The 72,089-nt window shown below is 32.2% G+C and overlaps 3 protein-coding genes and 2 long non-coding RNA genes across 5 annotated transcripts; all 5 read right to left on the reverse strand.

Moving 5' to 3' along the window:
* Window positions 1-742: 742 nt before the first annotated feature.
* LOC107949124 (uncharacterized) lies at window positions 743-2,090 on the reverse strand. Its single transcript, XR_001697634.2, has 2 exons — window positions 1,438-2,090; window positions 743-1,111 (listed from the first exon to the last, which is right to left on the reverse strand). It is a non-coding gene; the product is annotated as an uncharacterized lncRNA (long non-coding RNA).
* An 8,692-nt stretch (window positions 2,091-10,782) lies between these two features.
* On the reverse strand, window positions 10,783-12,008 carry LOC107949130 (uncharacterized). Its single transcript, XR_005900167.1, has 2 exons — window positions 11,357-12,008; window positions 10,783-11,033 (listed from the first exon to the last, which is right to left on the reverse strand). It is a non-coding gene; the product is annotated as an uncharacterized lncRNA (long non-coding RNA).
* Window positions 12,009-30,647: 18,639 nt separating this feature from the next.
* On the reverse strand, window positions 30,648-32,254 carry LOC107949137 (stem-specific protein TSJT1). The gene is made up of 5 exons (XM_016883869.2): window positions 31,994-32,254; window positions 31,407-31,647; window positions 31,187-31,307; window positions 30,980-31,089; window positions 30,648-30,885 (listed from the first exon to the last, which is right to left on the reverse strand). Exons 1-5 carry the CDS (start codon window positions 32,194-32,196, stop codon window positions 30,850-30,852), a joined length of 711 nt encoding a protein of 236 aa, XP_016739358.2. The 5' UTR covers window positions 32,197-32,254; the 3' UTR covers window positions 30,648-30,849.
* A 12,661-nt stretch (window positions 32,255-44,915) lies between these two features.
* Window positions 44,916-46,576, reverse strand: LOC107949147 (probable aspartic proteinase GIP2). The gene has a single exon (XM_041075874.1). The coding sequence runs from the start codon at window positions 46,544-46,546 to the stop codon at window positions 45,131-45,133; it is 1,416 nt and encodes a 471-aa protein (XP_040931808.1). The 5' UTR covers window positions 46,547-46,576; the 3' UTR covers window positions 44,916-45,130.
* Window positions 46,577-68,114: 21,538 nt separating this feature from the next.
* LOC107949157 (uncharacterized isomerase BH0283) lies at window positions 68,115-70,327 on the reverse strand. The gene is made up of 6 exons (XM_016883889.2): window positions 70,146-70,327; window positions 69,830-70,027; window positions 69,370-69,681; window positions 68,804-68,965; window positions 68,454-68,537; window positions 68,115-68,370 (listed from the first exon to the last, which is right to left on the reverse strand). The coding sequence occupies exons 1-6, from the start codon at window positions 70,173-70,175 to the stop codon at window positions 68,263-68,265; spliced, it is 894 nt and encodes a 297-aa protein (XP_016739378.2). The 5' UTR covers window positions 70,176-70,327; the 3' UTR covers window positions 68,115-68,262.
* Window positions 70,328-72,089: the final 1,762 nt, after the last annotated feature.

Raw genomic sequence — 72,089 nt, forward strand, 5'->3', positions numbered from 1 at the left:
TAAAACAACAGTTTTGGTTTACGAAATTTGAGAAAACGGGTTCAGGAGTCGGTTACGTGCGAGGAAGGATTAGCACCCTCGTTACGCCCAAAATTGGTACCAAATTTAATTAATTAATGTCTTAATGTCGAGAGTTAAAATTTGAAAATATTTTAAAATACAATCCCTTTTTATTAACGTATGTTTTTTTCAAAAAAAAACTTGAATTAAATTGAAACGAACATCAAAGGCTCACTCGTCCCAAGATAACGAAATGCCACATTCCATAAGTTAGGATGCGACATTCGAACATTCGAGAACCAATTTGCCTTTAAATTTTTCGAAACTTCATGTATTTTTAAATCTAAAAAGATATTTGACTATTTAGGTTTAACAACAAAATCGAAACCCCGTAAGTTAGGGTACGATTTCTTGAATTCTCACAACACGAAATGTTGCCATATATTGAAAATTTTTTATTTTTGAATAATAACAAGTATAGCATTTAACGATGCGCGTTTATTTTGTTTGGAACAAAACCAATTGGTCAATATTAGACAAATACGTTGGAGTTTAATACACGATGTGATTTAAACTAAATAAACAAAAGGTAACATAGAGCATGGAATAATAATACACGAATTAGATGCAATGTTAACGAATGTCCACAATACAAAGATGTTAATAAATAATTTCTAGAACATGTAATGGCAATATTCACACAATGTATATTATTTTAATACCAATATTAACAAACGAAGAATATGCAACAAAATATTATATAAAACAATTTGAAGTCAATTGTAATAGGCCCATTTCGCCTAGGCCCATTAAGATCCACAAAAAAAATTAAAAACAAAATCACAAAATAAAAATCCAATAAATGTCCATAGTCCATTTATACTTACAACCCAAGTAAATCCCTTAAGCCCGATAACAGATCTAACCCAATTAACCCCAAATAGCCCAACACCTAATGGCCCAAAACTCAAACCCCAACCAGATTTTTGGAACCCTAGCCACCAAGCTCAAGTGCGCAGCAGTCTCGCATGAAACCAGTACCGAAGCATTCGAGCCTCCTCCACGCCCACGAACGGCCCCTCCTTCCGTACGACCATAGCCACAATGGAACCTGCGAGAAGAAATAACAGAAACTATAACAAAAGCCAGCAAATGACAGCAAGAAAATAGAATTTTATTTTTTTCTTTTTATTTATGCTGTAAATCGACTATAAAAAGCCATTGATTTCATCCCTATTTTTTTCACTCCCACTGTACGCATACTCTATGCATACACATACAATATACATATATCAAATCTAGAAAATTTCAAAAAAAAAAATTCTGGAAAGGTGATCTTTGTTCTTTTAATTTTTCTGTTATTTCTATCAATTTTCCTGCAAGTATTTTTCATCATTTGGTTTTCTGAAACAAAGAGAATAAAAAGGCAAGTCTTACCTTACAAATCAGCCATGGATCTCTGCCCTCTTCGCTGAAAATCGAAGTTGGAAGGGTCCAAAGGCATCATCGATTGTCGCTGGAGTGCCATCGATCACCTGATGAAGTGGTGTACTCAGTGGCTGCTGGAATATGCCCAAACAATTTGATTTTTAGGGCTGAGAAGTTTGGTGAAGTGGGGGCTGTGTTTAGAAAATAGATTTAGGAAATGGAAGCTTAAATGACCTGCTAAAGAAACGATACCGTGTCAAAAAGGGGGGGGGGGCGGAAGGTTTTGCGCCTAAAATGGTTTATTTAGGTAGCAGGCCCTTCCCCTTTTCATCGTGTTATGATTCGCTCCCCCTGCACCTGATTTGTTTTATTTTCTTTTTAATTTTTTCCTAAAATTTGTATGGCTTTGCATTTTAACCCACGTGTCAATGCAATGCTTCAGGATCCGGGATAATTTCAATTGTGGTCCCTGTGAATTCATGCATGTTATATATGAGTCATATTTTATTATTAGTAGTTTATTTATTTTGTAAATTTTTTTTATGCTACTTTGATTTCAATTAAATAATTTGTTTAGATTCATTTTGTTTTTGCTTAACATGTATATTATTTGGGAATGTTTGTATTAATTGTATCATTTATATTATTGGTTGATTTATTTGTTGTAATATGGGTAATTGTATTTCCACGTGTTGCATACGATTTTGTGTAACGTTTTGTGCATTATTCTATATATACCTTATAATAAAACTGGCTCTGTGAATATTATTAATATTAAAATATTATATACATTTAACTTTTTTTAATTTATTCACATATTTATGATTCTATATGTATTTGTTATTTAAAATCACATGTTTTATACAATATTCAAATTCAAACAAAATATTGGTATATATATATATTATTTTATGTACATTGCTAAATACTAGTATTTTATATATAATTTCTTTTAGATCAATTCACATATTTTATTATATATCTTTATTATTTAAAAATATCCTACATAGTTTATGCATTCTTTAAGTTATCATTAAGCATATGTTTAGCACTTATATTTAATTTGCATACATTATTAAAGCAATATTATTTTATACATATAATTTTTAGTAAATTTGTATATAATTGCAGTTTTTTTATTAATTATATATATAATTTATGCTAGTTTTAGGTTAATTTATAATTCATATTTTTATTCCATATTATTTCATATTCAATTATTTTAAAAATGCCTTCACATGTATATAATCCATATTAAATTATTTTTACTATGGTACGTGTTATTATTTCATATAACTTTATGTAAATATTTTCTATGCATGTATCCTCTTTTAAAGTTATTTATGTGTATAATATATTTCTTTTAAGAACCCTATTTTAAATCATATAATTTATTTATTGTATACACTCTCATCTTATCCTTATGTATTATATTTTTTTATATATTTTGTTACCTATATAACTTATATATTAACTTCGTTTCTTTCATACCTTATTAATTTCATTTTTTTAAATAATTATACCCAATTTACTTGTATATACATGTTTCATAAATTTATTTGTATATTATTTTATATCATGTATTGTGATTCCTTCATATTTAATACATTATTTAAGTTATCATGTGAATTATCAATTTTTAAATGAGTTTGTGTTTTAAGTATTTCACATATAATTTGATTTGAACTTTGTATTTTATAATTACTATTTCAATAAACATGTATCCTAAGTTTTTATACAAATTTGTCAACTTATATTCGTATTATATGATTACTAATTCATCGTTATGTTGAAAATGTCTTACGTTGATTTTTAATTCCATTTTGTTTCATATATATATATATATATATATATCTTTTGTTTTGTGCATCATTTTATTTTGTGTCATGTTAATTATAGTGTATATTATTTTTGTATTAATTATTCACTATCCATGCCTAAAGAATGTTGGGTTACATCATACTTAAAATAATTGTATATAATTTTTAGATGTATTAAGTGAGGTTTATTGTACTTTGTGTATATTATTCCATGTTCATTAACCCTTTTATATATATATATGTTTTGTTACAATACATTAGGTATTTCATCTATTCTAAAACAAATAAACGTATTTTTGAGCAAATTTCTCAATTTTTCTGCCATTCAAAAATTCTGAAATAAGGCAATATCTAATATTTGGGGAATTCGAAAAATCGTGCTCAATCGTACTGGGTATGACTTTTTCGGTGAACTAAATATCTGGATAACCCTTTATAATTTAGCGTACCAGTTTTCAAAAGTCAAAATTCAATCGTATTCTTAAAGGTATAAAAGATCATATTCAATCGTGCTGGGTATGATACCGCATATCTTTAAAACGAAAGAAATTTGACTGCTAATTTGAGCTATTCAAACATTTAAAACAATTATACTTCGGAAAATCTTTTCTTTTAAAACTTTTGATATAAGGACAGCATCAAATTAATTTGGTACCAATTTTTAGGCGTAATGAGGGTGCTAACCCTTCCTCATGCGTAACCGACTCCCGAACCCATTTTTAATTTTTTGTGAACCAGAATTGTTTTAAAATGTTTTATTAGGTGATCCAATCACACCTAAACAAAAGGTTGGTGGCGACTCCACGTTTTGTTTTTAAAAGTCAATCCCATTGTTTTCAAAAATGAAAAAGGGTTTGACAGCTTGCCAACTCCACTAGGGATTGAACGAAGAGAGTCAGGCCATAAAATTGATTATTTGCTGTCGTTTGTCAAAGAATTGAAAATTTGTTTTGAAGATCATGATTATTTTAATTGCATTTGTTTGTATAATTGTTGTGGTTCGAGTCTTGTAGAATAATATGGTATTGCATTGCATGACCGCTGTGGTTATACCTGTTAAGTGGGAGTAAGAAACTATGCTTTCGTGAGGTTTTCACCTCCGTACGGGCTAGTGGATTGCTTCCGGGATACATCCGTACCTATGATTTCGTGAGATTTTCATCTCCACATGGTCATAGTGAAATGTATTCCCCTGAACCGAACTCGATTCATATGAGCCTATAATGGGTGAGAATTGAGGAATCTATTGGTTCAGGTACCCTTTCTCTAGAACTGAACCACATATAGTGAACCTTGAGAATCCACCTTACATAGAACCTTGCCCAAATTTAGTGGTCACCTGAATAGGTACTTTATTGGATATTTATTTCACTTGTACTAACGTGTTTTGTTTTTGTTTTGTTTATAATTGCATTGCATTACATTATCATAGAAAGGAGGTGTTGATTCATATTTGATTGCTAAATAGAGTAGCTTGTCATAAGAAAACGAATTTCCTAATGAAGTGGATTATAATACGGTTGTCTAAATTGACGGAAGAAGGTTGACAGTTCGTGGAGAAAAACAAGTCCTTACCTAAAGATTCAAGCTGATAAAGATTGTTCGAGAGCTGTCGAATCTCGATTTTCTTAATGATCAACGTCATGAGGATAATGAGTCGTAGCTTGGATAAAGGAAAGAAGAGCTAGTTGAGGCATTTATTAAAGGCTTGCGAGATTTGGATTTCACGAAGAAAAGGGATCGGTGTCTTCGCCTGGAATATGAAAACAATGCCGTATATGTAATCTGTTTTATGTAAAGGGATTTGTTTTCTAGAAAAGTTGTTCTAATAGAATTAAATTGAAAATCAACATCTCTCTTTCTTTTGCATTCATCCCATGCATTTGCATTGCATTGTATCATTTCATCATTTACATTAAATTTTCATAAAAGGGGTTCCTAATTAGTTGAAATCATTTTAGTTAAACTGGGAACCAACAAAAATTTACCAATCAAGCGTCATTACGGTACCCATGCTAAGACAAAAGATATGGGCCAAAGATTGGAAAAACTTGAACAACTTCAAAGAGAGATGCAAGACCAGTTACAAATACAGATGCAAGAGCAAGTAGCGAAGATTAGGCAAGATATGAGAGATTTGATGCTAGAGTCTCAAAGGAATATGTTGAACCAGTTGTCTCAATTGCTGACAAATGGGCTTGAAGAAAGGAAAAGTTCCATGATCAATACTGGGAGGGACAATAAGGAGCCTCTCTACCCTCTAGGTTTCACCCTGACAAATGTTCAGACAGGTCCGCAAGGTGTATCCATTATCAGAACTCAACAATATAAGGCTGGTAACTCGGCACCGGTAGATTATCCGATAGGTTCAGGTTCCAATCCGGGGGGAAACCCCACTAATCTTGAAGTTCCTGATTTAGATAAAATGGAAAAAACAGAGAGGGAATTGCCAAAACAACTTGAGGATCGGTATAGGTGGTTGGAGGAAAAATTAAAGGCAATGGAGAATGTTGACTTCTGCTGTGGGATTGATGCTAAGGATCTGAGTTTGGTTCCCGATCTAGTACTCCCGCCAAAATTTAAAACTCCAGAGTTTGAAAAGTACAATGGGACTAGTTGTCCTGAAGCTCACATCACAATGTTCTGTCGAAGAATGGCAGGATATGTTAATAACGATCAATTGTTAATCCATTGCTTCCAAGACAGTCTGATCGGGTCAGCAGCTAAATGGTACAATCAATTGAGTCGCGTTAAAATCCATTCGTGGAAGGACTTAGCACAGGCTTTTATGAAGCAGTATAGCCATGTAACAGACATGGCACCTGACCGAATTACCCAGCAAAATATGGAAAAGAAGCCAAATGAGTGCTTCAGACAATATGCCCAAAGATGGAGAGAGGTAGCAACACAAGTCCAACCGCCTCTTCTGGAAAAAGAGACCACGATGCTTTTTGTCAATACTCTGGAAGCCCCGTTCATTGACTATATGTTGGGAAGTGCTACTTTAAGCTTTTCAGATATAGTAATGTCCGGTGAGATGATTGAAGATGCGATAAGAAATGGGAAAATAGATATGGGAGAAGGTGCCAAAAGGTCAACTCCGAGAAACAAGGAAAATGAAGTGAACATCGCGAGCATGCCTTCCAAATTGGTCAACATAGGCCAGCCGAGGGTTATAACCACTAATTATCAAAGAGAATTTGAATGACATATCCAAGGAAAGGTCCAGGGAGTAAAAGTTTCCAAACCCTTATGAACTTGGGGGTGTTTTAAGCAATGGGACTGTGGAAGAAATCCTTGTATTTTTAGAGCTAATCTAGAGTAATGTTCAAAACGCGCTTGTTGCTTTTAGCCTAGGGGCAATAAGAATCTTTTTGTGAAATAGGCTTGTGTCCAAAAATTTTTATTTCAATAAAATGTATTCTTTTTAAATAAATATTCTTTCATTCTTTATATATTCTTTTGTTCTTTGGACTATTTTCTTTGTAAATATGCTTTCATTCTTCATTGATGATCATACCATACAAATAATTATCCTCAGAATCATTTATTCTTTGGAATTTGCCTTTTGTACCTACAATAGGTCCCCAGATATCAATGACATGAGCAACACTGTAACTGACTCCCTTTTGGGATGAGATAGGTGTTTAATCGGATCCTAGGACTTTAAAGATGACAAAGATTGTGACTTATTTCCTGATTTGTTAGGGACGGTAGAACAAGATAAAAAAACAGATCCTACTTTACGAAGGGTCAATGGATATTGTGAACACGAGGTAAAGATTGAAACCTGAATCACCACAGGGACAAAATAAATTGTCTTTGAGTTACTTCAAGAAATTCAAAGATGTTTTCACATGATCATGTCGAGATATATTTGAGATATTAAGATCTGTGGATGATACAAAATGCCTACACAGTGTCAGAAGGACACATGTTAAAGGTTTCATGGTAGCCAGGCTAATCATGAGGTTTGGGTATTGTTGATCCACCATGGAAGAGGATTGCATTGGTTAAAGCCACATTCATTTCTTCACAGATTTTCTCTATATGGGACAAGGATGTTATCAGGCCATTCTCGTCTAATATACATCGATTCATCTTGGCAATCATTGATTACTTCACGAAGGGGGTAAAGGTCACTTCATATGTCAATATTACAAGACTGATAGTCATCAAACCTCAAAAAAAAAGAGAAAAAGAAAAAAAAAGGGATGTGACAAGTAATGACAGAAAGGATTACTTTCAAATACAACTGCGCAATGTCAAAAGTTTGCAGCCTGTTCAAAGATCAGACAATATATCACAGTACAGCAAAGGCATTCAAAAAGAAAAAAAAGTACAAAAATAGAAAAAAAAAGGAAAAACAAACAACAGTACAAGGGTCATAGTGAAAAATGACTGAGTTTTGTAAGGATTGGCATAAAGAAGTTATCATTTACCCTCTATATTTGTCAAACTTGGGCCTAGACTTTCACCGGGGCAACATATTGATTTATAGGACTGAAACAGTTCTTGAAATCGAGATTCCTTTTCTTTAAGTCTTGGCATAATTAAAGTTGGATGAATCAGAATGGGTCAAATCCTAATCAGTCAAATTTTAAAGATATTTGTCACAGTCAGATGATGCAGGTTTATCCTCGAGAATTACATGAGGAGAGTTTGATATTGAAGAAGATCCTTCCTATACAAAAGGATTTCAAAGGAAGAAATATGCCAAACTAAGAGGGACCTTATGTAAAGAAGGCCTGTTTTTGATCGAAAGGATTTGCCCAGTTCGGGGAATTCAAAATGCAGTCAAAGGGTGTTCTATGGAAGAGGCCAAGGTGAAAACCCGCAAATGGCGCCTTGAGACCTTAAAAAAATTAAAATAAAAAAGAGAAATAAAAAGAAAAAAATCAAAAAAATAAAGAAAGAATCAATCAAAGAAATTGAAAAAGAAAGAAAAAGGAGAGGCCAAAGTGAAAACCCGCAAAGGGCGCTTTGAGACTAAAGGGGATTTGAGCTGAAAACCCGAAAAGGGCGGCTCAGATTTGGATTAAAATGGGGCATACAATAGTCTTGCTAGGCCTGAATTAACAATGAAAGAAGAATGTTACGTCTTGGGGCATTGACAAAGTACTCTAGATCCCATAAACACAGAGTGAGCTCAGAATGGTCCTGAAGAAGTTAGTACAGAGAAGTTCAAGCTGCGATATCTGGGGCACCTAGCTTTCCATTTTTACCCATTTTTTGTTATCTTTGATTACCTTGTTCTTTTCAGGTCACGTCCTAAAAGATTTCTTTCTTAGTTGCATTTGCTTGTTTGTTTCAAGCTATGTTCTAAATTAATTCCTTTCTTGTCCATGGTTATGATCTTTTTCAAGCATTTTGCATTGAAATAACGAATTTTGGACTAATAATACTTTCATAAAGGAAGTTTTGCGTATTACTTTGGGGAGTTTCTAAATAATACAGGAGCCTGAAATATGATTATTGTTTAAAACTCACCAAGCTTAAGGTTGGAAATATTTAAGCCCAAATTGAGATTATCTCCTTGGATTTTCTGTCAAAGATATTAATTGGTGTTATAATCCTGGCAAAGAATGAGCAATGGGATTGTTCTTGAAGAAAGAAAATGATATTCTGTATTCATGCAGATATCAGACATATACGTCTGTTCATCAGATCAAATTGATTGAAAATCCTATACCTCTGAGTTGTCACAGGATGGATAGAGGAAATCAAATGTCTATTCCCCTGAGGTTGCAGTGGGAAGTTCAAACTTTATGTCCCAGGAATTACAATGTAAGGGACTCTGAAATTACAGCGGTTTGCTGAGCAAAATGTGATAGTTTCTTTAGGTTTTCTGTCAAGAATACCAGTCGATCAAGATGGTAGCATAATAAATCAGTGATAGTACCCTGGTGAACAACAAGCGATGATCTTTTAAAAAGATCATTCTTATTTTTTGCACTTATAACACATCTAGTTAGGAGCATTTGATTTATTTTTGATCATAGCATCCTAATTATTTGACATAAGTATCGCATCTAGTTAGGTGCATTTGACTCATTTCAATGATAGCATCCTAATTATTTAACATCAGCATAATACATCTAGTTAGGAGCATTTGATTCATTTTGATCATAACATCCTAATTATTTGGCATAAAAATGATACATGAAACCGAGTCTACAGGATAGGTCCAAGAGGACGGTGTAGTAACATCAGTGAACTCAGATCTTATATCCCTGAAGTTGTAGCGGAATAGATCAAAGATTGCAAACCTTATCCCCCTGAAGTTGCAGTGGAGCAGGTTGAAATGTCAGTTGCAGTAAAGCAGATCATAACAAGTCTTATCTTCCTGAGGTTGCAGTGGAGTAGACTGAAGATTAAAGATCTTATCTCCCTAAACAGTAGCGGAGCAGATCGAGGATGGCGAATCTTATCTCCATGTATCGACAATGGAGCAGTTGCAGTTGAGCAGATTGAAGATGGTTAATCTTATCTCCATGTATCGGTAATGGAGCAGATTTTACCACCAAGCCTTATCTCTCTGACATAGCAAGAGAGCAGGTTGAAGAATGAGTCTTATCCTCCTGAGGTAGTAAGGAAGTAGACTAAGAATTGAAGATTTTCTCTCTCTAAAGTTGCAGCAGAGTAGATCTTCGTAGATGATGAATCTTATCTCCATGTATTAGTAATGGAGCAGATTTAAGCCCTAAGAGCAGGTTGAAGATTGAAGTCTTATCTTCTTGAGGTAGCAAGGAAGCAGACTGAAGATTGAAGGTTGGAAGAGACGAATCTTATATCCATGTACCGGAAATGGAGCAGATTTAAGCCTCAAAGCCTCATCTCTCTGAGGTAGCAAGAGAGCAGGTTGAAAAATGAGTCTTATCTTCCAGAAATAGCAAGGAAGCAGACTGAGAATTAAATATTTTATCTCCCTAAACAATAGCGGAGCAGATTGAAGATGGTGAATCTTATCTCCATATATCGACAATGGAGCAGATTTTACCACCAAGCCTTATCTCTCTGACGTAGCAAGAGAGCAGGTTGAAGAATGAGTTTTACCTTCCTGAGGTAGCAAGGAAACAGACTAAGAATTGAAGATTTTATCTCCCTGAAGTTGCAACGGAGTATATCTTCGTAGATGATGAATCTTATCTCCATGTATTGGCGATGGAACAGATTTTTACCACTAACCTTATCTTTCTGATGTAGCAATAGAGCAGGTCGGCAATTGTAGTCTTATCTTCCTGAGATAGCAAGGAAGTAAACTGAAGATTGAAGATCTATTTCCCTAAAGCAGTTGTAGAGCAGATTGAAGATGGCAAATCTTATCTTCATGTATTAGCAATGAAGCAGTTTTGAGTCACCAGTCCTATTTCCCTAAAGTTATAGTCAAGATTCAGTAAAACTGGGAAAAATTGGCACTATTTGAAGTCTTTGCTCTATTTTCGTTACACGACAATGAGCAAAGAGGGGCAGCTGTAATAGGCCCATTTCGCCCGGGCCCGTTAAGATCCAAAAAAAAATTAAAAAACAAAAATCACAAAATAAAAATCCAATAAATGTCCATAGTCCATTTATACTTACAACCCAAGTAAATCCCTTAAGCCCGATAACAGATCTAACCCAATTAACCCCAAAAAGCCCAACACCTAATGGCCCAAAACTCAAACCCCAACCAGATTTTTCAAGTGCGTAGCAGTCTCGCATGAAACCAGTACCGAAGCATTCGAGCCTCCTCCATGCCCACGAACGGCCCCTCCTTTCGTACGACCATCGCCACAATGGAACCTGCGAGAAGAAATAACATAAACAATAACAAAAGCCAGCAAATGACAGCAAGAAAATAGAATTTTATTTTTTCTTTTTATTTATGCTGTAAATCGGCTATAAAAAGCCATTGATTTCATCCCTATTTTTTTCACTCCCACTGTACGCATACTCTACGCATACACATACAATATACATATATCAAATCTAGAAAATTTCAAAAAAAAATTCAGGAAAAGTGATCTTTATTCTTTTAATTTTTCTGTTATTTCTATCAATTTTCCTGCAAGTATTTTTCATCATTTGGTTTTCTGAAACAAAGAGAATAAAAAGGCAAGTCTTACCTTACAAATCAGCCATGGATCTCTGCCCTCTTGCTGAAAATCGAAGTTGGAAGGGTCCAAAGGCATCATCGATTGTCGCTGGAGTGCCATCGATCACCTGATGAAGTGGTGTACTCGGTGGCTGCTGGAATATGCCCAAACAATTTGATTTTTAGGGCTGAGAAGTTTGGTGAAGTGGGGGCTGTGTTTAGAAAATAGATTTAGGAAATGGAAGCTTAAATGACCTGCTAAAGAAACGATACCGTGTCAAAAAGGGGGGGGGGCGGAAGGTTTTGCGCCTAAAATGGTTTATTTAGGTAGCAGGCCCTTCCCCTTTTCATCGTGTTATGATTCGCTCCCCTCTGCACCTGATTTGTTTTATTTTCTTTTTAATTTTTTCCTAAAATTTGTATGGCTTTGCATTTTAACCCACGTGTCAATGCAATGCTTCAGGATCAGGGATAATTTCAATTTTGGTCCCTGTGAATTTATGCATGTTATATATGAGTCATATTTTATTATTAGTAGTTTATTTATTTTGTAAATTTTTTTTATGCTACTTTGATTTCAATTAAATAATTTGTTTAGATTCATTTTGTTTTTGCTTAACATGTATATTATTTGGGAATGTTTGTATTAATTGTATCATTTATATTATTGGTTGATTTATTTGTTGTAATTTGGGTAATTGTATTTCCATGTGTTGCATACGATTTTGTGTAACGTTTTGTGCATTATTCTATATATACCTTATAATAAAACTGGCTCTGTGAATATTATTAATATTAAAATATTATATACATTTAACTTTTTTAATTTATTCACATATTTATGATTCTATATGTATTTGTTATTTAAAATCACATGTTTTATACAATATTCAAATTCAAACAAAATATTGGTATATATATATTATTTTATGTACATTGCTAAATACTAGTATTTTATATATAATTTCTTTTAGATCAATTCACATATTTTATTATATATCTTTATTATTTAAAAATATCCTACATAGTTTATGCATTCTTTAAGTTATCATTAAGCATATGTTTAGCACTTATATTTAATTTGCATACATTATTAAAGCAATATTATTTTTATACATATAATTTTTAGTAAATTTGTATATAATTGCAGTTTTTTTATTAATTATATATATAATTTATGCTAGTTTTAGGTTAATTTTATAATTCATATTTTTTATTCCATATTATTTTCATATTCAATTATTTTAAAAATGCCTTCACATGTATATAATCCATATTAAATTATTTTTACTATGGTACGTGTTATTATTTTCATATAACTTTATGTAAATATTTTTCTATGCATGTATCCTCTTTTAAAGTTATTTATGTGTATAATATATTTCTTTTAAGAACCCTATTTTAAATCATATAATTTATTTATTGTATACACTCTCATCTTATCCTTATGTATTATATTTTTTTTATATATTTTGTTACCTATATAACTTATATATTAACTTCGTTTCTTTCATACCTTATTAATTTCATTTTTTTTAAATAATTATACCCAATTTTACTTGTATATACATGTTTCATAAATTTATTTTGTATATTATTTTATATCATGTATTGTGATTCCTTCATATTTAATACATTATTTAAGTTATCATGTGAATTATCAATTTTTAAATGAGTTTGTGTTTTAAGTATTTCACATATAATTTGATTTGAACTTTGTATTTTATAATAACTATTTCAATAAACATGTATCCTAAGTTTTTATGCAAATTTGTCAACTTATATACATATTATATGATTACTAATTCATCGTTATGTTGAAAATGTCTTAAGTGAGGTTTATTGTACTTTGTGTATATTATTCCATGTTCATTAACCCTTTTATATATATATATATGTTTTGTTACAATACATTAGGTATTTCATCTATTCTAAAACAAATAAACGTATTTTTGAGCAAATTTCTCAATTTTTCTGCCATTCAAAAATTCTGAAATAAGGCAATATCTAATATTTGGGGAATTCGGAAAATCGTGCTCAATCGTACTGGGTATGACTTTTTCGGTGAACTAAATATTTGGATAACCCTTTATAATTTAGTGTACCAGTTTTCAAAAGTCAAAATTCAATTGTATTCTTAAAGGTATAAAAGATCATATACAATCGTGCTGGGTATGATACCGCATATCTTTAAAACGAGAGAATTTTGACCGCTAATTTGAGCTATTCAAACATTTAAAACAATCATACTTCGGAAAATCTTTTCTTTTAAAACTTTTGATATAAGGACAGCATCAAATTAATTTGGTACCAATTTTTAGGCGTAATGAGGGTGCTAACCCTTCCTCATGCGTAACTGACTCCCGAACCCATTTTTAATTTTTTGTGAACCAGAATTGTTTTAAAATGTTTTATTAGGTGATCCAATCACACCTAAACAAAAGGTTGGTGGCGACTCCACGTTTTGTTTTTAAAAGTCGATCCCATTGTTTTCAAAAATGAAAAAGGGTTTCGACATCAATAATATAAAACAATTTCAAATAAATAATATGTAAAACAAATTTAAAATAAATAATAAGACAATTTTAAATGAATAATATATAGAAAAACAAGTTTAAATTTGATACTATAAAAAGCAATTTAAAGTAAATAGTGTAAAACAATTTAAAATCATTAATATACAAAATAATAAAATAATATATAGTGCAACTTAAAATAAATAATTTATAAAACAATTTAAAATAACATATAAAAAGTTCAAAATAAATAATATGTGAAAAATAAATTTAAAATAAATAATAAATAATATATATATAACAGTTTAATATAAGTAATATATAAAATCTTAAAATAAATAATAATAAAAGGTTTACAATAAATAATAAAAAAGAATTTAAATCAGTTAACATATAAAACAGTATGACTAAATAACATATAAAATTTAAAATAGATAATATATATAAAATAGTTTAAAATAAATAACATATAAAAATATTTAAAATAAATAATATGTAAAACTGTTTAAAATGAAATATTTATATATATAAAATAATAAGTAAAATATATAAAATAATTTGATGTTAAAGGGTTAAGGATTGAATTGAAAAGGCTAAAATTATGGGCCACATCAAAAAAAAGAAAAAAAGAAACAGGGCCTAAAATAGAACACGCGCGAAGGAACAGGGGTTAACTGGGTAATTATTCCCTAACCCTTGTGCATAGTGTTTCAATACAGGACCCAAATGCAATAAAAAATTAATTATGCGGGTAAATTTAAAAAATATCAAACTATCATGGAATCAGATTGAAATGTACAAGAAAAACAGAAGGATTAAAATAGTAAATAGCCCATTTGGTCTTTAAAAACACGCGGATCCCCCACAAATCGGGTTGGGTCATGGGTTCCCCCCCAAAATGACACCGTTTTGGCACTTGGGGGTAACTTGAAACGGTGCCTTTTCAAGGCATTATTTAAGCCCAAATTTTTTTTGAAAAATTCATTTTAATCCATTCTCTTAAAAAAACTAAAAAAAAAACTCAACTCTCTCTAACTCTCCCCTCCCCCGGTCTAGGTCAGATGGATGGGTTTCCCGGCATTCGTCGCAGCACCACCGTGGACGGTGGTCGGAGCCATGCAAAAATTAAATTTTTGGCTCTTTTTAAAATGGATCAGAAAGCGAAGCTTTCCTAGTCCGAGAATATCAAGAGAAAGGGACTCTCCACCATCTCTTTGGGCCGATTTCGACGCCAGAGGGGGAGCTCCCGACGAAGAGCACACGGACTCCGGTAATTTTTCCTTCTCTTTTTGTATTTTCTTATATGAAATAAAAAACAAAAAAACTTAGAGCAAAATAAATATCAAAACATGAAACAAAAATCACCTTTAGAAGATTTATGGATATTCAATCTTTTTTGTATTTAATCTTGTCTGTTGGAGTTTGGGTTTTTATAGCCAAATTTTATAACTCTTTAGTTTCTAATTTTTGTTGTTTTGCTATTTACTACTATTGCCCGCGTGTTCCTTTCTGCCATTGCATTTAATTTTTTTTCTGCAGGTGTCAGGGGCGTGTGAAAGCTGGCGTGCAGTGGTGATAACGCATGTGAGAAGGCGCAGCAGCTGAAGCTCTTAGGGGACTATAGTTTTTCTTCTTGTTGTTTTTTTTTCTGATTTGTCGTGGGCTAAGGTTTCTAGGTTATTGGGTTTGTAATTGGGTTTTAACTTTGGGCTGGTTTAGTTTGGTTTGGGTTTTAGTTTGGGTCATCTACTTGGGCTTTGGTCTTAGTTTAGGTTACTTGGTTTGTAAATGGACCATTAATTTTAGACTCTTTTTATTTATTTGGTTTGGGTTTTGTAATCTGACCCAGGCCAAAATTGGCTTATTACAATTTCTCCTTAAATTTTAAGTTCTTCTTAAAAATATTTCTAATATCTCACTCACTTCTAAATTTTTTTTATTTAATTTTCTAATCTTATTCATCGGATTTAGTGATCTCGAATCACTGCTCCGACACCACTAAAATTTTAGCTGTTACAACTCTCCCTCTTTAGGAAATTTCGCCCTTGAAATTTGCTACCTAAGAATAGGTTTGGATACTGTGATCTCATTGACTCTTCAGTTTCCCAGGTTGCCTCCTCTACACCATGTCGATGCCACAACACTTTCACTAACGGTACTCGTTTATTCCTTATTTCTTTAACTCCTCGGGCCTAAATCTTTACTTGTTCTTTCGAATATGTCATATCGGGTTGAAGCTCAATTTCAATATGAGGAATCATATGTGAATGATCTGATCCGTATCTTCTCAACATAGACACATGAAACACATTATGTATTTTCTCAAGTTCTAGAGGCAAAGCTAACCGATAGGCCACTGGACCTATTCTTTGTACAACGTCATATGGTCCAATGAATCTTGGACTCAGTTTTCTTTTTCTCCCAAATCGTAACACTTTCTTCCATGGTGAAACTTTTAAAATCACTTGATCACCAACTACAAATTCTATATCTCTTCTTTTCAAATCGGCATATGATTTATGACGGTCTGACGCAACTTTTAAATTGTCTCGGATGATTCGAACTTTTTCTTCAATTTCTTGGATCAAATCAACCCCAACTAACTTGGATTCACACAATTCAGACCAATACAATGGAGTTTTACATTTTCTTCCATACAAAGCTTCAAATGGTGCCATCTTTATGCTAGATTGGTAGCTATTATTATAAACAAATTCGGGTAAAGGTAGATACCTTTCCCAACTACCACCAAATTCAAGTTTACAGCACCTTAACATATCTTCTAATATCTGAATCACTCCCTCTGATTGTCCATCAGTCTGAGGATGGAAAGCAGTACTGAAATTTAACTTGGTGCCCAAAGCCTCTTGTAGTTTACTCCAAAATCTCGACGTAAATCTCGGATCCCGATCCAAAATAATAGATACTAGAACTCCATGTAATCTCACAATCTCGGAGATATACAATTCTGCTAACCTTTCTAATGGAAAATCTGTTCTGACTGGAATAAAATGTGCTGACTTTGTCAATCTATCAACGATAACCCAGACTGAATCTTTCTTTTTCGAAGTCACAAGCAAGCCGGAGACAAAATCAATTGTAACATGTTCATATTTCTATTCTGGAATCATAACAGGTTATAGCAATCCCATCGGTACCTGATGTTTCGCTTTTACCTGTTGACATACCAGACATTTTGCCACAAATTCACATATTTCTCTTTTCATACCAAGCCACCAATACATCCATTTCAGATTACAATACATTTTCGTACTACTGGGATGAATAGAATACCTACTACTGTGAGCTTTAGAAAGAATATCATTTTTCAAGTTTGAGTTATGTAGAATACAGGTTCTATTACAATAATATAACATACCATTTTCATCAATACTATATTCTGAACTTAACTTGTCTCGAACTATTTGTTTATTTAACACCAGCTTCAGGTTATTATCTTGTAACTCTCGAATTCGTTGAAGAAAAACAGACTTGGCTTTGAATTCTGCTAATATAGAACCATTTTCATTAACAGAAAAATGAGCATTCATTGCCCGAAGCGCAAATAAAGGCGACTTCTGGCTAACTGCATCAGCAACTACATTAACTTTTCCCAGGTGATAATCAATAACAAGATCATAATCTTTAAGTAACTCTAACTACCGTCTCTGTCTTAAATCCAGCTCTTTCTGGGTCATCAAATACTTCAGACTTTTATGATCTGCATACACATAGCATTTCTCACCGTATAAATAGTGTCTCCAAATTTTCAAAGCAAATATAATTGCAGCCAATTCCAGGTCATGTGTAGGATAATTCTTCTCCTGCGGTTTTAATTACCGAGAAGCATATGTGACTACTTTCCCTGACTGCATTAAAACACAACCCAAACCATTCAGAGATGTATCACTGTACATAACATACAGTATACTTGATTCTGGTTGAGTTAGCACTGGAGCTTCTGTTAACATCTTCTTCAACTGGTCAAAACTTTGCTGACACTCATCAGACCAACTAAACTCTACATTCTTCTGTAGTAGTAAAGTCATTGGCGAAGCAATCATCGAGAAATTCTTAACAAAACGGCGATAATGTCCTGCTAATCCCAGGAAACTTCGCACTTTAGTTACATTTTTTGGAGTTTTCCAATTTACCACTGCTGATACTTTACTTGGGTCTACTCAAATTCTTTCAGCTGAAACAATATGACCCAGAAATCCAACCTCATGTAGCCAAAATTCACACTTGCTGAACTTTGCATACAACTGTTTCTCTTTCAAGGTCTGTAACACAATTTTCAAGTGTTGTGCATAATCGGGCTTTGTTTTTAAATAGACTAGTATATCATCAATAAATATAACCACGAATCTATCCAAATAAGGTTGAAAAATACGATTCATCAAATCCATAAAAGCTACAGGGGCATTTTTCAATCCAAATGGCATAACTAAAAATTCATAATGACCATACCGGGTTCTGAAAGCAGTTTTTAGTACATCACACTCTTTAACTTTCAGTTGATAATATCCGGATCTGAGATCTATTTTTGAAAATATCACTACACCCATCAATTGATTAAACAAGTCGTCAATATGGGGCAAAAGATACTTATTCTTAGTTGTAACTTTGTTTAACTGTCTGTGTAACACCCCTTACCCGAGACCGTTTCCGGAGTCGAGCACGAGGCATTACTTAGCTTATCTTACCAATTCGGAGCATAAAAACTAGGTTTGAAAATTTATTTCACTATTTATAGCAAATCTGTCCAATCGCGCAGCAGTTGCTAAATTAATTATAACTTGAGCTACAGAACTCGAAATTTAATTCCGTAAATTTTCCCTGAAACTAGACTCATATATATACTCACCATAAAATTTTTAGAATTTTTGGTTCAGCCAATTAGTACAGTTTATTAGTTAAAGTCTCCCCTGTTTCACCATTCGACTATTCTGACCTCTTGTTACTAAAAATAAGTTTTCTCACTGTAGGATTTTTATATGAAGTTCTTACTTGTTTCTACAGAAAATAGACTCATTAAGGAATCTAAGCATATAAATTTCAACTCATAACCATTTTTGTACAATTTTTAATTATTTTCTAAACTCAGAACAGGGGACTCCAAAAACAGTTCTGACCCTATCTTACTAAAATTCACATATCTTAAAATATAAATTTCCTTTTTCTACACCGTTATTTTTCCATGAAAATAGACTCAACAAGATTTAATTCCATATATCATTCACCCTCTAATTCATTTTATACTATCTTGGGTGATTTTTCAAATTCACGTCACTGTGCTGCCTGAATTCTGTTTCTTTGCAAAATTTTATCCTTTCATGATTTCCATGCATAATTTATCACCTAATCTTTCATAACAACAAACACCTTCATCCTTAACCATTTTAATGACCATACATCATCAAATACTTACGCATCACTCATTAGCAAAATCATCATTACAAACATACAAAATAACTAAATCCCTATACATGCCATAACTCAAACGTGTTTCGATATAAAATACCGAGCAGTTGTAGTTGATAGTGTGGACGATCTCCGACTTCTTTAGGATCCTTGAAGTAGCTTTGCAATACTATAAGAGAAAGAGAAATAAAAGAAGTAAGCATAAAGCTTAGTAAGTTTACTAGCAAATAAATAACAATATTTAACTTAAATAATTAAACTCAATGTCTATATCTCTAGTTTACTCTTTAGTTAATCTCATACTAGTTCTCTTACTTGTTTACTTAGAATATTTGTGTGCATAACTTACTCAATCCTTGCTGCATCGTTGAACATCAATTGATAGTATAATAAGTTCTTAAGTCTCACAACTTACCTGAGCTTGCCATTTATGCTTTAAACTGAACTTTCATGAACATGATTCATTTACAAGCCCGTTGAGCTACATTGGAATAGTAAGGATACTCGGGTCTCTTCTGATAATAACATGCCAAAGCCATGTCCCAGACATGGTCTTACATGGGATGTTCTCATGTTGGTGCCCATGCCATGTCCCAGACATGGTCTTATAGGGGACCTCTCATCTCGGTGCCAACGCCATGTCCCAGACATGGTCTTACATGGGACCTCTCATCTCGGTGCCAATGCCATGTCCCAGACATGGTCTTACATGGGACCTCTTTACCCAAATGTCATGACATTCGTATCCAGTACCATCCTTATGTATCAACGGGACTTTTTAATTTTAATTCTCTATCATTTCATGCTTAGATCATCATCAAATAAATTCATAAAATAAATTCATAGTTGCTGGAAAATAACAGCATTGATAATAAATATTGAAATATTGCATTTATTTACCGTAAACTTACCTCGGTACCAATTATAGCCAAATTCACCAACTTAGTCTTCAACTTTATTCTTCCCTTTGTCTAACCTCGAGTTTCGTACTTCTTGATCTAAAATAGTAAATTTAACTTATTTAATAATCACATTCATCAAAACAGCCCTCGACTCTAAATTTTTCAAAATTACAATTTTGCCCCTAAACTTTTAAATAATTACATTTTTGCCCCAAGGCTCGGAAATTAAACTTCATCTCTTATTCTTATGTTTTATAACATTCTGAACATTTTTCCCTTCTATGGCAACATCAAATTTCCACTCTAACATGTACTTATGAACATTAGGTATTTTTACCGATTATGTCGTTTTACTCGTTTTCACTTAAAATCGCTTAGTAAAAGTTGTTTAACATAATTTCTAGCTTCATATTCTATCATAAAACATCAAAATAAACACTTTTCACCTATGGGTATTTTTCCAAATATAAACCCTAGGTTAAATTATTGCTAGAATAAGCTAAATTAAGCTACTGGGACTCCAAAAACGTAAAAAACATTAAAAATGGGACTTGGGATCACTTACTATGGAGCTTGGAAGCTTGAAAACCCTAACTATGGCTTCCCCCCTTGCTGATTTCGTCCTAATGAAGAAGATGATGATTTTTGCCATCTTTTTCCCTTTTAATTCATTTTAATTACTAGATTACCAAATTGCCCCTAACTTAAAAATTTTCTATTTCACTTATCTCATGTCCATTTTTGTCTAACAAGTTACCAATGGTATAATTACCATATAAGGACCTCCAATTTAAAGTTTCATAACAATTGGACACCTCTAACATGTAGAACTCAACTTTTGCACTTTTTACAATTTAGTCCTTTTGACTAAATTGAGTGCCCAAACATCGAAATTTTCGAACGAAATTTTCACTAAATCATTTTGTGAAATTGCAGACCATAAAAATATAAGAAAAATAAAATTTTTCTCATCGGATTTGTGGTCCCGAAACCACTGTTCCGATAACCTCAAATTTGGGCCATTACAGTCTGTAATCTATACACGGTCTTAATGAGCCATCTTTCTTCTTCACAAACAATACAGGTGCACCCCAAGAAGACGTACTTGGTCTAATAAACCCCTTGTTTAATAATTCTTGCAATTGAGTCTTCAACTCTTTTAATTCCGTCGGTGCCATTCTGTATGGTGTTATAGATATTGGAGCTGTTCCTGAGATCACATCAATCACAAACTCAACTTCATGATCTGGTGGTAAACATGGCAATTCCTCAAGAAACACATTAGCAAATTCATTGACATCTGGCAACTGTTCTAACTTTGATCCAAAACCCCGGGTATCAAGAATATAAGCTAAATATGCTTCATTACCTTTTCGTAACAATTTCTGAGCTGAAAAGGCTGGAATAATTCTGACATTATCTTTTATATTTCCAAACTCATTCGAAATCACTTCTCCTGCCTGATTTTTCAAATCAATCCGTTTTTCTCGACAGTTCACTACAACATCATGTTTTGTTAACCAATCTATTCCCAAAATAACATCAAGTTCCCGAAAAGGTAACAACATCAATTCAGCAGGGACTTCACAGCCTTGTGTTTTCAGTGGACAATTTCAACATATTAAATTAATTTCGACATATTAAATTAACTAACACACTTTGTCCTAATGGATTTGTAACTTGCACATCATAATTAGTAGATTCAACAAACAATTTCTTTTCCGATGCCAATGCAGTGCAAATATAAGAATGTGTAGATCTAGGATCAGTTAATGTATACACAAAATTATCAAAAAGATAGAAAATACCAGCTATCACATCTGGAGCTGCAGCCTCTTCTCTTGCTCAAATAGCATACGTACGTGCAGGTGCTCTAGCTTCTGATCAAACAGAAAAATCTCTCATTCCCGAGTGAGCAATTCTAGTTGCACTAATTTGACCCAAATGTTTACCGTTCTGAGAGGTATCCGTTTATTTTTCTTTTTGTTCTTCTTCTTCCTTTGACAATTTGGGGCAGTCTTGAATAAAATGATCGATACTCTCACACCTATAACAAGCTCCTGTTTTGCCTCAACATTCACCAACATGAAACCTTTCACAATATTTTCATCTAGGTTTAGGAGAATTCTGTACACTACCAGCACTAACTGTAGATTTAACAATTACTCCAACATTTCGTTGAGTTGTTTTACTTTTACCCGATCTTTCCGGAGTTGAAATAGGTTGGCTAGAATATATCTAAACTTTTTAGCTAGAGCAGCCGGAATCGTTTTAGAAAAACCCCTCTTGTATGATTCCCTGTTTCTTCTATCTCTTCTGTTATATACTGCTTCCAATTTCTGTGCTCTATCCGACGGAGTAACAAATTCCCGAATTTCTACACCTCCAATCATCATTCTTATCTCATCATTTAGTCTTTCTTCAAATCTAATACACATCTCTTCCTCAGTCATCACAATATCCTGAGCATATTTACTAAGGTATACAAATTCTCTTTCATATTCAACCACCATTCGATTTCCCTGTCGCAGGTTAAGAAATTCCCTTTTCTTCTTGTCCAAATATCTTTTACCGACATATTTCTTTTTGAACTCACTCTGAAAAATTCCCAAGTAAGCTTCTCTTCAGGTACTAACGCTTCCACAGTTTCCCACTAATTATAGGCTTCTTCTTTTAACAAAGAAACAACACATCTAAGATAATCATCCGGAGAACAAGCCATTTGTTTAAAAATTCTTACTAGACTTTGTAACCAATACTCAGCTTTTACAAGATCATCATCTGATCTACCTCAAAATTCCTTAGCTCTAAAATTCCTAAGCTTTTCAATTAGATAATGTTTACTAGATTCAGTTATCAGAGGAGGCGGAGGAGCAACCAGGGGTACCACAGGTGGTGCAGTAAGGGGATGAGGTGGTTGAGCCTGACTTCTTTCTTGTATCGTCTCCTTCTACCACTGATTCATAACTCCATAAATCATGTTTTTAAGTTCTCATTCTCGCATCAAAGAAATTGGAACATCAGTACTCGTTCCTTGTTTCTAAGTCTGCACTCTACTGTTAGCTTCTTCCTGTTCAGCACGTTCAGGTCTATCTGACATTTTTATAATCTATAAAAATAATAAGAATTAGATCGAATCATACACATCACACTATCACAGATTTATATGGCATGTATTTCTAGACATTTTACTCATTACAATTGTTCCGAGAATCGGCTAAAGCGAGGCTCTGATACTACTAAATGTAACACCTCTACTGATATTCAACGCCGAAATAGGGTACAAGGTATTAACGAATTTATATCACAATATACATACATTTTCGAGTAAAAAAAACTTGCATCTAAATTAAGACTTTTTCATAATATTCATATTGTCCCTTAATTGAGCCTACAAGGCCTAAAACATACATTAGGAACGGTTTGGGACTAAACCGAGATCTTGGGAAAATTTTATGAAACTTAGAAAAATTTTAAAGTTTTAGGGACATACACCCGTGTAGGACAATGGACACGCCTGTGTGCTAAAGCCGTGTCAATTTTAGGGTGCATTCTGTTAATAACATTAGCATCAAATAGTAGCCACACGACCAAGTCACATGCCCGTGTGCGAGGCCGTGTGGTTGATTTTATTTTCATTATTTTTCATAATCAAATGCAGACTTCACACGGCCAGGGCACACACCCATGTTCCAAGGCCGTGTCACTCACACAGCCGAGACACACAGCCGTGTCTCAGCCCATGTGGCCAATTTTTGACTTTTTTTTTGCTAAATTAAGATACAGGGGACACACGACCGGTTCACACGCCCATCGAACATACCGTGTGTCACACATGACCTAGACACACACCCGTGTGTCTACCCGTGTGGACGAAAATAGGTCGTTTTAAGATCACATTTCTCACCTTTTTTATAATCTACCTGCACACAACGTTCAAATACACAAATATGTCCAAACTAATCAACCCAATCAACCAAATCAACCAAAACACAAGTTTTTCATCTACCAACATACCATAGTACTACTTTATCCTAATTTGTCAAAATGGTTTCATTCATTACCTTACTAAGGTATCTTCAAAACATAGATATTCAAACAACCAAATATCAATATTTCAAAACTACATCTTTCAACCCTGTCCTATACATTCCATATAAATCAAAAGTTGTATCCAAAATCTACTAATGGAACTCTAGATAATGCTTCCCAATCTGTTGATCAGATCCACCGATATCACATAAATCTACAGAAGCAATTAACACACAAAGTAAGCTTGTGAAAGCTTAGTAAGTTCATAGGCTCTTAATTACAACCTTACCAAAAATTCACAAACAATTCATTAAACAACATTATACAATCAATTCCTGCCAAATACAATCTCAAATGATGAGTCCATACAATTAAGCTCAATATCAAATATACTATCATATTTCAGCACTTAACTTCAACTATCACTTACCAACACTTGTCAAATTAAGAGACGTCTTACGAGTTTGAGTACGTCATTTGCTCAATGCCACAATTCACAACTTAATATGGACATACCATACCTACGTTTCACAACTCAATATGGGAAATGTCATACCTACGTTTCACAACTCAGTATAGTTTTCTTTATTAAAATACCACACCTATGTTTCACACTTTTACATGGATCAACCATGGTCTTATCTGTCAATTCATCACTTGTCACAACACGAACATACTCAATCCTACGTCTTTCTTAATTTGACTTTTAACTCAAATTTTCACATTATTTCCCAATATTAATAATTCAATAGCCATGTATGAAATAACACACTGTATCATTCTCAAATTAACAAACAATTATACAAGTTCAACCATATGAACTTACGTGGGCCAATTTGTAAATGTTGTACTATTTCAGGGACTAATCAATAACTTTTCCTTTTCCTTGTTTATCTTCAGATTCTTCATCTAAAATATAAAATTATTTACTCATTAGAATCTATTTCAATTCAAATTCAATTCATGCTTTATGCCCTTCAATTTTTGAAATTACACTTTTACCTCAAATTTTATAGTTTTTACAATTTAGTCCATGCTTAATTAACCTCTCAATTGAGCTGATTTTTCTCAATTAACACTTTATTCTATCACTTTAAACTACTTCATAACCTTTGGAAATCAAAATTTTAGCATCAAATCCTAATTTCAACATTTTTCACAATTAGGTCCTAAACATCAATTTCTATTGAAATTACTTAATAAAATCATCTCACAACCAAATTAAAGCTTTAATTTCATGCTAATTCATCATAAAATTTCAGCACTCATCCATAGAAACTTCTAAAATCATCCATAGAATCAAAAACTAATGAATTAGATAGTAGGACCTAGTTGTAAAAGTTTTAAAAACACAAAAATTACAAGAAAAAGGCAAGAATTTACTCACTTAATGGAAAAATTATGAAAAACCAGCTTAGAAAACCCTCCTATGGCATTTTTGGCTGATGAGAATGAAGAAAATAAAGAGAAATCTAGATATTTCCACTTTAGTCCTATCTTTATTTAGTTAATTTTGTAATTTTCCAATTTTACCCTTATTTCTTCAATTTTTCTATTTTTTGTCTGCTTGTGCCGCCCAAAATATCTCTTTTGGGCTTATTTACACTTTAGGTCCTTTCTTATTTGACAACTGAGCTATTTAATCCTTCTAGCAACTTTTACACCTTTTTTAATTCTAGCAACTTTTACACCTTTTTCAATTTAGTCCTTTTTATTTAATTGACCACCCAAACGTTAAAATTTTCTAATGAAATTTTAATGTATTTATAAAAATATTTTTGACTCAGTTTTACAAAATCGAGGTCTCGATACCCTGTTTTTGACTCAATTTATTTAATAATTTCTCCTTAAATTTTAATTTCACCTATTTAAAAATATTTTTAATATCTCACTCACTTCAAAATATTATTTTTATTTAATTTTATTATCTTATTCGTCGAATTTAGTGATCTTGAATCACTATTCCGATACTACTGAAATTTTAGGCTGTTACAAATGAGGGTACATTGGTTAGACACTGAATTAGGTTGATTTTGATATGTTTTTGGCTTGGTTAAAGTCAATTTGGATAGGTATTTTGATTGGTAAATGGTTTTTTTAGGTTCCAAGTAAGCTTGAAATGGTAAACTTGTTCATTAAGGTACATTTTAGGTCCACACGGCTTGAGACACGAGCGTGTATCTCAACTGTGTGTGACACACGGCCATGCGACACGGCTGTGTGTCCCCTGTAGGTTTAAGGCATGCAAGTTAGGTAGTTACACAGCCTAGCACACAGCTTGGCACACAGGCGCGTAGTTTGGCAGTGTGACCCAAGTCTGTGAGTTACACAGGCATGGACACGGGTTGGGACACGGTCATATGTCCCTATTTCGATTGTCTACATGGCTTGAGACATGGGTGTGTGTCTTAGTCGTGTGAATTACACAGCCGTATGACCCCTACAGTCTAAATTTTTGAACTTTTTCCTAAAATTTCTAAATGTTTTTGATTTAGTCCCAAACTGTTTCTATAGTGTTTTTAGGGCCTCGAGAGCTCGATTATTGGACATGATGAATGTATTTGAATGAATCTGGATTATGTTTGCATTAATGTATGATTTGAATGGTTTATTATTTTGTTTGTCCGGTAGCACTCCGTAACCCTGTTTCGATGACAGATACGGGTTAGGGGTGTTACAATCCTATTTTATCTCATGGTAACCATTGCACCTTTCTTTATGAAAAGTCAATTACTATCAAATAGTAATTACGTCATTCATTACAAAGACGAACAACTCGCAGCTACATTTACTTTTCATCTATCATGTAATGTTAATGAGAGGATATCATTTACTCGTGTCTTGGGCTATGTATTCCACTATTCTGAATGATGCTACATACTACAGAAGTTGTATATCTAACACACTAGCTTTTGGTTCCTTATCTATTTGAACTCAAGCTTTTACTTACATCAAAGCATATGATCTATTGTAATTTGATGCGTCAAATTAGGCTTTTTATTACACTTAAAGAGCTTATTCTCAAGCAATTTAAATGTCTTTTATATGTTTTTTTTTCGATTTTTAGCTTTGTTGTTAATAAATTGTTTTATTAGTTTTAAGTCTTTTTTTAGATCCAAATTGGCCAATCATGCCACGGGGAACTTAACAAATTGATTGAGTGTTGTAAGGAGTCGATGGTGGCTCGAACGTGAAGAAAACATCACCTGGAAGAGGAGTATTGCAATACCGAAGCATGAAAGTCGTGATACTCTTGACAGTGCTGAAATGAGGATAATAGAGGTCATCTGCAATGGTAATGCGATACCAGACCATGTTATCACCATTGCGAGACCCCCAAGACTCCCAATCTCAAGATTATTGTGGGTATTGTGATGCCCAAGCCCAACAAGTAAAAAAATTGCAGGGGCAATTTTATGTCTAAACAAGCTTATATCTTCTTTTTACTTAAGGGCAAAATGATCAATGCTAGGTTAAATGTTGGTAGGCTATAAATACAACTTTATAATCTTTTCATTTAAGATATTTGGTGGCTGAATAGTTTCTTTAGGGTTTATAGTTTCTCGGTTAGATATTCTTTCTCTTTTCCTTTATTTTCCTTTCCTTTTCCTTTTCATTTTTAATTTAGGTTTTCTCTTTTCTTTTTAAAGTAGATTTTATTCTTATAGTTTTCTTTTTTCTTTCTTGTAACAGACTTTGCAACTGAAGATAGATGAAACTTTTGGATGCCATTGGTTTCACATCTAAATAAGCATTTCTTATCCTTATCTCTTTATTGTGCTTATTAACTATTCAATGAAATTTCTGTTTGGATGTTAAGTTTTATTATGTGCTAAATTGTTGGATGATTGGATGATTGGTTGTTTGTTAGCTTAAGTTAATGTCTATTTTTTATTGATTGGCTGTATGATTATATCGGAATACTTAATACTTTAGAATTGATGTCTTTGGAGGAAAACCTAGATAAACGAGACTAAGAGGAGAGTTTATCCTTATATAGTTTGTTATAGTCATACCGAATAGTGAGACTGAGAGGTAATCTATATGCCTAGGTGAGATCGAAAGGTAACTTAGGTGATATCTTTTAGACTAGGATGAGACTAAGAGGAGATTCCTAACAAAGAGTGGCAACCAATATAATCGGTGTAGGTTCATTAGTTTAATTAGCACTCAACTAATCAATTGACCATCATTTAATCATTTACATTATCTAAAACGTTAGAAGCAATGTTTAGCTTAGTTAGCTTAATTAATAGTTTAATTTTAGTTTATAAACAAATTTATTTGGATTTGCACTAATAATTTTCGACTCGATTAGATTAGTAATTGCTTAACTTGTAATTAACTTGATAAACACATTTACCCACTTGGCAATCTTTGAAGTTCGACCCTTTGGAATACTTCATGTTCCATCAGAACTTTAAATATTACAACTAACATTGTTCGCTTGCAGTTAAACCACACATTTAAATTGTTTTATAAAATTATTTGTTTTCCTATGCATAAACGTATTTGGGTTAGTATACGAGTCACACATACATAGTCCATCATCTACTCAAGATTAAGGTATGCCGCACTTTGAAGGTCACAAGCGAATAAATTTATAAATAGATTCACGATCTATTCTTCTTGGGTCCAATCTGATGTACTCTCAACCCAGCCAGTTACATTTATGATTCTATCTTCTGGGGGTCATGTACTCCGATGCCCAAGACAAGACATCTCCTCAATTAGACTTGATAGATGACATATTAGTCTTTCAATTGGCTCGCTTATTTCCGATTAGACTAAAGACGTATTTAGGTTCGTATACTAATATAAGTTGTCTTTCCGTTTTACTATCGACCACGTAATACCGTTTAGTATTAGTTAAACATTAGACAACCCGTGAGCCAATATTTGCTTCTATTTTTCTTTACATGCAAAAACCACATTAGGACAGTATATAAAGGGTGATTTTATTAATCAATCTGTTCGAAAAAATTATAGGTGTACATAGACGAAAATACTATACTTAGGGCATCAGATCCAACACATAGTGTATGAGTCTCATACACTATCGGTTAACAACAATATGACACTTCATCACTGGTGAAACCAAAAATAATAAAGGACTTATAATTAAATACTAATTAATTTATTTAAATATAAACTCAAAATTCAAAAGTTAATATAAATATTAAAGTCTAAATTTTAAACTCAAACTCAAACTCTAAATCTTAAACCTCGTATAACCTATAGGTGATAATATATATAAAGGGCTAAAATATGGAGGAAAAACTTTAATAATTTTTAGCATTTAGCTTAACATTTGTTATATCCCGATCATAATAAATTAAATATAGTCGTAAATAATTGTTTACATGGGAAGAAGGTTTTTCCACCATATTTGTGCATGTACATATATGGGCAAAACTCTTTCCCAATTTTTTTAGCTTATTTATTATATCTCAATCATTATAAAATAAATATACTCGCAATTATAAGTCAAAGAAGATAAAAGTTTTTCAACTATATATATGGTAAAAGTTTTTTTCACCATATTTCACCAGATATATATATATATATACACATATTATATATCATCACCTATTGTTTTATATGCAAATATTAAAGCCATATTCTTCTCTGTAGTTATATATTTATTTTTTTCTTAATAATTATAATTTTTTAGTTTTATATCTATCCAAAAATCTGGACTCATTCTGGACAAATGAGTCTTCAAATTCATATAAACGTGGACGTTTATATGTCTAAATTCATTATGATTTTGTTTTTTTTAATTATATATAGAATTTTTATTTTTAATTTTTTTATTGGTATGGATATCATGTTAGCGTATTTATTCATCTGGAATGTCATATGTTAGTTTCTTATGACTTTCATTTACACAATGACCGCTAACGGTCAAACCGATCAATGATGATTTCTGCTAATGGAATGAGACAATTGATTTATTTTGACTGAAGGATCAATTGAGTTCACATTTTTCATAAAGATTTAATTAATTTTTTTAATTTTTTACCCAGTTGACCTTTTAACCCAAATAACTATAATACCCACTAGAAAAAAATTTAAAATTAAAGTTTCATACGGATAATTAAATAAAAAATAAAATTTTATATTCATAATTATACCAAATCAAAATTTTAATATCAAATTGTAAATTAAATTAACACCCTATTTTGACGTAATAAAACATTAATATTCTCCTACCCAACACTCATAGATTTCAAAAACTCAAAATATAATAAATGCCTCATTTTTTAATTTATCTCCACATGTTCTTAATAACAAGAAGGAAAATATAGTAACCTTTCAGAAAACAGTGCAGTTTATGGATGAATAAGCCATGAGAAGCTTCATTATGTGGCTGTAATTCAGTGCTAATGGCTATGGCATCTTTTGGAGGTGGTGATATATTAACTTCGGTAAATTACAGCACTAATTATGATAATTTGTACCACGGATATTGCATTGTTCATACATAAAAAGACATAACTATATGCTGATTACCATAAAAGGAACTATAATTATTTAGGATTTGATCTGTTCTTACTCAAGCCATTTACATGACATTTAGACGATTCTGAACTTAGCAATTTCTCATGGTTGAAGACCTCAGCTCAAACACTGTCACCTCTCTTTGTTTACTCTCTGGCTAAAACAACCGCTGGTCCTTCCACCTGTTAGTCATTTGCATCATTATAGCTTCAGGTTGAACTGTGTAGACAGGGTATTTAAAGCAAGTCAAATGCCAAGTTCTTTTATTTTCTTAACCTTGAATGTTGCACCCCAAATCTGTTCATCTGGTGCAGGAATGGCAATGATCTTGTTCTTGGGATTTTCATAGCTTCGTATCTCGCCTACTGTGGTTGAAAAGAAGCACCCTGTAAACCATTGGAAACAATTTAAATAAAAAACTCTAATCTCTTCCAATGTTAGTAAGTAAATCAAAATTAGTGGCAAAATTGAAGATGAAGATACCCTGAGGGAAAGAAGCAATTGATTTGCCACATGCACTTTTAAGCATCTCTGCATCATCTGAAAATGCCACAAATCCATCAGCTGTAATCCCCCAGTAAAGAGGAACCCTGCCTGACTGATCCTGGGTTTTGTATTAGCCACGTTAAAACGGAGAGATTGTGAGTCAGTAAATGCAAGCAACAGCGCTAGCTGTTTCACCAGGCAACCAAAATTAACTTACAGAAGCCACGAACAATGTGGATGTGGACTTATCGAATACTAGAAACGCAAAATTGCCAGTGAGATGACCGACAACATGGCTGGGAGGGTAAGGAGCTCGGTCACGCAACGCTTTGTATGCTTCAATCACCAGCATCACCTCATCCGCACACTTGGCTAGACCATATTGTTGCCTGAGGCTACCTAAGTTATCGAGCATGCCTTCAAACAAGCAGAATATATCATCTTTGACACCAAATGATCTGCACCCATCATCCATTTCCAGGTAAAAAAAAAATGAAACCAAAGGAAAAACACAAACATATCGATATAAACAAGCGGGAGCCAACTGCCAAAGCTTTGAGTCCTGATCATTTTGACACGAGGCAGACATGCAAATATAATCAGACGTTGATTATTTCATGCTCTCACAGACAGTGGACCGGCCTGGTCCCAAAATGAAAGACCTGCTCTACGATGAAATCCGAGAATTTTATGCAATAATCACATTAGATACAGATTAAATCCGGAGCCAGGACCTCTAATAATGAGGGAGTCAATATTCATGATTCATAGAAATAGTATGTGGGTGTTGATGTCGTATCTTACCTTGGTTGAAGAAGAGACTCGTTGTGGCGAGAATAAGCCAAGTGAACTTGATCACCAATTCGTATGGAAACGGAAGATGGGTTAGAGTTGATGTAACGTTTCATCAAAGCCAAGGCCGTGGTCCTCGGGGATGGACTCCGGTCTCCGGCAGCCACCAGTTCCTCCGGTGGCGTTACAATTTCAATGCTGAAAACACCTAGCATGGTCTCTTGTGTGTCTCTCGAGTTCAACTAATGAAAATTGCTATGAATGTGGATGTATATATAAAGCAAGTGGGCTTTGTCAATGCGACTCATTCCAACATTTTTATAAGAAAAAAAGACAAGGTTAAAACTGTCCTTTCAAGATATTGTCGTTTCAAGCTAGTCGATGCCTCCCATGAGTGTGTATTCGGCAGGAAAAGCTAGGCATTAATTGGCCAGTCGTGAAGCCAGACTTATAGCATTATTGGAAAGCTATGATCCAATTTACAAGTCGCTTTCTTTGGGTTCTTTTTCTCGGCTGAGTACCTGTGAGTTCGTTTTATAGGGAACTTATTGTATTAGGAGTAAGAATTTATTTTGTTTATTTTACTTTAAAAATTGATTAGCTAATATATATGTGTTAGATTAAAGAGTAAATTAGTTATTTTATTAAAAATTTTATTCATTTTTAATAAAATAATCGATTTATTTTTTAATCTAATATATATTTTTTGTAATAATTTTACCGCTGATAATTTCAACTTTCCTCCCCTTAATTTTCTTTTTGAAAAAGAATTCTAATATCATTTCAATCCCATTCATTGTTTTTGTTGGGGGAAGAACGGTGATTAATTCCTATAATTAAAAGGAAAATCTTTTTCGTTTTCTAATTGTTAATTGGTCAGTCCATTTCAAGCCAATGTCTTAATTCTGGGGTTCATTATCATTACGTAGAATGGAAAGACACGTATAAATAAAGAAATGGAAAGAAAGTGTAAGCAATTGGGAATCTTGTCAAGAATATACCAAATCTAACTAAACGAAAATTGAATCTATTTCGAAAGGGAAATGGAAGAGATGGAGACATCAATTACAATTATATATCAGCCGGCTCAGGCATGTAGCTTTTTTATTGGATAAAGGTAGGATTCAAAAATCAAATTAGAAAAAAAATATATTAACCAAAGGCTTAATACATTTTTTTTTCTAATCATTCTACTTGTTGTTGAGTGGATCAAGTATATAGATTTTAATATTGATATATATTAATTTTTTTATCTAATGCAATGCAGAATTGATTTTATGTTTATAAATTGTGAATAACTTGCATTAGGATTATTCAAAAAACTAAAGTTTTTAGGCATTAACAAAATTTTGCCTCATCATTAAATTTTAAAGACATGAAATAATTATTATATACTTATCGATAGAGAAATTATTTTATGAATCATTCTCATCACGTTATTCACAGTCCCTTTTAAATTATTTAATGACATTTTTATAATTTTTTTTCCATGTCATTGACATATAATTTTTGTAATTTTTTAACCCTAAGCCCAAACCTTAAATCTAGAATCTTGAAATATGAGCCCAAAACCTAAAACCCCAAACACTAAATCTAGAATCCCAAACCCTAAATCTAATAGTTAGAGCCCCAAACCATGAACCCAAACCGTAACTCATAACCTTAAACCAAAATCATAAATCTTGAACTCATAACTCGTATCCTTAAACCCTTAAACATTAAACCCCAAACCCTAGAACCTTAAATCTGAACCCTAAACCCATTGATGTGTCACGAAACTAACTAAAATTTTGACTAAGGCAAGTGACCTATCAATTAATAATATAGTTACGGTGAGCAAACATATCGTTCCCACCAAGACTAAAAGTACTAGTAATTATTGTCTTTTTATCATTTAATCAACTAATTAGAACGATTGATTAAAAACTAAAATTAACTAAATTAATTAACTAACGAACACAGTAAAAAACAAATCACGAAAATAATTAAATAACAACCAAGAAGCGAAACAATACCTAAGAAAGAATCTGCCTAAATTTCATCTGTCACTATCAATCTAATTTATGCAATTTCTTTACTTAGCACATTGGTCCATAGAAATCCCTAAATTATGCTAATATCTCTTTCGAGCACAAAAGCAACTGACTCTAGATTGATTAATTGAAATTTCTTTCTAATTAAAACCATTATTATCACATTAACTCGTGCTATGGATTTCCCTATTAGATTTGACTCTAATCTAGTAGATTTATGTCATCTTATTTTTAGAATTGCATGCAATTCCAATCAATTACGCAATATCTACTCTTAAATAGGGTTTATAAACCTCCAATTTAAACACATCAAAGATGGATTAATAATCTAGAAATATTAAACCAAGAATTAAGCACACATGATTGAGAACAAGAAACTAAGCATTTATTGCATAAAATAAAAATCAAATGATAGAATCCATTTAGGTATTCAGAAAATTAGTTCATACTTGAAAATAAAGACATCTAAGAGACAATATAACCGAAAGAAATAAAGAAACTCATGATATATTCTTAAGAAATCAACTGGGAATCTTCAATCTTGACGAAAATCTGCTTCAAAGGAGTTGTTTTCTTAAATATTCTATGGCAGCTCACTCCTATCTTCTTATTTTTGCCATATATATGCCTGAGAATGCCCGAAAAACCTAAAAATCGTGATTTTTCGCAGTTTGGTGCGCACTCTCGAAAATCAACATGGCCTACCACACGCCCGTGTGGATCACACAACCGTGTGGATGGTTCAGCTCGTGTGGCTCTTGTAGATTGCTCCAACGCTCAAGTTTTCACTTGTTTTTCACTAATTTTACTCCCAAGTGCTCTACTAACCATTAAAACATGAATTTAAATGATTAGGAATAGAAAATTCACAATTAACATCGAATAAATCACCCAAAAATGCGTTAAGAATGTGGTTAAAATATTTTACTTTTAGCTTTTATCAACCCTGAACTCTAAACCCGTAACCTTGAACCTTTAAACCCCGAAGACAAAACCCAAACCCGAATCCTAAACCTTAAATCCCAAATCCAAACCCTAAACCTAGAGGTTTGGGATTTAAGGTTTAAGGTTTATGGTTCGAGTTTAAGGTTTGAGGTTCTGGGTAAAATAATTACCAAAATTATATGTCAATGACATGAAAAAATTGCACAAAAATTACTATTTTAAAAAAAAAAATTCGTTGCACAAAAATAAAAAAATATTAACTTATGGAGAAAAAATAAAATGATTAAAATTTGTAAAAGAATAAAAGATGTTTGTTTATAATTTAAAAAATTAATTATTTTAAGTAATTTAATTAAAGTTGACTTAAGTTGGAGAAGATATTAGATATAGATGAGTGTATAATAATACTTTACTATCTTTAAAATTTAATGACATGGCACTATTTTATTAGTGTCTAAAAATTATGTCTTTTAGGATGATCCTAATGCAATTTATTTCCTTATAAATTAAAATATATTTAATAATTTTAAATTTTTAAATGAATAAAAAATCCAAAAAAATTCAAATTTTCACTTGAATGAGGTTGTAAATGATTTTTTATTTAATTAAAGTACAATAAAATTATATTTAATTTGTATACATGTTTAATTAACAAATCATAACATGTTTTACCATATTTTACCTATTTTTAAATATTTATGTCAACTTTTATAAAAATTGAAAACTTAAACAATTTATTTTAAAATATGCATGTTAAATCGTTTTAAAATTTTTAATTTTTTTAAAAACAATTATGTAATTTCATAAAAGTATAGTATTAGAAATTAAAAATGGTCTGCTACGGTGGTGACACCCTGGATTCAACCAAAAAAAATGGAATTTACTTGGTTAAAGTTGTTTATTATTGAAAACCTTATTATTATTATTATTAACAAAAAAAATTTATATTTAAAACTTAATTTTAAGATGAGACTCATTTTAAATAAAATTTAAAAAGGAGGTATTTTAAAAGTCAAAGTTTTCATTTTTGCTTACGTTTCGTTCCTTTTTTTATAATATATGTATGATTATATTTTTAAAAAGATGTTGTAATTATATTTAATTGATAAATTAAGAAATATAAAATTAGTAATAATTAATCAATAATGATATATTGTATAAATTGCAATTTTGAGATCGTGATACATCGTGATTATCATATGATGTTTAATACTAGTGATGAATCCTCAAGCAGCCAACAATTTCTAGTCATATTTTCAGTGATGTATGTAAAATTATATTTGATTGATAGTTTAAGAAATATAAATTTGGTAATAACTAATCTATAATGATATATTGTATTAGTTGCAATTTTGAGTCATTTATACATCGTGATTATCATATGATGTTTAATAGCTATATTGATTAATGAGAACATTTTAAAAAAAAGTAATTATAATGTTAATATACGAATTTCATATATTATAAATAAAGAAAATGTAATTATCATTATCAATTGATATGTCGTTTGATGTGTTAATACATTATCAATAAAGCAAATATAATTTTAAGTTTAAAATTGATATATTTAAATGTATCATTAATGTAATTATACATCATCATTAAAAATTGTAAATAAATTCTAATTAAAAATGGTAAAAGAATCATATTTAAAACTTAATTATAAAAACGAGACCCGCTTTAAATATAACTAAAAAAGGAAACATTTTGGAAAAGAACTAACCCAGAACTCAACGTTTCCATATATGCTCTCGTACTTTCTTTTATATTATAGATATGATATGGTTAAGATCCACTTACACGGTGTAAAATTACTTTAGTTTTACATCCTTTCATATGTTTTTATACAATTAATATTTTAATGACCTAATTATATTTCGTATTTCATTCATATAAATCATGCATATCAAATTTGGCAAAAATTTAAAATTTCTAACTCTTTATTTTTTGTAAAAAAATTCGAATCATTTAATAAATATTAATATATATAATATTTTATATTAATATAATAGAGATATCAGATCAGTTAAAAAAAATTTACATGTAAAATAAGTACAGTTATATCAATAAATTTACCGGTTGCATCATTAAAATATTAATTATAAAAAATATAAAAAAATAAAATTACTTTAATTTTACAGTGATGTAAATAGAACTCTATAATAAATTTCTAAGATTTTTGTAATTTTAAATTTCAATGACAATAATGGGTAGAAAATAAAATATAAGAGGAAAGTCCAATATCATAGAGATGGAAGGGTGGATTACTAAGTCATACGTTTTGAAGACATATTTAGTAGTACTAATTTTCAATTGACCCATGAAAGCTAAGGTTTATGGATCCACGTAGATATTACTATTAAAAACAATTATTTTTGTTTTTCTTCTTTACTTATCTTTTATCACGACGAAACAAAAACAATGCATGGTTAGGTATACCAACATAAATTTTTTATGTTACATGTACATTTTAGAGGTTTATTATTGATCTTTTCAATAATTTTTTTTTTAAGGTTGGAGTTTATATTTTCTTTTAATGTGTAATATGACTTACAATTATATCTAAAATTTATTGGTAAGAATACAAACACAATATGGCATAGATTAGTAAAACGAAATGTAATAAGCGACATTCAAATTCTTTTTAGACAAGAATTAAATTATAAATTTTTGAATGGATTAAAATATAGTTTTATTATTATATTAATTTCAATTTTTATAATTATAAAACTTTTATTTTTAAAATATCAAAATTAAATTATAAATTTTTGAAGGTTAAAGCATAAATTTATCATTATGTTAATTTAAAATTTTCATTTTTAAAAAGGTTATTTTTTTTGTTATTTATGGAGTCCATTTGGGTGAAAAAGATGATAGATGAAAAGAGGGAGCGAAAAAGTGAAAAGAAAATAAATTTGGAGTGTGCTTGGGTGAGAAAAGTGAGAGGAAAAAAATAGGATGGTTGATTATTTTCCATTATAATGTATAAAAAAACAATCTTTCCAAATTGGGATGATGGGAGGAGAGAAAATTGGAAACAAGTGTATATTAGTTCAAATTATAGGTTTTTCAAATGTTCTATTTTTTTCCTTTCAATTTTCAAATCTACTAAGTGGTAAGTGATAAAAGTAACATATTCTAATCTCGTTCTTATTGTATTTTTGGATGATTATTTATTCAAATTGGTGGATTTTATGCTCCTAATGCTTTCAATTCATGTTTCTATACTTAGACAAGCATTTGGGAGCAAAAAGAGCGAAAAACGAGCGAAAATCGGACAAAAAGAGTAGATTTCAGGAGCCACATGTGTTGGACCTTCCTACACGGGCTGGACACACGGCCATGTACTAGATCGTGTCGATTTCACAACTTGCTCCCCAAACACGTAGAAAAACGTAAATTTTAGGCTTTCTAGGCATTCTAAAGTCTATAAATACCAAATAGAAGAAGAGAAGAAGAGATATATTCAAAGAATATTGAAGAAAACAACTCGAAGAACACCATTGGAGTCAACTCTGAAGTAGATTTCTATCAAGATCGAAGACCTCCTTTTAATTTCTTTTGAAGTTTTTATGAGTTTCTTTATTTCTTATGGTTATTCTGACTTTGAGATGTTTCTTTTCACAATTATGAACTAATTCCTTAGATACCTAAGGAAGATGAAACTTGTGATGAATTCTATTATTTGATTTCTGTTTTACGCGAAAAATACTTGATTTTTGTTCTCAATTATGTGTGTTTATCTCTTGTTTTAATATTTTCAGGATATTAATTCAAGTTTAGTGTGCTTAAATCAGAAGAGGAAAAGTCCATGTTTAAGAGTAGATCTAGCATAATTGAGTGGAGTTGCATGCAATCCTAGAAATAGAACAACATAAATCTACCGAATTAGAGTCAAATCTAATAGGGGAATCCATAAATCGAGTTAATGCGATAATAGGGGTTTTAATTAGAAAGAAATTTCAATTAATCAATCTAGAGTCAGTTGCTCTTACTCTCGAAAGAGATATTAGCATACTTTATGGATTTCTACGGATCAAGATACCCAGTGAATAAATCATTTAATTCAGATTCATAAGAATAGATGAAGTCTAGAAGGATTCTTTCCTAGGTATTGTCTCTCTCATAGGTTATCTTTTAGATATTTTCCTGATTTTTTTATTGAGTTCTTAGTTAAATTAATTTAGTTAATCTTAGTTTAAGACAATCATTCCAATTTATCGACTAAATAATAAGAAAACGGTAATTACTAGTACTTTTAGTCCTCGTGGATATAATATCTCTACTCACCATAGCTATACTATTTATCGATAAGTGCACTTACCTTTGTCATATTTTTAGTTAGTTTCATGACACATCACCAAGCATAATGATGGCAATACAGATTGCAGATTCGATTATTCGCAGATATTCAACTTGAATTTTACGGATTCGGATAATATTCGAATTTAGAGGTTAAAATTACTATCTGCTATGGATGAGAGGATGTGATAGGCCCCCTCAAATATCCATTATCTGGATCAGCATTACAATAATTCTTCCTCTTATAAACACATTTCATGTTGAGGGAAGTTATTCTTTTGATCAAACCATGGTTGCAAGCTCTAGGTTTGAATCAAAGAAAAACTAACCAAAAAACTTGCAGCCTTCATGAACATTCTTCAAATCATAAAGCGAAGCAATTGAACCAAAGGATTAGAGTTGATGTTGTTAAGCACAGGCTCTGATGCCATGTTTAAGTTTTGATCAAGCACTATAAAGCTTCATAATAATGTCTAAGAAGACAATAATAAACCTAAGAAAAGAAACACATCATGAATGGCCTTTAAGAGGTAGAAAAATAACAGAGGAAAATGGAGAAAAATAGGCTACTTATTTTCTTGATTTTAGCTATAATATCTCAAATAAGACCAACTCATATTAATACAAAGAGATTGGTAGAATCAATTAGAGATAGTTAACACCAACAGAACCTAGCTAATTCTCTAACTGAAACTGCACAATGCAATTTTCAATACCTAATTAACAGAAAACCTAACTTGTAACTACTTCTAAACTGCATGTGTTTCATATGTGTACAAAAGACTCATTTATACATTTAAATGACATTGAATATCACGAAAATCATATGTTAAAAAAAGGTTAATAATGGGTTTGGACTTTTAAACTAGTTATCATTTAAACCTTTTTAAAAGTCAAATTACTCTTGTTGAAACTTAAAATTTTAGGGGTTTTGAATAAAAATATTAAGCCTAAATGATAGGCTTGAACAAAAAACTAATTCTGTTTAAAATATAAGTCAAATTTAAATTTCAATATTCAAGATCTAAATCCAGTCCGATCTAATTTTATTTTATTTTATATATTATAGAACTTGTATCAAATAAAATTTAAATTTATAATAGTATATAAATTTATAATGTAAATATTAATAGTATATTAAGTTATTTATATTTAAAATTTAATAAAAATAATTAAAAATATAAATGTTTGTAAAATAAATATAAACTTAAAACGAGCTTGATTAATCATGTAGAAATATCTACATACTTTAGTATAAATGAAAGCTAATATTTAGGGCGAAAGCATAATCTTATCGAACTGTATATTATTTTTATTAATCGCTTCAACTTATTATTCGGTGCAAACTGACCATAGCAGAAATTTTAGACTTCTTATAAAATACATAAACCAGATATTCCTTCCACATAGATTACCATAGGCTCTACAGCCAACAGGATATTTTTGTGGATAGGTTTAATATATGATGAAATATCTGAATTTGATAATTTATAACTACTTGATATTTAAAATATTTTTTTGACTTAATTGATATCTAAATTTGAAAATAGTAAATTAACTTGATACTTTTTTAAGTACTTGACTAACATTGTTAGAATATGTTGATAGGCACAATGGAGCAAAATATGATGACATGCTTTAACATACTATTGGTCAAAATGTCATATCATATTTTAACAATGTTAATTTGATATCAAAAAGAATATTAAATTAATTTATAATTTTTAAGTTTAGATATCAAATAAGTATAAATATATACATATATAATAACTGATGGTATATTAAATTTGGTGCTAGTATAAAAAAATTGAGTCTGTTGGGATCGACCCGATTAAGCAATAAGTAGAAAAAGAAATAGCGCAATAAATTAAGAAATTGAACACAAAAATTTAACGTGGAAAAATCCCTCCAAAGAGGATAAAAAACCACGGGTAAAGATAATTTTACTATAATGGCAAAAGAACAAAGAGTACAAAAGATGGAGATAAAAACTAAACCCCGAAAACTCGAAAACAAAGAACCCTCAAAACGTAAACACAAAATTCTCTAAATGTGTTATGAATTCTAATCTCTAATGGGTGTATTTTCTAAGGTTGTAAAAGAGCCTATTTATAGGCTAAATTCATAGGTCAAATAATAAAACTGTAATATCCTAAATTTTGGGCCTAGAAGTAAGGGGCCTTGAGTTTGGGATTGGTTAGAAGGCGGCTTAAATAGCTTAAATATGTTCAAATATTTTATAATTGCATGTTTAGTTTAATTGTTAAGTGATTTAGGAAGGGTTGGTAGTGTGGAAAAAGTCCTGGGTTTGATCTAGGGCTTTAGCAAAATTTTGCATTCTTTTTTCTAAAAGACCCTGAGCATTAGGTAGAAGGCTTATTAATAAGGCCTGGTAAAATTTGACACAACGAAACGCTTGGCCTAGTGGCAAAAGGCGTTGGTAGCAAGTAGAAAGTCCAAGGTTCAAGTCCTGGCCTTGGTTAAAATTTTTATTGCGCATATGATTAGTAGGGAAACTAGCGTTTAGGCCTTATAAATATGTTTGGTGGAAATATGGCACAAAAGTGCCTGGGGGTAGTGGCGAGAAGTATGCTATGGATTTGAGAGGTTACAGGTTCGAATCCCAGGCCTGGCAAAGTTTTAAATCCTTATTCTTTAAGGAAATTGAGACTTAGGTGTATAAGCCTTATAGTTAATTGTGATCGAATGGTAACACAAGATAGGTGGCGGTGCAGTGGCTGGCAGTGTGTTGAGAAGTTAGAAGGCTGGAGTTCCAGTGGTTTCATATGCAAAAGGGAATTTAATTTTGCTGTGCAACGCAAGGAAGGATTGTCATATATATATACATGTGTCGTAAGGGCATTTGTTGTTTTTGTGTGCTTCAGTCGTATATTCTTGAGGGAAATTTCTTTCAACCTCTTGACTCTTTTGTTTTTTTTTTCAAATACCTGAGTGATCTCAAACCCTTCATCTCCTCTTTTCTTTAAGCCAAACTCTTGATCTTTTCTTCCCTATTTTAATCAAATCAACCTCTTCCCTCTTTAACTTAACTGATTGCTTCTTTTTCATTTAAGAGCCGATTCATACACTTTGGGGGTGGATTTCTTGTTGGCAAGCGATCTCGCGATCGGTAAGTGAATTAGATCTTCTTCGGCTTTTGTTAAATATTTCTAAGTTCTTTCGTTTCTCCACTCTTAAAAGCCGATTTTTCTTTATCCTTTCCAACACCATTACTTTCGTTAACCTATGGTTTCTCCGTTTATTTCTCTTTCTCCCTCTCATTCAAGAGTGTGATCGCTGGCTAAGTAGTAGTTGATGGAAAATGGAGGTTCTAGCAGAGCTTTTGTTTCTACACTCTTAAAAGCTGATTTTTCTTTATCCTTTCCAATACCATTACTTTCGTTAACCTATGGCTTCTCCATTTATTTCACTTTCTCCCTCTCATTCTAGAGTGTGATCGCTGGCTAAGTAGTAGTTGATGGAAAATGAGGGTTCTAGCAGAGAGGTTGGGATTGAGGCTCCCAAGTTTAAGTGACATAAGGTGTCAGCCGTTAAGGACTTTTCGCCTGGTTGCGGAAGGGGGACTATGTCAGATTTCGAGTTGCGTAGGTAGATCGCAGTCGATCAATCTAGTCAAGGCAAGTATAGGTTGTTCTTCGGTAAGTAGTAGATTTATTTTGAATTAATGGGATGTGACTAATGGAGTACAATGTTGAATATAGGTTCGGGCGATTATGAATACTTAGTACTCCAAGTGATAAGGTGTGTACTTCTACCCTATGATAGCTTGATATAAAGCCGAAGGTGTGTACATACACTGCATACACGTTAGATCGGTAAATCCCGAAATGCGGAAAAGCTGAAAGTCTGGCTACGATAGTCTTGCGAGTGCGTGAACACCCGTAATGGGGAAACTGATACATTGACAGAGGCCCCATAAGCGATCTCATGGATCTGGGCCGTACTTAGGCCATCTGGGCCAGAATGGGCTAAATGGGCCCGATAGGCCGTGGGCCCAAAATAAGTGAATTTGTTGATTTTATAATAAGTGATGAACTAGTATGTTGGTTACATGGCTTGGAATTGATTCGGGCCAGATGGGCCATATGAATGTGATTTGGGCCTAATGGGCCATATAATGAGATTGGGCCTAGTGGGCCATATGCATGTATGCAGACTTGTTTAGGCTTTGTAAGGGGTTTTGGGCCTAGTATCTAATAACTGCTTAAACATACATAAAACTTAATTAATTAATTAATCGTGACAATGGACAGGTCGTAAGGTTAAAGTGTGGCAATGGCTATATGCATGTCTAGGATTGGATCTAGGGAGAGCTTGGTACTTAAGCGGTCTTAATGACTCACCTCCTCTTTGCTGGAATCCTACCTGGCTCATAGTATCTGTTCACTTTAGCCAACGGAGACTTGTTAACGAGCCGATTTAGGTAATAAACCCATAGTAAAGAGAAATTACTGAAATGCCCCTAAGGGCGAAAAATAACTAAAATACCCTTATGTGTTGAATGTAAGATTTATAGATGTTCTATGTAAATCTACTGCATTCATATGATATTCTATTTAAGTTGTATATGGGTTGAGAATTATGGAACGTAAGAAGTATACGAGGATCGCATGGTTGCTTGACGACCGTGGATCCACCGATGGCTATTAAGCCCAATATTTGATTAGCAGCTTGCTGTAATGAAGGTAGTACCGCAATCGGGCTACCATTGATGTGTATCGGATGGGCGGGTTGATATTTATATCCCCACATGATGTGTACCGGGGGACAGAGTTGGTGTGTAGCGGTTGGATTATTGGGGTGGGTTGCACAGCATTGCATGTATGATATTATTGTGATATTATTGCGATGTGGGCTTCGCCCCAACTGAGGCTAATATGGGCTAAGGCCCAAAGGGCATCGTTATTGAATTGGGCTCATGCCCAAAATGACTAATGATTGCTTTATACTCATTGAAGGTTGTACACACTGAGTTTTCGAAACTCACCTACCTCCTTTTAAATTTTTCAGGTGATCCTCAGTAGGCGGTTCGACGGATGGAGGGACTCGGAGGTGTCCAACTAGCAAAAAGTTTAGACTTAGTCTTTTATGTAATTTTTAATATTTTGATTTTAAATTTTTTTTTTGTGATTTGGGGTGTAATAAGGCCTTTCCTCTGGTTATTATTTCAAATTAGGATTATTATTATTTTTATGCCTTATATTTGTTAGAAGTAGAACATGGTTTTTCCTAAACCATAACTGTTTTTTTAAATACTACGTTTCCGCAACTCATTTTTTTAAATGACAAGTTTTCATAGATCATCTGTTTTAAATAAAGCTTCCGCAACTGAAAAGAGATTTTACAAAGTAATTATTATCATACAAGAAGGAATAGTTTTTTTAAAATACACCTCGCTTTGAAAGCAACAAATACAAGTTGGGATTTTACTCAAGGTTTTTATTTTAAAGAAGGGTTTTCAATGAAAACAAGGTTTTCGAAAAACACTTCAATGTGACACGCCAGATTCGGCCATAACGTTTAGGCCGGGTTTGGGGTGTTACAAAAATAATCTAAACTAATCAGTGTTTGATTAAAACAAATAAACAAAGTTTAACTAGAAAATTATTTCTCAAATTTAACTGAAATAAGAGTCGAGCCAATTTCATCAGATCATGGTACTCAAACGAAAACATCTAAACATATTGAATATAAAAATCATTCAAAATAATTGAAAGCTATAAACTTCAACTTTTGTTTGGAATTTGAATAGAAAGTAAATAGAGGTAGGATGCAGATTATTATCTCTTATGGCCATTAATTTCTCACAACATTATAATTTGTAAAATTTATTTCTGCCGTATGCCATCTAAGCATTAGATGTGAAGTTGAAATTGGCGCAAGTAGTTTGCCTACCCAAAAGGGTAGAGCTGAACCCCAGCCTTGAAGTTGCCAAATCAAACTGAAGAAAAGTGTCCTCCAATTGGTACCCTCCAATAACAATGGAAGTTTGTGGGTTCGAGCCACCATTCACGAACCCAAGACACGTCACTTCCCAGCTAAACTTGACCATCGAGTTTGCTCCAAAAATCCTCCAAAAAGTATTCTCGTTCTGCAACACGAGGTCTATTGATGGCACCGCTGCTCCTAAACGTGTCCCTACAATGTTTCTTGAGCTGAAACATACCTCAAATGGGGCCACACCAGCCACCCTGGTGATGTTCCTACCAGCAGCTTTATTAATGAAGGCCTCAGTCACAGCTTTGAAGATGGAAGCCTCTAGGGTAGTGTAGGGATTCACGATGCTGATCTTTGTGCCCCCAACACCTTCGCTGTTAATAGACAGTAACGTTGTATTTAGTGAGACGGGTTTTTCGTTCACTTTGATGGACTTAACGCCGATGAAATACTCAGCGGAAGGTTCACCGAGAGGGAAAGAAGGGGCTGTGCTTATAGGGTTAATGAAGAGTGGTGTGAAAGTAAGCGATTCTAATGCATCAACTCCAGGGAGGAACACATAGGGACCATCACCGAAGAAAATAACACCATTGGTAGATGAGAGACAAATGGAGAATTTCCTTCGGAAACTAAAAGCAGCAGAGAATTGCGAAGGAAGCCCAATTCTATGCCTACCGAAACCAGCCATTCCCACAACACCGTTAGCAAGGCCTTGAAGCAGGGAAGTTGGTGCACAAGCGAAAAGGAATCTAGGCACGGTTACCACTCTGCCAGGATTCCTCCCATTAGTTGATTGCAGAGAGACAACATCTTGTGCAACCTCACCAGGACCGGCGGTGTTAGTGACGGTGTTGCCGGGTTCGACAACACATGTATTGTTGTTGCACCTTGGCCTTGGTCCATCGAAACAATCTCCGCACTCATTGGCTCCAGCCGGCGAGCATTGGGCTGAACCGCACCTGGCGGGATGGTAAGTCGATGAAACATAATCCCGTTCACAATCAACCCACAAGTATCGTCCACCGAGATCAACCACAACGCGTATAGGAACAAATGGTGTCCTTTGGTTAAAAATGGTGAGGTATTGAAGTGTGGAGGTGTCTTTAGAGACTGGAACCACCACGGCCTTGGGCGGAACGACTGTTGGGCTAAACCAGGAGCAACAAAAAAAAGTAAGAATGAAGTGAAGAGAAGATATTGAAGAGAAGCCATGCTGAAAGATGAAAGGGAAATAGGTGGTGAGAGGCAAAAGCAGAAGTGAAAGCTGATTTATACTCGCGTTGATCAACGCTTGCGACAAGCCGCCGACGCGAGGGGCCGACAGCATGCGCTAAAGGTCAAAACAGGCTACTAGAAGCAAAGGCAGCTAGGCAGCCAGCTGCTCTGGATGTGTTTGCATGGAAGAGGACTTTTGACTTTGACCACACTATCCTAATCCATTATCTCTAATCAAATCTGTGCATTAATGTGAGGATGAGAATTGGTATTTGATATATGGAAATTATAACATTTTCACTTGTCTATTAATAAATATTTTTTTATTATATTTGAATTACAAAAATGTTATCATGACATGTTTTATTTATTAGGTAATTATTCACTCGTACTTCATTCTTTTAATTTCGAAATTTTAGTATGGGTATTTTATTTAAATTAAAAAATTAAAAAATAGATAAAATATATAATAAAATTTAATCTTATTTATGGATTAAATTTTTTCGTTTATATACTAAATAATTATCCTTTTTTATTTTTTTGTATAATCAAGGCATCGTTAATGTTCATTTTACTGTTCATAAAGAGTAATTCTTTCAAGATTTGTGGTTACGTCTCTAAACAATGTTGTTTCTAATGTTTGACCCCGAGTCCTCTCATTGGGAGTAGGGGCGAATTTCAAAATTCTTTTAAGCTTTGCGTGGCAGGGTGAAAGAAAATTGAAAAAATGAAAAATTGAAGGGTAGAAAACTAGAAGGATTGAAAATATATATATATTCTTTTCATAGAAGCGCTTGGTAAAAGAAATGGAAAAATAAAAAGAAAATTTTCTTTGTGGAAGGAAAGAAAATAAAACATTTGAAAAATGAATAGTTCTTAACTAATATACACATTTGTCTCTTCTTTTTATTTTTATTTTTTCAATTTAGAAAGATTGATTTTTATGCATCAGGATGAAAAATAGTTATCCCTTTTGCTTTTTTTCTCTCACTTTTCTTCCTAACCAAACACATTCAAAATTTATTTTATTTTTACTTTTTTACTCCCTCTTCCTATCCCTTCATTTTTCCACTTATTCAATCACACCCTTAAAATTAAAATATTAAAATTAAATTATAAAATTTTTAAAGGATCAAAATATAATTTTATCATATATTAACTTAATATTTTTTTTTGTTTCTTAATTTATTTCGTGAAAGGAACAATCTCTACTTTTGTTTTTCAAACTTGAATTCTTTTTTAACAGATAAATTATTATTTTTCTCATATTCATTTGTAATGTAACGACACGTATGATGATGCAATAGCGATGGAAATCTGTTGCCTTTAATGGGGAATTGTCTCGAATTTGTGGGGGAATATATTTCTAATTTGAAAACGGCATTGTTTATTATTATGGATATGTAATAATTGATTAAGATAATGACAAACAGACTTAATATTTTTTGGGAAAAATATTTCTGTAATTTAAAAAGGAAAACAAATAATGTTTCACTTTTGATTTATCATCTAAATCAAGTCCATAATTTTTCTGTTTTTCTTTTTCTATTATCTAATAAAATAAAATAACAATTAATCCATAATTTTGTTTCAATATATTTCAATTTTGAATATATAGAATTATTATTTCATACACCATTATTAGAAATTTTTTAGACTCCACAAATGAATTAATTATATAAATATGATATTTATTTATACAATTAATTTTTTATTTTTTATTATGCTCTAATAAAATAATTTTCCATACATATATTAAAGGTGCTTTATATTTATCATTTTCCTTCTATTATTATTGAAATTTTACAAACATCTTTGCGAATTGTCTGTGGGCTGTGGGATAAAAAAAAAAGTGACGCCAACTAAAACTTGCATCATATTGACATCCGTGTCAACAATAATGGAATATGTTTAGATGATTAATGTAATCTTTTTAAAAAATATTATAAAATTTAAAAGTTTAAACATATAAAAGTAAGAGTTACTTCCATTAGAGCTCCCAAAACTGTACAAATTCTATAAATTAGTTAAAAAAATTTAATTGTGTATTTAAAATATCTATATTTGTTAATTGAGTTAGTGTCGAGTTGACTTGAAATAATAATTTAATTATGAAAAGGTAATTAATATTATTATAAGAATATTTTCATCTTGTCATATTTTTATATAATCTTCAAATAAAACAACTAAAAAACATTATTTGTGAATTCAACACAAGATTAATAAATTCATATCCCCTTGTTACTTCATTAATAATTATTTGTTGGTACATTTTTATAATATAAAATATTTTCGTTTACCCACATCGTGAGTGTGATAAAATCTAGTTAACATTGTATCAATTAGATCTTTCCGTTAGTTTAATTGTTGAGTTGTATTGAATGTTAGCTCAGATTTGACATGAAATGTGCTTCAAACATGTAGATTAAACTTTAAATACCTTTGTACCTTTTGCACATATAGCTTGAATTTTATAAATTTAAAAGAAGAAGAAGATATAACCTTGTTAAATTTTAGTGACAAGATTTTTCTTTAACATATTAGATTCAAACTATTTATATAGTAAGTATATAAGCATGTAACGCCCCCAAAAATTTAAAGTTGGACTGTTGGATTTTGTCATAATTAAATTTCTATATCTGTGGCTCTGTACTTTGCTTATGTGTTTGAGGTTAAGAGTTTAAGTCGTGTCTTAGAAGTTTTTCTATTTTTTTTAAGATAACCTTTATCCTTGAATTACATATTTAAGTCTAATTCTATATAAACCTGTGTTACTACCGGTTTGATGGTTAAGCTTCTATATCTTATCTGGTCTTGCGTTTGAGTCTAGATATATGCGTTATCATTTTGAACTAAAAGAAAACTTTTTGGTGGAATAGTCACCTTATGTATAATATCTTCACTCTCAATAATTACATACAAGTCCAGATAACATAAAAAAGCAGGATGCCCGTGACTTGTGCGTGTAGGATGAACCAAATCCTTATTGAATTTGATTTTTCCATTAAAAGGGGCTTGTACATGTTCTGCAGTACCCCCTGAAATACTTTGCCGGTATGAAAAGTTCTTAATGTTAGTTGCGTTCCCGGTTCCCCAATGGATTTCCTCGCAATAATACCTACAGCTTCTCCCAATTCAACCAGGTCAGAATGAGTGGGGCTCCGACCATAACATAATCAACAAATCCAATATGTACTCCTATAAGTAAAGGGAGTTCGAATAGAAATTGGTTGCTAGATACATGCGTTAAGAAATATTTTTGCTAATTGTCGAATTTCTGACTGGTGGTTTAAGCATTTAATTTAACATCTTCTTCTTTTCTATTTCTTTCTTTTTATCTTTTCTTTTATTTTCCTTTCGTTTTGTCGTTTACTGGTTGTTCCTTTCTTTTCTTTTATCGTTCGCTTAGATCCGTCCTCTTTATCTGTTACTGTTGTCAGGTAAGTTTGTTTCTGTTAACTTCGTGAGTTCGGCTGTTCAATTTCTAAAATTGTTGCTTGTTGATATTTTGACCAAGAAATTAGTTATTGCTCAAATTATTGAATTCTTTGTTTATGTGTTCAATTAATGTCTTCAGGAAGAGGTCTCAAGGACAACGGTCCTGTTCTATTAATGTGTTCGATTAAAAAATTTAAGCTTTTGTGAACTTCGGTCCTTCTTTGTTTATGTGTTCGACACCACAAGGATGTGTGCTAAGCCATGTGGTAGGTTGTATGACAAACTGTGTGTTAGGCTGTAACACCCCATACCCGTATCCTACGCTAGGGCGGAATATAAGGCGTTACCTAACTTAAACTCATATTTACAACCAATTCTGAGTCTTCATTTCTTGGAAAATTTAAAACTTCCTTAAACTTATCAATATATTCTTAATATGGGCTTACGAGGCCCAAAACACACATCGAAAATCATTCGGGACCAATCCAGGTCTTTTTGACAACTATAGGAAAATGTCACTTGACACAGGGGCACACGCTCATGTGGAAAGGGCAACACGCCCGTGTGACCATTCCAACATGGCCGTGCTAATGGCCCATGTGTCTCACACGGCCTAAGCAAAACAAGGACATGCCCGTATCCTTCACATATGTGGAATTAATCCTAAATGTACACCTACAAGGGTTTTCACATGGCACTGTCCCTGACCCATGTCCTTCACACGGCCATGACATGCCCGTGTCCTAGCCCGTGTGCAAAAACCTGGACATTATATTTCTGACGTCAGCATTTCATAAGGGTCACATGGCCAAAGCACACGCATGTGTGCTAGGCCGTGCCCTTCATACGGCTGAGACACATGGCTATGTCTCTACCCGTGTGTTTACTATCATGCATACTGACTTGAAATTTTTACGTGCAGGGGACACATGGCCGAACCACACGTCTATGGGGTAGACCGTGTGTCACACACGGCCTAGACACACACCCGTGTGACTACCTTATTGGAAACTAATAGGCTATTTACCAAGCCTCATTGCCACCCTTACATATGTAGTTCTATACAAATACCAACCAATAGCAAAACAAGCATAATTCCTATAACCAAATCAGCCATAATAGACATTCATTCAACCATGATAATGCATCTTTTATAAATTTAAAATAATGTTAATCATTATTCAAGGCTTAATACAAATTGAAGCGTTTCCAACCCAATCCAATACATATGGCCAAACCACAATGACACAAAATAATAAAGTCTAAGTCCTAACATGCCATATTCAAAAATATAAATCCAACTATACCAAATGCGTCGGTTGATAGTGTGATCGATATCTCTAACTTCCGATGATCCTTGAGTTAGTTAGGCAGCACTGTAAGGAAATGAAAAGTGAAGGGAGTAAGCATAATAGCTTAGTAAGTTGCATATAAGTAAGTATACAATTACCATTTATCAATAATCAATATGCTCACAACACTAAGGTAGGCATAAGCATAACTTACTCAATACCATCTATACAAGTCACATATATATATATTGAGCTCATCTCTCATACGTACCAATTAGGTACCTGTACCACTCACAACACGGTTATACTTTCCTCACTAGCTTAAGAACATAACTTTCACCATTGAACCATTCGGAATACTACCGGATATTACATAAGCCTCAAGCATAGGGTAAGGTGCAGATGCCATGTCCTAGACACGGTCTTACACTGGTTCATATCTCAAGTAGATGCCATGTCCCAGGCATGGTCTTACATTGACTATCATCTCGTAGCCGATACATGTCCCAAACATGTCTTACACTGGCTTACGTCTCGAGGCTGATACATGTCCCTGACATGTCTTACACTAGCCCTCGTCTCAATGCCAATGCCATGTCCCAGACATGGTCTTACACTAGCTCTCACAAATGACCCCATCGTTATGGCATGAATATCCGATTTATTTCCCTAGGGTTCCAACAGGAATTTTACTATCTCTATTTTCATCACATTTTCTCATTGCCACAAGTTAAGAAATTTATGCTATAATAATTTCGATACAATTCAGACACATATATTATCAAAGTAGTTGTATTATTTACATACAACTTACCTCGAATCACAAAATGTGGCGACTAGTTGATTTAGTCGATTTGCTTGACTTTCCTTCGGTCTAAGTTCAAATTCGGTATTTCTTAATCTATAATAGAAAAATACACTTATTTAATCACTAAATAAAATTAGGCAATAAAAAATTCACTTCTTTGGTAAAATGACCATTTTGCCCCTATACCTTGACAAAATGACCATTTTACCCTTAGGCTCAAAAATTGATTTTTATCGAATTTCTTTATTTCTAAAGACTAACCGAACCTCTTTGGATCTTATAGCAACTCCAAATTCTCACTATTTCACACATTTATTATCTATTTTACAACTTATGTACATTAGTCATTTTAGGTGTTTTCATGCTAACACCTTTCACAAAAGTTGTTAAGATACCCAAGACTCATTTTCTTCCATAAAAACTCATCAAACATCCCAAATCCTTTCATGGAAAAACCCTAGACTCTTAATCAGTTTGCAAAATAGTACCCTCATTTGAAAGCTCATGTTTCAAGGGCCTCAAAAGTACAAAAATATTTAAGAAAAACCATTAGGATCACTTACTTGTGAAGGCTTAAAGTTGCTAAAATTTCAAGCTCTTAAAATCGAATTTTTGGTTGAAAATTTTGGTGGAGGATGAAGATGAAAAGGGATGATATCATCCTTCTTTTATCTATTTCTATTTTAGTCAAAATAAGCCACCTAACCCACCAAATTTTAAAATTTTGTCTCCTCTTTGACTCTATGGCCTACTATGCTCCTATAAAAGGGTCTAATTGCCCTTTTAAATCCCCTAAATTTGATTCTCTAATAAAATAACACCTTTAGCTATCAAATTAGGACTTTTGCACTTTATGCGATTTAGTCATTTTTCGTAATTGGGCTCACAAACGTTAAAATTAGCTCACCAAATTTTTCATGCACTAATATAAACAGGCTATGACTCTATGTTAATAATAAAATAATTTCTCTAACTTTGGATTTGTGGTCCTGAGACCACTATTCTGACTAGCCCTAAAATCGGGCTGTTACATAGGCTGTGTAACACACTGTCTACCAAATACGAGCCACACAGGCATGTGTCCAGGCCGTGTGTTGTTAGGATAGTGCAGGGTTCACACGAGTTAAGGGTATGGGTGTGTGTTTAGGCTGTATAACTCATTGAGTACAAGATAAGGATCACATGGGTAAGGGACATAGCCGTGTGTCCAGGCTGTATGACTCACTGTTTGTAACAACCCGTTTTTAAGGATTAATCAGAACAGTGGTTTTAGGACCACAATCCAAAGTAAAAATATTTATTTTATTATTTTAATAAGTTTTAAAATATGATAGAATGTTCTTGTGAAAATTTCGTAAAGAAATTTTACCGTTTGAGTGGTTAATTCGGTAAAAAGGACTAAATCGCGTAAAGTGTAAAAGTTTCATTTTATAAGCTAAAGGTGTCAAATATCTATAGAACTTAAATATAAAGGTCCTTATGTGGAAAATATCGCATTTATGTAATCTTGGATGATAGTAGAGTGGCAATTCATGTAATTACTAATGTTTTTAAAGGTTAATTAAGTAAATAGCTAATAAAGGTTAATATTAATAATAAAAAAACCAAACATCATCATCTTTCATCCATTTGCAATCGAATATAGGGTTTATAACAGCCATGGATGAGCTTGATATTTTTCCATTGTGTTTTTGCTCAAATAGGTACGATTTTAGCTCCGTTTTTAATAATTTTTACGTTTTTGAGATCGTTGCAGCTTAGTCTAGCAAGCCCAGGGACTAATTTGAGAAAATGTTAAAGATTTATGAGATACCATTGATGAATATTCATGCTTTTTGATGATTTTTGATGAAATATGGAAGTTAGATGATAGTTTTACATATTTTACAAAGTGATTTTGAGTAAAAATGCAAATTATGGACTAATTTGTGAAATTATGAAATTATGTGGTTAAAAGTACGAATAAAGTAAAAATATGGACTGATATATAATTGCGCAATATTCAGCTAAGCATGGAATTGTTTGAATTTCATGAATTTTATATTTTATATGTTAAGGACTAAATTGCAAAAATGTGAAATAATAGGGGCAAATGTGTAATTTTACCAAAATGTGTAAATTGTGTTAAATTGAATGAATTAATGATTAAATAAGTAAATTTTTTTATTATATAGATTGAGAAAAATGAGATTTGGATCTAGAACGGGGGAAAACAAAGTATCGAATTAGTTGACCTAATTCGTCGTTACAGCGATTGAGGTAAGTTCGTATGCTAATAAACGCATTTAAGTTGTGTTATAAATGCTTATTTATTATTGAATTGAATTGAATTATATATGTTTATCTATCATTGAACTGTCATGAATGTCAAATGAGCAACTATGAGCAAGAATAGACAGAGTTACGACATTCGAAAGTCTCGTACGAACCGTAGGAATAGTATAGGATACGAATGTCATGACATTAGGTTACCGAGATGTGATTACATGTAAGATCATGTCTGGGACATTGGCATTGTATTGTGATTACGTGTAAGACCCTGTCTAGGACATTTGCATCGTTAATCGATTTCGTGTAAGACCTTGTCTGGGACAGTGGCATCGATATGTGATAACATATAAGACCATATCTGTGATATGGATTTGTACGAGCTATATGTGATTACTGAGTATCCTTAATGATTCCGAACGGTTCAACAGGCATAGTCAAGACGAGAATGAAAGTACAATCAAATTAAGTGATACAGGTTCGTACAAAACTTATATGAGAATCAAATAAAGATAATTTGGTAATTTCTTGGTGTATCATGTCTATGAAATGAGAAAGATTTATGTATAAATATGTTTCGTGCCAAAATGTGTTTATTTGGCTATGATGAAGTATGAATTGAATGATATATGAGATATGAATTATAGTTGTTTTAACTAAATATACATATGACACAAAAGGTGTGAAATACCGTTATTCGATGATATTTCATATAATTCACTTGGCAAAAGAAAAGGTGATGGAAATTGAATTGAATAAAGTTTATATATATAACTGCTTATGCATATGGATATGTGAATGAATTGATAAGAAGTATTCAAACCATATGTGTTTTGAATGAATAAACTTATGAAAATCTTGATTAAATATGTGCATGCATTCGGGATAAAATGGTGCAAACTTATGAATTATATCAGATTTTGAATAATGGTTTTAAATTCAGTTATTTAATAATATATGTTTATTACCATACGAGCTTACTAAGCTTTATAGCTTACTTTGTGTTATTTTTCTATGCTTTATAGTGATTCGGAAGTTCGCTCAGGTTAGAAGTCATCGAAGATCGCATCACACTATTCGGCTATTGATTTTCGGTATTTTTACACCTTGTGTTTTGGTTTTATGGCATGTATAGGCTATGGTCTTTTTGATATAGTTGTTAGAAATGTATATGGTCATTTGAAATGGCTTAGTAATGATTTTGATTGATGGTTATAAGGTGGCCTTATGTTTTGACATGGTTGGCATAAAATGTGTATTTGGCCTATGTTATGTATATGTGTTTTGGCTTGGAATGCAAATGTGGTAATAATATGGTTTAAGAAATGGCATGTATTGTATGATTTATATATGATAAATTGATATGTTTGAGAGGCATGATTTATTTGATGGTAAGGTGATGAAAATACATTTAGAAGTTATGTGAGGTTGGTGATTTTGACATAATGATTTGATATGTTTGAAAATGGAATTGAGTAGTTGAAATGGTTGATGATAGATGACATAATATGTGTATGAATTGGCATTTTTGTCTGCTTATATATGCATTGAAATGGTATATTTTGGTTGCTTTATGTGCATAAGAAAAATGGTGGCAAATTGACTTTACAAATGGCCTATTTTTGTCTACATGGGTAGAGACACGGGCGTGAGTCTCAACCGTGTGTGACACACGGTCATGCTGTATGCCCGTGTGTCTCCTAGGGTACCCTTTCGAATTAAGGTAGTACACCCTTTAGGTTTGGCACGGCTTAGACACACGGGCGTGTCTATTTGCCGTGTGTGGCACATGGGCTGGCATATGGGCGTATGGCCAAGTCAGTAACCTCCCTAATTTTCCCACGGCCATGGCACACGGGTGTGTCTTCGACCGTGTGGTGCAAGTCAGTATGTATGCCCTGTTTTCACATGGTCTGTGACACGAGCGTGTCTAGTGGCCGTGTAAGGCACACGGCCTGTTCACACGGGCGTGTGACCCCTGAATTTGTGAAGATTTTATAAGTTTCTCAAAGTTTGCAAATGTTATCGGTTTAGTCTCGAACCACTTCTAAGCATGTTTTAAGGTCTCGTAGAGCCTTATAAGGGACAATGTGAATGATTTGAATGTATTTTTTACTATGAATGTGTATATATATGAATTATGTTGTGATTGATCGATAATGCCTTGTAACCCTATTCCAGCTACGAATACGGGTTAGGGGTGTTACACTGTTGTTTTTAGATACCACATGAGCTAGAGACACAAGCGTGTGTCCAGGCCGTGCTACTCATTGTTTGCGATTTAGGATGGGAATTATGTAAAGAAGGAAGTAATCTGTTTTGATTCAATAGCTAAGCCATGATTTATATGAGAATCAGGTGTTAATCCCAATTTGATTTAGCAGCTAGCCTATATCTCATTGAACGTGTCGGATTGACGCTATATGGTGTGTAGGGCTGGATGGGTATTAAATGCCCTTAACGGTGTGTTAGGATGGTTAGAAATGGTGTGTAACATATGGGGATAGGAATAACTATATATGCTTTTGATCTATTCTGTACCTGAACTGGAATTGTTATACCATATATCTAATACGTTAAATCTGTATTGGATTTTTTTTTATTTTGATTGGAACTCGAGATTCGAGAATTCATTATTACAATTGTGTTTTTAATTGAATCTATATTGGTTATACACTGAATTCTCTACTCATTGTGTTATTGGCTGAATTTCAAGTAACTCACAGGCTTGATCGGGTTGGCGTAGTGGGAGCTCAGTCAATCTACTTTCTTTATTATCATAGTTCCAATATTTCTTACTACTATGATTTTTCTAAGATTGTTGAACTATCAGTTGGATTCTATGGTTGTTATGTCCCGTCAAATGATTTTAACTGTGCTTATAAAAGTTGGTTTTTCTTAATAATGTTAATGTGACTCTTTAGACTTGGTCTAGACGCCTAGGCCCAGTTTCGAATGTTACAATACACATAACCATGAGGTGTAGTGTGGTGATTACTCACCTCATCCTTTAATCATGAAGTCGGGGGTTTGATCTCCTCCCATGATAATGGAACACATTTTATGGCCAACAATTTATCTATTTGAAAGTCAACTTCGGTGATAAGAAAATAAAAGTGAAGGAATAAGAATTTATTATGAAAAAGACGGGGGTTGAGGGATCAACTTTCAAAGTTTCCCTAAAGAATTAAGAGAAGTTCAAGCTTTTAAGATAAGTTTGTGCATAGTTGGATTAAAACTGAATTAATAGATCAGTTTGAATTGGATTATAATCCAGTCTAGAATCAATTAAACATATTTTTAAATGTTAATTATCAGTTAATTAAATTAACATAATTAATTAACCAAATTAATTGAATAACTAAAAATAATAATATATAATGAAATATATTATATTTATAAGCCCAATATAATAGACAAAAGAAACAAATGTTATGTGGCATACGATAATAGGTTGTAGGTTAAAGCAAAAAAAAAAATTAATATTTTGTTATTATGTTTTTTTAGTAAAGAAGAGAACAACTATTCTAGGTAGGGATGTTCAAACTTCGATTAAAAATGAATTAATCGATTGAATCGATCTAATTCGGTTAATCAGTCAGTGACCGTACTTAATTCGGTCGAATGTCAGTTAATGGTTTTTTTGGAATTTCAATTATCAATATTAATTTGGTTTTAAATTGAGTATTTAACCGAATTAACGGAACTTAATAATTATATAGTGTTTCAAGACTTAAAATTTCGGTTAATTCGGTTAACTTTCAAGACAAATGAACATTATCAAAGTATTTTTTATATGTTTTATACTTGTTTTAACGAAAAGACAAAAACATATAAATTTTGGTTAATTCGTTTAACCAATTGAAGTAACCAAAATATTTTGGTTCGGTTAATTTTATTTTTTGAAAAAATTTAATTCGATTAACGGTTAAAGGATTATATAGTTTGGTTAATTCAATTATCACTAATTCGATTCGGTTATTAACTGAACCAACTGTTTGAACACCCCTAATTCTAGGAACACCTAATTGAGTGGCATCTTCAGACAAGTTTTGCAACATTACCTGTAAAACCCCTTACCCGAGTCCGAGGCCGGGACTGGGCTCGAGGCATTACCATACCCTAATGTCATGACATTTGTATCCTACACATTCTTAAGGTTCAACCGGGACTTTTAAGTATCATTTCTCCGTCAATTCTTACTTGAATCATCAAGAAATAAATTTACAAAATAAATATATAGATGCTAAAAAATAACATCATTAATTATAAATAATAAAACATTGCATTTATTTACTGCAAACTTACCTCGATACAAAATACGATCAAATATTTTGATTTAGTCTTCAACCTTTTTCTTTCCTCGGTCTAACCCCGAATTTTGTTTTTCTTGATCTATAATAACAAATTTAACTTATTTAATATTCACATTTATCAAAACAGTCCTTAACTCTAACTTTGGAAAAATTACGATTTTGCCTTTAAACTTTTGCATATTTACACTTTTGCCTCAAGGCTCGGAAATGAAACTTTATCGTTTTATGACATGCTGATCATTTATTTACCTATGCAACATCAAATTCCCACTCTAACATGTACTTATGACCATTAGGTATTTTTACCGATTATGTTGTTTTACTCGTTTTCGCTTAAAATCGCTTAGCTCAAGTCGTTTAACATAATTTCAAGCTTTATATTCTACCATAAAACATCAAAATAAACACATTTCACCTATGGGAATTTTTCCAAATATGAACCCTAGGTTAAATTATTGCTAGAATAAGCTAAATCAAGTTACCGGGACTTCAAAAACGTAAAGAACATTAAAAACGGGGCTTGGAATCACTTACTATGAAGCTTGGAAGCTTGAAAAAACCCTAGCTATGAAGAACCCTTAAAATTTCGGCCTAATGAAGAAGATGGGCACATTTTGCCATCTTTTTCCCTTTTTTAATCTTTTAATTACCAAAGGACTAAAATACCCTTCATTAAAACTTTAGTTATTTTTATCTATGTATGTCCATTTTTTTCCATGAAAACCTAATGGTCTAATTCCATTAAGGACCTCTACTTTAATTATACTCTTCAATTTAATCCTTTAGCATCTAAAACTCATATTTATCAACTTTTGCAATTAAGCACTAGTAGGTAAATTAAGCATGTTATCTATAAAATTTTCCATCGATACTCTAACACATGCATCTAATCACTCGGTAAATTATAAAAATTAATCAGAATAAACTTTTCTATCTCAGATTCGTGGTTTTGCAACCGCTATTCCATTTAGGCCCTATTTTGGGATGTTACACTCAGGACTCCTTGTCAGGAACTGGTTTGCATCATTTTCACATTAGCTCACCCTGGGGAGACTTAAACCACCATAGCCACAAGGTTCCCTCCAAGATAGGTTAATGAAGATGATGGTCAAGAGAAAGCTCTCCTCTTTTTTTTCTTTTCACGTTAATATTTATGCCCTTCCAAACAACACATGTGTCCTTTCCTTAAAATCATGTTGTCCTTATACGTACAGGTTGGTTATACCAGACTGGACAGCTCACACATTTTTGTTATTATTCGAACAGCTGTTAGATGCGGCGACAATTCTGGACGCAATCTGGAATTACTCATGCAGCGACATTAGTACCAAAATATGACAAAGTTAAGGATAAAATATGCTAGGATCCACTGAGTTATAAAATGCAATTTACTAAACTGAAAATGCTAAAATATGTGCTAAGGATAACTAGATAGGAACAAATTAACCATTAAGTAAGGAGAAAACATATGTTCTTTCTAGGGGTGTGCAAAATTCGGGTAAAACCGAAAAAATTCGGTTGACTGACCAAATTCGGTTAATCGGTCGGTTAATCGAATTAATTCGGTCAGGGGTCAGTTAATAATTTTTTGAGTTTTCGGTTAATGGTTAATTCTATTCAAAACCGGTCGGTTAATCGAATTTTTTCGGTTTAACCGAGAAAATTAATAAATAAAATTATAATATATAAATAACCCACTATTCATTCAAACCCAATCCAACATAAACCCAAATACTCAATCTAATATATATTAACTCAAGTATCCAACCTAACCCAATTAACCAACCCAATCATAAAAATTATAAATAATTTAATAAATAAAAATAAAAATCTAAAACTAAAAATAAAAATAAAAATAAAAAAATATAATTTTATACGAATAATTCGGTTAATTTGGGTAATTCGGGTAATTCGATTAATTCGATTAATTCGGTTAATTTTATACTTATTTTAACCAAAAATTAAAAAAACATATAATTTTTGGTTAATTCGGTTAACAGACCGAATTAACCGAAAAAATTTCGGTTCGGTTAATTTTTTGAAAAAATTTCGGTTCGGTTAACGGTTAAAAATTTTGAAAGATTGATTAATTTGGTTAATATTCTTTTGGGTTGATTAACCGATTCAACACTCCTAGTTCTTTCTAGTACTATCTGTAACACCCCTTACCCGTATTCATCGCCGGAATAGGGTAGGAGGCATTACCGGAATTTACCGAATTAATTTTCCGTTAATACGAGTTAAATACTATTTATTTACTAAAACATGTCATGGTGTCCTTTAGATGGGCCTCCAAAGCCCAAAACATACTTCGAGACCAGACTAGAATTAAATTAAAACCATAGGGAATTTTTCGCAAAATCCCAAAGTGTTTTTTTTTGCTCAATATAACCCCTTTATAAATATCTAACCTTCCCTGCAATTTTTAAAACCGAGACCAATCCAACCAACCAATTCATTTCAATCAATTTAATACAAAATTATACTTCTATTATAATTATACTATTTAACTTACTCATCATTCTTTACTTTAATGTATATTCATTAAACAAGTCTTAATATTTTTATAATCACCAAGCCTTATACATGCCATATAAATCAAAAAGGAAATTTACAAAAGCTACCGGAGATAATCTGGATAGTGTGATCCTTTGTGTTGATCCGATCCTCCGTATACTTCCACGTCAATCTACAAGAGACATTGAATACACTCAAATAAGCTTATAAAAGCTTAGTAAGTTCATAGGCATAAAACATAAATCTTACCAAATATTTATACACTTATACTATATACACAATTATTAAGTTCACTTGTCAATAACAGTCATTGGTGAGTTTCCTATATAAACTCACTACCACTTATCCATTTCCATTAATTCTTTTGGGCCCATTTGTCATATATCATTCTTTAACCAAATTAGGGAATGGTAAAGGAAAATTGAGTACTTCACTTTCACTTTGCCATAGTATAACTATGGTCTTGCATATGATCACTTATCACTTTTTAAAATCATAATCCTGCCACGGTCTTACACTGATCACATTTATCACTTGTCACTGATCAGATAAGTGTAGCTGAGGCTACCACTTATCACTTGTCACTGATCAGAAGTACTCAAATCCGACATTCCACTCAATTTGATCATTTATTCGATTTTCAGGTTGTTATTTTATTTTCTATTCATCAATAAATATATTTCATCATACATTATATAATTTATAAAATTAACATATAATCATTAAACTTCAACCATATGAACTTACCTGGGTCGATTTGTAAAATTTGTGAAAATTCAGGGACTAATCAGCTACTTTTTCTTTTCCTCGACTTGCTTCGGGTTCTCGATCTATCATTGTACAATCATTCATTTATCAGTATTGACTTCATCTTCAACCCGCTTATAAGTAATATTATCTATAATTTAATTGTTTACTTATGTATATTCCAATGTTGTCCATCGGTGTCATAGTCACTAGATTATTTTTATATTTAGCTACAGAACTCCAAATTAGGATCTGCTAATTTTATCTGAAACTAGACTCATATATCTTCTTATCATAAAATTTTTAGAATTTTTGGTTTAGCCAATAAGTACAGTTTATTCTTTAAAGTCACCTCTGTTCTGCTGTCTGACAATTCCAACCCTTCTTCACTAAAAATTAATTATCTCTTCTTACAGAATTCGGATGATGTCCATGTTTGTTTCTACTGAAAATAGACTCATTAAGAATTTTAAAAATATAAATTTAAGCCCCTAATTATTTGTATCCAATTTTTTATGATTTTTCAAAGTCAGAACAGGGGATCCCGAAATTATTCTGACATTGTCTCACAAAATCTATTATATCCCATGATCTACAATTCCGTTGCTTACACCGTTTCTTCTATGAGAAACTAGACTCAATAAGCTTTAATTTTATATTTTTTTCATCTTCTAATTATATTTCTATAATTTATGGTGATTTTTCAAAGTTAGACTACTGCTACTGGCCAAAACTGTTTTAGTGCAAATGTTGATTTCGATTTTTGCCCCAAATTTCACAGTTCATACAATTCAGTCCTTGCTCAATTAATCCCTCAATGAAGCTAATTCTTCCAAATTAATGCTTTACCTTAACATTATAAGTTATTTCACAATTATTTAAATTCAGAATTTCCACATAAAACCCTAACTTCAAACTTTTTCACCTTTAGATCCCAAACATTCACTTTCTATTCAATTCTTTCAATAAAATCAGCATATAAACAATTTAAAACTCTAATTCCATGCTAAATCATCATATAATTCCAGCACATATTCATATCAACTTTCAATTTCTTTCATAGAATAAAAAACTAATGAATTCAACAAGTGGACCTAGTTGTAAAAGTCATAAAAATACAAAAATTTCAAGAAATAATCAAGAATTGAACTTACTTGCAGTAAAAATATGAAAAACTAGCTTAAGGAAACCCTTCTATGGTGTTTTTTCTGATGAGAATGCAGAAAAATAATGAGAATTCTAGATAATTCCACTTTAGTCCTAGTTTATTAAGTAAATTTTTGCAATATTCCAATTTTGCCCTTAATTCATCAATTTTCATGCTGATTTCATGCACCTTGCCCTCCAGCCCAAATAGACCTGGGGTCTATTTACCTTTTAAACCCTCTTTCTTTTATCATTTAAGCTATTTAATCATTTCCCATAATTTTACATTTGTTACAATTTAATTCTTTTTATTCAATTAACTATCGAAACTTTAAAATTTCTTGACGAAACTTTAATATTAACTTATTAACACTCCATAAATATTTATAAAAATATTTATGGCTCGTTTTAAAAAATTTCAAACTCTCGATATCTCGTTTCCGATTCTAATTTAATTTTTTTATTTCTAGTACACTATTCGCTATTTCAAAAATTTTCCTAACTTCACACTTAACTTATATTCACTAAATTATTAATATTTTCTACTCATTTGTCGGATTTAGTGATCTCGAATCACTATTCCGATATCACTGAAAATTCAGGCTATTACACTATCACAATGCTTTTTATTTCTAGTATTATCACAATGCTTTTTAAAAGCACTTTTGATGTACAAAACACTTTTAGAGCAAAATGAATGCTAAACAAACAAGTTTTGGTTGAAATTGTTGGCTTTTTAAAAACACTTTGATAAAATGGAACTTCTCCCAAAAGCTTGATTATTTTTTCACCGCTCCAACACACGGTACTTTTCCTTCTCCGGTTATCCCTTCTCTTTCATTTTCTCTTTTTCTTCTATTTTCTCCAAGGTTTTTGCTGCTCTCTCCCTCTCTTTCTTCTACTCCCCTAATCTCATCTTTGCATTTTAACTCCCTATTTAACTTTCTCGTTTTTTCCCATTTAAGGTTAAACTCTTTCTAATTACTGCTGAGTTTGGTTGCTCTCCATTTCAGGTTAACTTTCTCGTTTCACCTTTGATTTTCTCAAGTTTTCTATTTGGTTGCTGAGTTTGATTTTCTTAGGACTTAAAAGAGTCCTAATAATGGCAAACACACGGAACAATTAACCCCTAATCAAAGAGAAACAGTGAAAAATGGGAATTCCCTACAACATTATTTATGTGAGCAGAAAGAATTTATTAAGAAATAAAAGATAACAAAACTTGACAGGGTTTTTAACAACGAAGCCTTCATCAATTACCATACTACGTTTTTAAAGATTGAAAAGAAAAAAGGTAGCTATTATCCTTGGGACCAATTCTTTTCTTGCTCCTGATTGGTTTTTGGCTGCCAAATTTGTTTGGCTTCAAGGTTCAAAAACTTTCACGATCTCTCTCTTTCAAGGAAAATCCAGATTGAAAATCATCGTTCTGGTTCCAAGTATGTCCCTTTTTTTCTCTTGGAAAAGATTGAACTTTTCTTTGTGTTCTTTGAAAGTTCAATTCCGTGGTTGTCTTTTTGGTTTTCTTCTTTCTTTCTTTTTTTTTTGTTTCATTAATAGCTGTGATTAAAGCTCGATTAAGGTTGTTGGCTTGAAATGGCGTTAAGCTATTCCAACACATGAACTTTTTCTTTTTCTTTTTTTCATGGTAAAAGGGGATGTTGGGAAATATTTATAGCTTGGGATTTCATGCTAATGGAAACATTGATATATTTTCAGGTGTATTTGGTTAGGAAGAATATCTGATTTTGCTTGGTTCTGTTAGAACAAAGTCAGCAGCAACAAGTTATTTGCTTAAGAACTAAATGAAACCGAGAGCAAAAATGAACTTGAGCACAAGTACAAAACATGGATCAAAATCAGCAGCAATCTTTATTGATTGATAATGAAAAAATAAATACAAAGTTAACAAGTCAAATGACCATTACCTAATGATTCACCTACTCCCACTAATAATCAACTAATACAAGTTAAATTTTAAACCAAAGCAAGCTGATGTATCAGTCATTACATCCATTACATCAAAAATCCTACTAACTTAGATTACAAATTACAAACAAACTAAAGTTGGTTACATTGGAACAAAAAGAACAAAATTAGTCCTAAGCTAGTTGCTGCATTCGGTTCTGCTCCACTGCTGCTCTGCTTGCTGACTTGCTGGCCATATGTTGCATTGCAGGCCAATGCTTAACAGGTTCATTTGATTTCAACTGCTTTTTCTTTTCTTTTCCTACTATTCTAATTTGTGGGTATGTTTAAAATTTTCAAGCTTGTTTTAGCTAAAATTTAGATGCTGGAACTTGGAAGATCAGTCTTGAAAGCTTCACACTAGTTCATAAAAAAATTGTTCTTTTTTCAACTTAATTAGCATATCCTCAAATCTCATGTTTGTATGTTGTGGATGAATCATAACTTAATTGGCAGAAACACCTTTCCTTCAAAGGAAATCTAAAGTTGAAATCCTTTTTTCTCAATTAACTTTGTACTTTATATATCTCCGTATATGTACTAGAAAAACAGTTCTTTTTCTATTGATCTTTATTTTTCAAGTTAACTTTCTGTTTTGTTAGCTTTGATGTTCTCTTTATGGATGTGATTATTTATAGGATTGTTATTTGGTAAATTATTGCTGTGGATAAACTTTATATCTAATATACTGGACATTGTGATGATAGAATGTTCTTTCAAATTTTAAAACTGTACAACTCAATATCCTCAAGTTTCACTAGGCTCAATAAGAAAATCTCATAAACACCTTTCTTTGGCCTACATGTGACATCCTTTGCTAATAACTAATATGAACTTTTAATAAAATGGATGGTTACATTCATATATCTATATCGTGTTGCACTTTCTTACATAAGATATTCTTTGAAGTTCAAGTAAGAAGAAGAAAATTGTAACTTGTTTAATTTGATTTCAGATAATGCTACCCTGAGTTTATTCCGTTAAATTATTGCATGTTGCCATGTTTAATATGCACTTCTTTAGTGAGAATATCTTTATTTTTATTAATTGTGTTATATTATGTAACAATTATTATATTTATGTTCATTGTAACTAGTGCAAATTGGAAGATGACTTGTCTTTCTTCTTCAAAGATGTGCATGATGGAGAAAGTGATAATGATGATGATGATAATGGCAAACCAAACAATTCAAGTGGTTTTGAAATGGAATTAATAAGAGATGTTATAGTTTTTAGTTTAATAAATTCACTCTAAATTACAAATGCTAATGTAAATATTTTTATATTTATATTTGGTATATAAATATTACCCTTTTTGAAACTTTAATCCAAATATTATATTTTCTATGTTAAGTTAATATCTAATATGGGTTATATATTTAAATTATGTTTTAAAATAAAATAATTTAAATGTGTTAATATCTACATATATTTAATGGTTATATTTAAATATTTAAAATATAGTTTATATATTCTAAATAAATTTTATAAATAATTAATATTAATTGCTTAAAAATATTTAAAATTTATATTTCATATATTAAAATATTAACAACAAGTTATAATAAATTATTTTTTTATATTTTTGCTAAAATATCATATATTAACTAATTTGAACATTATTTAAATACATATTTATTACTTTTTAATATATGTCTAAAATGAATATTTTATTTTTTAAAAATATTTTTTAACAATAATACTAAAAACTTAAATGTTAAACAAAATTTTTTACAAATATTTTTGAAAAGTATTTTTCAATATCACTTTTCGAAAATAATCCAAACTAATACCTATACTAATAACCAGGCAAGCGCAGGACGGATGCTAATGATCCTGATCAAACAGACAAAAAATGAAAATCATGAAATAAAAAGACTACTAGTGTTCTTGAGGAATAACGAAGATATCATCATCGGTAGTCGTTCTCTTAACATCAATAAGAGGAGCATCATTCCAGGCTTTCGATATAAGTGAAGCCTCAGCAGAATTGAAGTTGGTGACGGGAACAGTAGGAAAATTCAGTTCGATCAGAAAGCAGCCGTTCACTCCTCCGTTCTGAATCTCGGAGACATTGGTTGGACTAATATCTGGTAATCTTTCAGCCGTTAGGATTCAAGATAGTGTATCAAATTCAATAATGTTTGAATTTACCAAAGCAGTTGTAAAAAGAGTATGAGCAGATGCTAAGGTTACATGACCACATAGCTTAACCCGCCAAAGAGGGAAGACTATTAATATCCAAGTCGCAATTGTTAAGGTTCAATCAAGAATAATTGAGCTATTGACCCATGGCGTATAGCATATCAAACATTCAAACTATTAGTGAAGGGTGTTGGAAATAAAAGAAGTGACCTCAGTAACAGGGGTAAACCATCTAAGACAAAACTTGGGGTTTGGAGAGGTGGAGTTGGGGATCCGAGTCAAGTAACAAGTCTCGGAGAACTTAACTCAGCAGCCGTGCTTGCAGCCATTTTTCATCTCTTTATTCCTCCAACAAACAAACCGCAGCTGGGTTTCCCTTGAAGGCTGAGTCGGTGAATGCGTGAAACTGTTCAAGAGTCAGACTTAACCCCACTCATTCTTTCAGGATAAGACTGAGTTGAGCAGTAGCACATAAATAAACAAGCTAAGATAAAGAAACAGAGATATTACCACATAGTATTTGATGGGCGTTTTGGCCATGTTCAGGCTAAGATTTGAGTTTGAGAAAACAGGAGTTTTTTCAACTTTGGAGTTGAATGCAGATAGAGATGGTACTGAAAAAGTAAAAACTCAAAACAAATGCCAATTTAAACAAGACCACCTCAATTTCATTTTTTAACCAATGTCCCCTTTCAAATTTTCAATCATTACGGTCCTATCCATGAAAAAGTAAACCACACCTGTTTTATAAGTAAAATCTACTAGAGCTCCCAAATGTTATTGGAGTGGGTTTTTAGAGAAAATGAAAACAGCGGCCTATTGTTAATTAAGACCTCGATTAAACCAGCCCAAACAAAGACACCAAATTGCACAGGTAAGAAATTTAATAAAAAACAATGCCTTATAATTTTAATTTTAATTAAATTAGAAATTAGCTTAAATATAAATACTTGATTATTATTATTATGCTTATTGCTAGGTATTATTATGCTTTATGATTACTTTTAAAGCATTGGGGCTTAACCAATTCATGAATTAAATAAGATTATCTCAAACACTCTCATTAAACCAGAACTTCATTAGTCCATAATAATTAAAGTTGCAGGGAAATGTTGGAGGCAGTAACTATCATTAGAACTTGCAATCCATCCAGGACCAGGGTAGGGAAATTGGAACTCCACATCTACACCAAAATAGAGCCTTCCATCACCATGACAGCTTTTCCTCGCAGAAGCACTCTCTGGTTTTGCTCATCGAAATGGATCTTCACTATTCCTCCTCTAGGTGATGCCTGCGCAAAGCAACCAACACAATCAATGTCATAACAACAACGGTTTCGTTGGATGGTTCAAGGGAAAAGTAAGGGAAGAATACCGCATGCGCAACAAAATCTAACTTTCCCAGCTTTTGGCTCCAATAGGGTGCCAAGGCACAGTGTGCACTTCCGCAAACCGGATCCTGATAAGACATTAGAAAGAGAGATTAGCATGTCTACATAATGATCCAACAGTGTCGAGCCAAAGAGAATCATGTTCCAGGCAAAGCTATATGCATTGAGCACATATATGCATGTATCTCAGTTTTTACTTATTTTTGCAAGTAATCATCTTCACTACTTTTTCCAGACAACAGACAAACTTGATAGTTAATGTCAAATGTTCATTCCAGGGACATAAAAACTGTCTGCTTAGATGAAATAAGAAATGTTGGATACTGTGGCTCACCTCTTTAATACCATACTTAGGACAGAAGAACCGACTAATAAAATCAAATTCAGAATCTGGAGGGGCAGCTCCTGAAACAATTAAGCCTCGTCCAGGACATTTCAGTATGTCATCGAACCGTGGCTCCATTTCGATAACAGATTTTCCAGATGGGAGCACAACCTGCAAGTATCAAAGTACGCAGAAAAAAGAAATCCCCTATCACTACACTATCATTAACAAACTGTACCAAATGTGTCAACAAAAGCACATTATCCCGTTTTCAGTCACTTGGAGAACCAGTAACACCATATATGCATATAGCTTGCTAATCATAATTGAAAGCAATAGAAGCACTCAGGCTTTGCTTATGCAAATAAAATCCGCATTTTTAATCGTACTTCTATTTCAAAGGTAAGTTTAATCTCTCACAAAAATGAATATCGATGTACCCAGAAGCACGTAGTGTTTTAACTAATAACCAGACAAAGCTGATACTTATACCAGAAATGTTAATGATCCTGATCAAGCATGCGAAAAGAGAAAATCAAGAAAGAAAATGATTACTAGCGTTATCGAGGAATTACGAAGATATCATCTGCGGGAGTCGTTCTCTTAACATCAATAAATGGAGCATCGTTCAAGGCTTTCGATACAAGTGAAGCCTCAGCAGAATTGAAGTCAGTAGCTGGAACGGAAGGAAAATTCAATTCGATCAGAAAGCAGTCGCTCACTCCACCGTTCTGAACCTCGGAGATATTGGTTGGACTAACATCTGGAACTCTTGTAGCAGTTAGGATTCCAGATACTGTATCAAATTCGATAATGTTTGAATTTACCAAGCCAGTTGTAAAGAGAGTATGAGCAGATGCTAAGGTTGCATGACCACATAGCTTAACCTGCCAAAGAGGTAGACTATTAATATCGAGGTCGCAATTGCTATATTACTTTCACATTTGAGTCGAGTTTTAAGGTTCAATCAAGAATAATTGAGCATATCAAACATTCAATCTATTAGTGAGGGGTGTTGGAAATAAGAGAAGTGACCTCGGTAACAGGGGTAAACCATCTAAGACGAAACCTGGTGTTTGGAGAGGTGGAATTGGGGATCCGAGTCAAGTAACAAGTCTGGGAGATATTAAACTCAGCAGCCACTGCTTGCATCCATTTCTCGTCTCTTTCTTCCTCCAACAAACAAACCGCTGCTGGGTTTCCCTTGAAGGCTGAGTCGGTGAATGCATCAACCTGTTCAAGAAAACATTCCAACCTGCTTATGACTTTTCCCACTCATTCTTTCGGGATAAGACTGAGTTGAGCGGTAGCACCGAAATAAACAAGCAAAGATAAGAGACAGAGATATTGCCAGATAGTATTTGATGGGTGTTTTGGCCATGTTGTTCAGACTAAGATTTGAGTTTGAGAAAACACAAGTATTTCAAACTTTGGAGTTGAATGCAGATAGATGATGGTACTGCAGGAGTAAAAAGTCAAAAGCCAAAGCCAATTTAAACAAGAACACCTCAATTTGCCATTCATTTTTTTAATAAATTTCCCCTTTAATTTTTTAATCATTATAGTAGACTTCAGGTCAAATTAAGCTATGTCCATAAAAAAGATATATACCAAATTAAATATTCTATTCCTGTTTTATGAGTAAAATCAGCTAAAGCTCCCAAGTTCCACTGGAGAGGGTATTTGAAGCAAGGTTCTTAGGGTTAGTTATGCGTTGCTTTTTAAAAGCACTTCTGGCTCTAAAAGTACTTCTGAAAGAAAAGTTATACAGAACAAGTTATTTTTTGCTGAAATTTTTAGCTTTTTAAAAGTATTTTTGAAAAACATCTCTGAAAAGGAGAAGCTAAAATTTTTAACTTTTTCTCTCCCAAAAGCACTTTTAATGCTTAATTACTTTTTCACCTCTCCAATAACATAGTACTTTCTCTTTTTTTTTCTTAGTACTTAATTACAAATGTGTTAAAATTATTAATTAAAAATAAAAATATATTTTTTAAAATATTAATTACAAATATTTAATAGTTATATTTTAATATTTAAAATATAGTTTATATATTCTAATTAAATTTTATAAATAATTAATATTTATTGTTTAAAAATATTTAAAATTTATATTTTATATATTAAAATATTAACAAGAAGTTATAATAATTTTTTTATATTCTTACTAAAATATAATAATATTAACTAATTTAAATATTATTTAAATGTATATTTGTTACTTTATAATAACATGTCTAAAATTGACATTTTATTTTTCAAAAATACTTTTTAACAGCAATGCTAAATACTCAAATTTTAAACTAAACTTTTTAAAAGCACTTATCAAAAGTACTTTTTCACAGCACTTTTAAAAAACATTTTTCAAAAGCATTGCCAAACTAGCCCTTAGAACTGAGAAAATAAAAATAGCCTATTGTACATTTATTATATAAAAATTTCACATCTTTTTTCTTCTTAAATCAAGTTTAGTTTATACAACATGTTCAACATGACTTTATAGACTTGAAAGAGTTGGATGTTGTAAATGACATGGCCATATGGGCATGGAATAAACAATAAACCTAAAAAAATAGTTTTTGATCCATCATATCATATAACGGCTTGGAATCATGTTCTTTGACTGAACCATAAACCAGCAATCAACCTGTTCTGTTGACTGGGAAGAAACTATAAATTAAATCCAGGCACCTTAGCTTCACAAAGCTACAATACAGATGACGACTAAACGCAAATAAACTACTCCATCGAGATGCATGAAGTTAGAAACGCAGCATTGTGCACAAACTTCTTTTATTTATGAACATGAATTGTAGAGTCGAGGTCACGACTAGCAAGAATCCGTTTCGCCTCATTGCTATCCCTAGAACTATCTCACTTTACTTACTTGTACGAGCTATGCTCTTTTGCTTGTAAAATTTGGTTACTAATGTAAATTTATTTCACCAATTACAAACTATTATTTCCAATAGTTACAAACCATTTTTTACACTTATAAAAATAATAAATATTTTTCTGACCGTTACATGAAAATATTACCATTTTACCCTCGTTAAATTACATTATAAATAGAGGTGTTCATGGGTTGGGCTACCCAACCCAGCCCGAAAGCTTGCCCAAAATATGGGAGGGTTTGGGCAAAAATATAGACTTGAAAAATGAGCTTGGACAAAAAAATAAGACCCGTTTAAAAAATAGGCCGAGCCTTGGATAATGTATTTTTAGCCCGGGTTCGGCCCGACCAGAATTCACTAAAGGACAAAAAAAACTGCATTTTTTTATTTATTTTTGAATG

The sequence above is a fragment of the Gossypium hirsutum genome, chromosome A08, assembly GCF_007990345.1.
Source record: "Gossypium hirsutum isolate 1008001.06 chromosome A08, Gossypium_hirsutum_v2.1, whole genome shotgun sequence".
Taxonomy (NCBI): Eukaryota; Viridiplantae; Streptophyta; class Magnoliopsida; order Malvales; family Malvaceae; genus Gossypium; species Gossypium hirsutum.

Coding starts and splice junctions, on each gene's coding strand:
- LOC107949147 (XM_041075874.1), bottom strand. CDS start 46,546: ATGCTGTCGGCCCCTCGCGTCGGCGGCTTGTCGCAAGCGTTGATCAAC.
- LOC107949157 (XM_016883889.2), bottom strand. CDS start 70,175: ATGGCCAAAACACCCATCAAATACTATCTG. Junction 70,028..70,145: donor CACCCATCAAATACTATCTG/GCAATATCTCTG, acceptor TTTCTTGAACAG/GTTGATGCATTCACCGACTC. Junction 68,371..68,453: donor TAGATTTTGTTGCGCATGCG/GTATTCTTCCCT, acceptor TGCTTTGCGCAG/GCATCACCTAGAGGAGGAAT.
- LOC107949137 (XM_016883869.2), bottom strand. CDS start 32,196: ATGCTAGGTGTTTTCAGCATTGAAATTGTAACGCCACCGGAGGAACTG. Junction 31,648..31,993: donor GAGTCTCTTCTTCAACCAAG/GTAAGATACGAC, acceptor TGATGGGTGCAG/ATCATTTGGTGTCAAAGATG. Junction 31,308..31,406: donor CCACATTGTTCGTGGCTTCT/GTAAGTTAATTT, acceptor TACAAAACCCAG/GATCAGTCAGGCAGGGTTCC.